We start from the raw sequence: 72089 nt of genomic DNA, 5'->3' as shown, positions 1-72089 counted from the left end.
ACTTTCCAGGGAGTCGAGGCACTTCAACTTTCATTGATGGTTATGTCAGGATCTTACAACTCTAGTAAGCCCCCCAAACTAAGTCATATTTATTTTTTCACGCAAAATCCTTCTCTTTGCATGGTTTCACTCAATGAAAATTTCCTTTTGAAAAATGTTTGGTATTTCAGGTATGATCTTTCAAATTTTCAAGGTTTTACTTCTAACCGGATTCAAGAATCTTTTTCAGTTTATTCATCTTCATGAAAATCTCTCACATCAAACTCAGGTTTGGAATGTGTGCCTCTCATAGAGTCATGGAATTGCGAAGTTGATCATTTCAAAGACTATCTTTGGCCGAAGGAATCATGCCTATTAGATTCATCTCTTAATAGTTAGCTCCCAGTTTTTCTCGCGAATGTTATATTACAAATCTTCCCCATCATCGCATCTAAAGTCCTCTTGAGTAATAATGAATGCATGAGTTATCACATGAATCAAGTTCTTCATTCACCATGTCTTGACTGGTCTCATGTATTTGTTGTGTTGACATCCCTTTTAAATTATTTTCATGATTATGATGCTTGCACAGTTTTTCACTAGTTACAGGAAAGCGGTTTGTCACATTTCGCTTGCGAGAAAATTGGTTTGATTGTTCAGAGCATTCACAAAACTGTTCAAATTGATTTATCTTCATTTATTACAAACTAGGAATTTGATGCTTTAATCAACTCATCTGATCATTATTCTGTCTTTGATGACTGTCATTCATGTTATCATTTTCCCACCAATATATCCAATGGCAGTTATTTTACATCCTTCAATCTTCATCGTTCAACATCTCACTATTCATATTTTTGTCAAGCGGTTGAGGCACTTCAGTCTCCACTGATGGTTATGTCAGGTCCTCACTGTCTTGACATGACTATTGAATATGATCAGATCTATTTTCCCTCACAAGATTCTCATTATAATCCTGTGCCTCTAATTGAAAATCCATCTTTTCAAAGATTTCAAGGTTTTCAAGAGGATCATCATGAATTTTATGATCCAATCGTTGAATGGTTGGAGAAATCTTACTCAGAAAGCTCCATTGCAATAAACAAGCTTCTACATTTTCTCATCTTTGTTGAGGAGGATGACACAGAGGAAAGTGCATTCGCAGGAAGTCTTCGAGGTTTGTCTGATTATGATTTCCATCAGAGAGGTAAGAGTGTGAATTGGATGAAAGTAGTGGTTGTGACACATCTTTCTGCCCATAGGCAAGACCTTCAATTTTTTTTGTAAATCATTCAAGCTCTCATCTTTTCTCTTGCACATTGCTTTATATCTTTTTTAATCAATCACATCTTTTTTATTGTAGGTCGGGAACGATTATGGTGGCTACATTGGAAATTCCATTATACGTGACCCCGACCTTCTAGTTGTTAGGTTAGGAGTAGTATTAACTGCATCCTAGTTTTCCTTATCTCGCATTGATTCTGTGTTGTTCTCTTTAGTCTCTCTTCTCTTTTCTTACTTTTCTCTTGAATTTTTCTTTGGTTTAACTTCTTTTTCTTGTCTTCTGGTTTTGTTTCTTTGTTGTGTGTTTTATTTCCTTTCATTTTGTTTCTCTTGTTTTCCTTTCTTGTTGTTTGTCTCCTTTAGCTTTCATCATGTGAATAAGTGTTATTCCTACAACTATTTTGCCTGGACCTATTTTGGCTTCTTAGTATGTGTGTGGCTGAAGTCTAAGGAGTCTTGCACTTCATTTGACTAACCTCCAGTCTATCTTCCTTGTGTCGGCTATCTCTTTTGGTTGATGAAGTTCTGACGGAAAATAAGATCCGTCCGTAAGGAGAATTTTTGTCCAATCATGAACCTGTATCTACTCAGGAAACCTTATGCGTACAATCAATTTTGTGTTTTGGTGTTTTCATGCTAATCCAATCAGTAGAAGTGGAGAAGGGGAAATCTAAAGGAGAAAACCCAAATCAAAGGTCTCTATATGCTTCTCTGAAGGAACAAACTCTTCTTCTCTTAATAATTCAGGATCCCTCCTCTGCCCCAAAATAAATAAGTGTCAATGCACATTCCTCTTAAAATAAATAAATAAAGGTTAAAGAAGAGAAAAGCTTCCTATGCAGAGAGGTGAAGCAAGAAACTTCGCTGGGGTATTGTCTAGGCTCGCTAGTAGAGGAGAAATGTTTGTGTTCCTGTGTGACTCCACTGAAGTACTTTCCAGGCCTACTCGCATTGGAGAAACACCAGGAATGAAAAATTATACTCTAAAAAATCTTAAGCTCGTGAGCTACACTACCCTTCCCAACTCGAAAAATTGTGATATGTTAAATCTTATGTTTTGTTCAACCAAGAAGGCATAAAGGGGGCCATGTATATTCATGGGGTAAGTGAGAATAGCAAAGTAATATTCATGATGAATCAATACTCCTTGAAGAACCAAGGCCCTGCATAGAGAAGAGTCAATAGAGACATAGAAGCTAAATTCGACCAGTTTGTCGCCAAGTGTTTTAGCTACTAGAACACCCTCCAAAATTTTGGCCTATACCTAATTTGGGAGCCTTCCTTGATCTTGTTGGTCATTGCCACAAACTTTGAAACTCGTTCCATTTGTTTTCTTAGAGTCTTATGTCCCCCTTTGCAAGATGGGAAAAGTGTCATCTTTTAACATGTTGGTTGTCGTATCTTGTGTGTAAGCCCATTATGGTAGTTCTAAGAGGTCATATTTCTGCAAATGAGTTGTTCTAACCTTGTAAGTACATGTCACACTCATTTCCAAAGTTTTGAACACTGTCCCACAAGTGTCGTCACGGTGGTTGTAAATTACATCTTTGATGTCGCACTTGTCATAAAGTTGTTGCACAGAGGGAAATGATTTGTTCATGTTTTTGTATGATCTATGTTGTTGTGTCATCAAATATTCAAAGTGTGTGATCACAGTCAAAGTTCATAATCATTCACATTGATCTCACTTATCCCACACTTAGCCATTTTCAGAAGAAAAAAAATTCCCAACCGGGAAACCTAGCTTCACTGGGCATCTCATGAGTTTCGCACTATGCATTCTGAGTCCTCTAGATGTGGCCTTGCTGCTTGGCACTACGCAAAGCATATTTTCTTCCTCCCATGACTATTGCATTGTGTAGATTTTGTACCCAAGCCCTAACCTTCACCTCTATAATTGTGCAGTCATTCCTCCCAGCCCTGCCTCCACTATGCATTGTGCAACCAAAAGCGTCAATCTCATCCCCTGAGCCCTTGAAATATGTAGTAGCTTTTCCTCCCTTGTCTCCCCAAACTACGTAGTGTGTCCTCTCGGTGCTCATTCCCTTAGGTTGTCCCACTAGCTTCCATAATTGCACAGTATTTTCTCCTAGCCTAACTTAAACTACACACTTCACAACCTCAAGCCTCAAGCTCATTACTTGAGCCCTTGAACTAGATAGCTATGTAGTATCCCAGCCTTCCTTTACTCCCAGAACTATGTAGTGAAATTTCCCAATGCCCATCCATTCAACCTATTCCACTGGCTCCAGAAATTGTGCAGTCTTGTCCCTCAAGCCTGCCTGAACTATGCACTGTGTAGTCTTAGGGCTCAAGTTTTTCCCCTGGATGCTAGAACTACGCATTGTGCATTCACTGAGTTCCTCTTCCCATCCTTCCACTTGTTCTGGGATCAGTTGGTGGATCATAATGCATCATCTTAGACTAGGGGGTTTTTAGATTGATTTCGTCTCGTCATGAGTGAATTGTAGGAACATGTACCCTATCATGTCATGACAAGATGATGAAGAAGGAGAAGAAGGAGGGAAGCATGCTCAAATACTCTCTCACAGTTGAACTTACAAGTTGATCGATCAAGAGAAAGTAAAGGGACACTAGTTTGTGACCACTATTCAAGACTTGAGATCATTGAAGATTCCTCATCACCAAGCCATGCGGAGGTGGAAAGAAAATCATATTCAAGAGGACATCCAACACTTAGCAGTAGTAGTGGCTTGACATTTCCACATCATCAAGCAGTCCATGTCAGCAGTGTCATGTCATGTCATGTCATGAGTGGTCATATGCCACCTCACTATTATGGATCATGTATATTGTATACAAAATGTATTGTAAAGTGGAAGTCCAAAGGACACGCATGGAATGTAAAGAGTCATGTAAGTTGAAAATTCATAGGAAGTCAAACAATCATGAGGGTAGTCAAAGAGTCACCCTTGGTTATATATACTCCCTCATTTTATGAGAAAAGGTATTTTTCACCTTGGCCCCACCCGAAAGGTAGTAGAAAGAGATATCAATTCTTTTGAGGAGCAGGAAGTGGCTCCAATGCTCCATTATTGGAGCTAGTGAGGTTCATTGTATACATGTGTCTTGGAACCTTTACTTAATAACAGAAGCCCTATGGGCCAACATTTTCTTCACACATGGGTTATGGATATTTGTAAAACTATTCTGTGAATGTTTGTAAATCATGTTCGCTTTCATCTGTGCTAAAGCAGTTAAAATACTTCAGTTATTTTGGTGCTTATCATGTTGAGAATGTGTTGTAATTTATATTATCGTTGTCACATCCTCGTGGACTATTCTGTTAGATATTAGACAAATTTTCCTCGTCATATTGGTTTCAATGACCGTCGCATCTCTGTGGACTATTCCGCTTAATGTTGCACATACTCTTCTTGTTTATGTGTGTCTCTACTAGGATGGTACTACTACTGCTCTCTTAGAGGCTCACTTCTCCTCCCCTCCACAATGAAAGAAATTTGACACACATATTATTAAGCACTCACCAGGAACACCCCCTTGATTTTTGAAGGCACACGTGCATTCCTCTCTCTTGCTGACAATTAGAGCCAAGGTATATTTATAAGAATACATGGCAACTAGGTCGAGATTCTGGATGGGGCTCCTTCTCCAAACGGTGTGATGTCTAATTGGGACTTCACAGTAGGGAAACCCCTTCGTTCATGGATTTCCAATACCGTCAATAGAATCCAACTGGGAAAATCCTCTACTTGTTTGATAATTTTATTGATAGAAAATGAGCAATTGATATCTCATAAATACAATTGTTTTAATCTAAAAGACACATTTTTCTTTCCTGCTTGATCTAAGCTTGAAACTCCTGCAATAAATGCTTATCACACTTCCCTCTTCCCTTGTTTGATCTCTTCTCACAATTCCTAGCGCAAGAGCAAGGGAAATTTTCCTTCTACCAACTCTCACAAGCCTCAACACACAAGCACTAACTGTGCTCTCTACTTCCTTTTCTTGTCAACTCGTGCTCAAAAGACAATGATCAAATTGAGCCTTCATTCCTCCTTATAAGCACTTAGATTAGGCTACTACTGGAAAGTTCTATTTGAAGAAATTCAAACTGTTGATTGACTAATTAAAAAAATCTCACTTTCTTATAGTCTTCCATCAACTCCCACAAAGTCAAGGTGGGACAAGAACTGGGACTTTGAAATCTTCGCAGAAGAGGAGCCACTGCAGAGGGCCGAGTCAGGCTGAGAGTTGTGTGCAATGATCTACAAAAAACAAAGTCAGGAGAATCCCAACAACACAAACGTTGATTCCCTTGACCTTGGTTGGGTTAACGAGCTCATCAAGTAGTAAAATTAACATGTTCTTCAAGCTATTTTTTGGGTGTATCTGTAGAAAATCATATATGTACAGTTAGGGGAATTGGGACTAGGTGGAAATTGAGCCCTTTATCATTAAGTAGTTTATGCTTTACCATTTATTTCTAGGGATTGATATCATAATCTGAAATTTGACTTTGTGATATCATGTTGTGGAATCTTGCTTTGTATTGTGGTCTATGACGTGGACAAATGTGAGGTGGGGGTGGATCAGAAATTGTGATAGAAAGACCTCTCTAAATTTAGTGGAGATCATGGTGTATTTCTTGATTTGGTCGCATTGCAAAGTTGTACAAGGATAGTTTGTTCCAATTTTGGAGCAAGCAAAGATGGAATTGTCAGCTGAAAGTGCCTCTTAAAGGGTGGTGTTCTGCTATGTTGCTATGTTTATCTATGATAAAGCAAAGGGGCAAGGGGTAATGTGTGCCTGTATTTGGTTATGTTGCTATATTTGTTTATGATATTGACAATGCCTTTTATGTTTTTTTTGTTAAATTGATAATCATAAATGCTATATTTATGGCTATCGAACTTGACATAAGATGTTAATTAATAAGATGTTGTCAAGATGTTAATTAATTGTCATATTTATAGTGATGCTATATGTGGCAAGTCAGGAATGCCATATTGGTTAACTTACCTAAAATGGTAGCAATTTGTTGTTAGATTTTAAATAACTTTTATAGACCACTCACTCTTTTGTTCCCCACACGTCCCCGCATACTATCTTGTGAGCAATAATGGTTATTATTAAAGGTTTACATTTGAATAGGAGGGAAAAGAAATTTTTAATCAAATTGACTGTGTGAGAGTATATACCGTTCATATTATTTTGATTTGGTTCTTTTTATTTGTCGTCATTATGGAAAATAAACTATCATTATTGTTAAGTGAATCAAGGTATATATAATAACCTAATCTTGATATAATATGATACCAAAAGTAAAAAAATCAGGTATCTATAGTAACTTAACCATATGGAACAGTAATGTTAATGTTTATGTAATATTTTAATGTTTAATAATAAAAAAACTCCAATAAGTAACTTAATATTAATATAATACTAAATAATAATACTAACGTTTATATTGTAGGCCATAATGCTGACTTCGTGGAGAATTTGATTTTTTTTTAAATAATAATAATAATATATTTAATTGAATTTTATTTAATAATTTAGTTGTAGATAAAAAAATGAATTTGAATATTTCAGATTGGGGTGTGAGCAGGTAAATCTTGATCATCTCAATAGGTAATGGGTGTTCTACAAATCCCAAGGTGCCCCTACGCCACCCTCCACATGCACGAAGCACATGGAGGGGTGACAGATTACATAATCACAATCAATGCAAGGTGGGAAGGTGGTATAAAATGAAAACGCGACAAGATCCAGATTTTTTCGTCAGTGAGATTTGTAAGTACTTTGTCTGCAATTTATTTTGGCATAGTATTGGAGTAGAGCAATTCAGTAGGATGTTGAAGAATTATGTGGAGGTATTTCAAAGGGCTCGGGCTCTCCTACAATGGGTTCATGTCGCCGACCTTAGGTATGTTCTCTGACTTTTCACATATCTCTTTGTCATGGCTCGTCTTTCTTTTCTGCGAGTTTCATGGAAGAAGGGATGCATCATGAATAGGTTAGTCTGGAAGATGTATTCCCTGGAAGAGGGTCTTGTTGTTACTGAATTGTTTGAAGGTTGTCTGGTTTTTTATATTCCTGTGTCTGTGTTTTTTGGAGTTTTGTTGGCTCGCATGGGCATGTTGTTGGTAAGGCCTATGGGCCACCCATGGTCTCTCTGGTTATGTCATTGGAGCACTCACTTAAGTTTTTCTTTGGTAATATGTGGTCGTGGCCCTATATTATCAAGGTCTCAGCAAGGAAATGGCTTGGTTTTTAATGATACCCTCCATTGGTTTGCGTTCAGATGGACTTATGTGTATGAGCCTTAGGATTACTCCTGTTTCAGGGGCATGGGATGCAAAAATAGACATCGTGGGGTTTTGTATGGGTCATGGTTCTTGCATTTGATCACCTTGATAGGTCCAATGGCTAGGTGCAAAGCCTGGAAGCTCTCGGATCCTGGGTTTTGGCTTGCTCTAGGTCGAATTTCTGGTTTTAATTCAGTTGGTTTCAGTCTCTCTTATGGGTCCCTCATCACCAACACTATGGCTCACGCTGCTTCTGGGAGAAGAAAGACCACCAGGGGTTCCCATGGTCTCGGGAAGTAGACCAAAGTGGCCACAATGTCCCATTCTCCTAGTACTTCTACGAACAAAAATCGTGGGCGTAAGTCCACCTCTAGAATTATTGATGAAGCAACCACTACATATCATGCGGGCTCAATCCTGGTTTGTCAGCACATAGCTCAATGGGAAGAGGAGTTAAATAAGAAAGATGAGCTTTTGAACATTGACATGGATGATTGACAGACCCTGGTGCCTGATCCTGGGCACTCTCGGGGTCGTACATAGTACAAGAAAGCAGTTCACTTGTATTAATTGATGAAGAGCCTTTTGGTCAAGGCCTTGGAGCACATTCCTTCAGGGTCGGCCACGACAGTATAGGATTTCCCAAATTATAGTAAGGATTTTCAACAAATCAAGTTCCAGCTTCAGAAGCAAAACAAACACCTCAACCGCATAGAACAACACATCCCATGCATTCCGCAATCTGAACTTCCCGAGTCAAGTGCAAAGGATCCGACCCCAGTTGACTCAGCTGATGATGAGTAGTCTGGTGTATCACCTTTGTTTTGACTTTTAGTGTATGCAACAATTTTTGTCTTTTTAGTACTTTCAATATGTTTATAGATATCTAGATGTTAGGCAGTATAAAGATAATGAGACCTTTTTAGCATCGTTGGATAAACTTATTCTATTTTGTTTCTGGATGGCTTATCATGTTGTTAGGTATTTCCCTGAGGGCAGGTTGAGGCCACCTAACCATTTAACACATGGATATTTGATTTCGAAAGATAATAGAAAGAAAGGTTCTACCAAATTTACAAAACAAAATGAATTTGAATAAAAAATTTAAATTTGATATATAAAACATTTAATATTATATATATATATGAAATTAAGATATAGTTAAAAAATTAAATAAATAAATAATAATAGTAAAATTTGTTTAATATTTGTAATATAAAACAATTAAAGAAATGGAAGTAGAAATTCCTAGTTTTGTTTTTATATCAATAACAGAAAACTTAAGCCGAACTTCAACAGTAGTGGATGTTTGGCCATGTTTTGACTTACATGTATAATAGAAAACGAGTTGAACTTTTACCCCTCTTGTTTTAAGTTAAAGTTTTACAAATTAAGTCTTACAACCCTCATGCATGTCTAAAGCAGGAAAAAATAATAAAAACCAAACTATCAACGATCTCATGGAAATTTTTGCACGTGACTGTTGGTTTCAGCAGGTCGTTTCGCTTAAGTCACCTACCGCCTACTCTACGAATAAGTTGCTACTCAGCTTGGCGTGATAGCCATTGTTTTTTGAATTTCTGCTGGTTTTCTCCTTAAAGGGTCCTGGCCTTCGGCATTCCAATGAAATAAACTCTACCTCAGGAGGCCTAAAAACCTTTGGAATGGCACAACGTGCTAGAGATTTTATGCAAGTGGAACCATTTCTGCATGTAGGGATACTATCATTGATGCGGGGAGGCAGGCAAAAAAAAATTATGTTTAATGATTAATAGAAAATATCATTAGGCAAAAGATATTTAATGGTTAATATTAGGGATTAGGGAAAATTTGATGACAGAATGATTTCGTAAGTGCACAAAACCTGTTTTTCAAAGATGAGTTCATTATTAAGGTTGGTAATTTGGGTTATTTTAAATTCTAAATTTGGGTGAGAATTTTTCAAAAATAAATTCACTTGAAATAGGTTGAGTTTTTCAAAAGATATTCTTTTGAAATAGGTTGAATTTGTTAATTTATTTATTTTGATGTAAAGGTAGGAAAATGATGTATGCGATGATTTCGGGTGAAGAAAATAATACACCAATATCTAAATGTCATCTAAATTCATGTTTTTTTCTTATTTGCTTTAGCATAAGGGAGACAAAATCAGGCATCTAAATTCATGTTTTTTTCTTATTTGCTTTAGCATAAGGGAGACAAAATCAAATTTTCAAAGAAAATGAAGCAAAGTCAACATTTTGGTAAATGGCATACAAAATTAGAAAATTGCAGAGAGAAGATTGCCCATATGATCAAATCCAAGTGATCCTTTCTTGTTACGACTTTATGGGGGCACTGTGATATTATTGACAATAAAAACCAAGCTAATCTATAAATTAGTTTTGCAATACGGATCGCAAATGCTAGTGCACGCTTCATGATTATGATGTAGGCTATCAATTGCATCACCATTTGGCCTATGGGTTTAAGAAATATCCATTATAAAGTTAATATACAAAGAATAAAAGAGAGGGTGTTGTTTATCAAGGTGGTAAATTTGATTAGAGAGTTTAAACTTGTTAGAATTGGACTATTTTTTTCCTGAAAAAAAATTAATAGTAGGAATGCTTGAATATTATTTTAATGGTGGAAATGGATTCAACACCATCAAAAACCTTTGGGGCACCTAAAATCTTGAAGCTTGATAGTTATAACTGAGATTTCCAAAAAAAAATCGTCGTATTTTACCAAAATCTTCCTTGAATTTCTATTGTTTTCAAGGAAAATTGACAGCCTCGTTAGACTACGCGTAAAGGGAGCTCCCGCTTCATTAGTATGTTGTAAAGTATCAATTTTATCATGATTTGGTTAATGGGTCTCATCTAAAACCAAGCTTTGTGTTATGGGGCTCATGTAATAAAATTCTTTCTTTGAGACTTCATAGTTTAGAAAATTGACTTGGATCGGGATTTATTTGTTAGATAAATGATCAAGAAATGCATAAAAATAATATGACAAATTTCCCATCCTAGGAATTTGAAATGTCTTTCAAATTTAAGGAAAAAATTTAGAAGTGCCACATTATCATTATTCAATCTGCTCTCTCTTTTTTTCTCTCTTTTACATGGAAAAACATGGAAGGATTACATTGTCATCATTAAGTGCTAGAATTACACAAGACAGAGAAATTTGCATAAATCAATAAGAAAGTTGACATAAGAGGACAAATAATTGATAAGTCCATCCACAACATCCAATAAGGTCTCTAACTCCTCGATATTTTCCTAGAGACTACACACTTTTTCCTTTTCCTATATCTCTTAAGCCTAGAGATGTAGAATATGTACATGAATCCCATGCAATTCTAATTGAATGTCTCAAACACCCTTCATTTACGAATGTGTTCAATGTGTCATTATTTGTGTCTTATGGTTGCATTGGTGGCCATAGAGTAGAACATTTTTGTTGTGTGCTCATATCATTAGAAATATTTACAAAGAGCCTTTAATTCTATTTGCATATAGTAGTCATAGAGCTCATGAAAATTTTAGATTACTATTGAGTATAATTTTTAGATAATTGACCGTTTGTCCATCATAATTTGCTACGAGAACTATATGTCCCAAATTCTTTGTTAGAAGATGAACAAAGAAAGAATGTATTGGTTACTTGACGATAGAATGCATAATATTTTCTAGAAGAAGGGTTCCCTAATTGAGAGAAAGGCAATATATTGATTTCCAAAGAGTCAAAGATTTAATGATATCACTTGCACTATAAAATACCTAAGATTTGACACCTAGGAAACACCATTATTATCCTGAAGAATAAGTTCATTCTATCTAAACTAGGATCCAATTTTGTGATTCATAGAAAAGTTGAGAGAGACATGAAAGGGATACATAATTGTTTCCTTATCTCATGTAGCAATAGAGGATTTCAAGCAAGTAGGGAAGGGTATACTTAAATCCTCCCCCTCCCTCGCACCTTTCATATTCCTGAGAGGGAGGGGAGAGAAATACATAAAGGTATCCTTATATAATGTATAAATAGTCCAAGATGGCTAGGGACACTAGATTTAAATTCCTCCCCCCCTGCTCGCAATACACTTTGATATTTATTGATTTAATGGGGCTTGGAATTATTCACCTCCCATATATCATTCAAATAAAATAACATTGAAACCAACCTTGAATGTTGTTTTGTACTACATCATGGTATGTGATCTTTGTGAATGGAGTCCCCCTCAAACCCTTTCACAATAACTAACCCATTCTCTATCAAAGCTCTATCATTGACCATGTAATTTGCTTCTAGTTCATTGGCTCTAAAGATATATAGGAATAACATACTCAATTCTTTTTTGTTAAAGATATAATTTTGTGTATAATTTTGACAAAAATAAGTGAGGAGACAATTCCCTTATTTTAAGGTATTTTGAAAATTAGGATCGAGTTGAAAGTTAAGATACACATAGGTTAAAGTAATTGTATAAGAGTCTTCCATCCTTTGACACCCATTTAATGAAATAAATATTAATAACACATATTTTAAAAAATAAAATTTTATTTTTTAAATTTTAAAATTCAATTTTTGTATTAAACATAATGTGAAAAGCTATAAATTACATTCATCACAAACTTCAAATTAAACTTAAAAAAAAAAAAAAAAAACTTTCACATTAAAATTTCAAAAAGAACCTTTCAAGTAGATCACCATAGACATGGTAATCATGAAGTCATCAATTCTTTAATATGTTTTAGAACTTACAATACCAATTATGTAGTTGTTGGAATATGACTTTCATAATTTTAAATTGATTATTAAGTATGAATAAGTATCAAATGAAGTGAGTTATAGTTTTTTGTCATGTAAATTATGTAGTGGTTGGAATAGTACTTTCATAATTTTAAATTGATTATTAAGTATGAACAAGTATCAAATGAAGTGAGTTATGGTTTTTTGTTATATAGTATTGATAAGCCATGGTATTGGTCCATAGTATTGTATTTATAGATTAAGAATTTTCATGGTAAAGTGGGGATGAATCTCTATAATTAAGAATTGTGTTGCATGTTTTTTTTAAATGTTTATATATACATCTTAAGAAGAGATCTAGCATGTCTCTAGAGGGATGAAATCTCTTCAAGTGCAAACCTCTTTTAAAGTGCAAAATTAAAAAAAAAATACATGTCTCTCATTCCTTAATAGATCCGAGTGAATCTATATTGGTTCTCTCTCTATATATAATTTGCAATATTTCATTATTTAAATTACATTTTTGAATGATATATAGACTACATAACTTAAACTTGTAATTCCAAATTTTTTTGATAAAACAAAAAATTAACTAAAAAACAACCAAAATGTAATATAGTAAGAATACTTCAAACGTTTTATATGAAGAATAATAGAATTAAGGGACTGCGCGCGTCCTGCTCTCACCTGCTAGGTCAAGCCGCTTCTGATCTCGCCTTGGCCTTCGGCTCTCAGCCATGGCCCCTCCGGAAGCTTCACCAGAGGCGGCCGCCGCCCAACAGGCCTTTTCTGCCCTGGTTAAATCCTTACCCCCTCAGCGACCTCGCCCAACACTCTCCAAGTTTGTAAAGAAGCTCGATGTTCTGCAAGAAGTCAACCTACCTCCAGCTCTTCCTCGCATGGTTGCCCTTTCATTAGCTGAACGAGGTCTCATCGAACAATTTACTGGCCTCTGGCCATCTCCGAAGACAGTGCAAAGATGGGTCGAACGAAACTGGTCTGATAAAATACAAGGCAAAATCTCCATCTGCTTCTGCAGGAAAGGGTGTTTCACCTTCCATTTCGAGTCAAGAGAAGACAAAGATCTAATCTTTAGAAACAGACCATATTTTATGGATTCCAGAGGCCTATACCTCAACAAATGGACTCCGGATTTCGATCCCGAATTGGATGTCCCGAGCGCTGTTCCGGTCTGGGTTCAGCTCCCTCACCTTCCCCTCCATTGTTGGGGAGATGAATCGGTTCGAGCTATCGGGAATGTTGTTGGAAGATTCATTGATCGTAGTGAACCGAAAGATAATATGCAAGCCTGTGCTCGCATATGTGTAGAAGTTGATCTAGGCAAAGGCCTTCCTAAGGCCATCAAACTTAAAGTGGATGACTGGACTCACATTTAGCAATTGGACTACCAGCAGATACCATTCAAATGCAAGGTATGTCACAAATATGGCCATTTTGCTAATTGCTGTTCTAAATTAGTTGATGTAGAGAATGTTTCACAAGATGAGCAATGGGAAACGGTCAAGAAAAAGAAGACAGCCCCCATCTCCAAGACATACCCTGAAGCTGCCCCTCCCAATCATAATCCTTCCATTCCCTCCACCTCATCCCTCTCTAACTCCTCCCTTCCCTCTCCAGCCCATCCTCCCCCTCCCCCTTCATCATCCAATCCTTTTTCTGTTCTTTCCCCCCCTGAAGACAATCCCCCTCCCTTGCCCCAAGCTGATGCTATTGATCCCTCCCCCCCTCTGCTTATCTCCTCCTCCCTCTCCCTAGATCCACCCTCTTCTAGACTTACCAGGAGTTCTTCGAAAGAGCATGGCGCAACTATGGACACACAAAAAAAACATGGGCCAGGAAGGAAGTCTGCCAAGCAGCAGAGAGATGAAAATGCTTAGAAGGATATTGCCATGGGCACTCAGAACCCCATAGAGTCATACATCTTGGGGCAATATGATAAAGAAATAGTACACAAGGAGCAAGGAGGGCGAGCAACTCTCCGCACCCCTCACACTCAATGATGAAAGTTCTATCCTAGAATAGTAGGGGACTAGGGCACCCCTCCAAAATAGTTGCCTTAAAATATCTCATAAAACACGAGAAACCTGGAATCCTATTGTTACAAGAAACAAAACAAGGTCAGCAAGAAATGAAAGGAATCATTGGTCAGCAAAAGCAATATAATGGTAGCATTAGCAAGTCAAGGGGTGCATCCGGGGGAATCGCAACCCTCTGGAATCACAGCATATGGAATTTCATAATAGACACAGTCAGCCAGCATTGGATAAAAACCGTTCTAGAGAACACTACAGATAGCCAAAGGATAATCATTTATAACATTTATGCACCAAACCATTACAGAGACAAAGAGTAGTGTTGGGCTGCCCTCAAAGCAAATATAGATGAAGAAGAAAGCAACAGTATTATTCTTGGGGGAGACCTCAATCTCATACTACATTCCAATGAGAAAAGAGGAGGCTGCTTTTCTCCTGATCCCTACAGAACGCAGTTGGAGACCATCATGCAGGATCATGATCTTATTGATGTTGTCCCAAAAAATCGAAGGTTCACCTGGAGCAATCGCAGGTTGGGCAAAGGCAATATCATGGAGAGGCTGGATAGAATTATGGTGAATGTCACATTCCTTTCCTCCTACTCTACTGCTTATGCCACCATCCTACCCTTCTCTGCTTCTGATCATTACCCCACAACTCTTGTTCTCGAAGCCCACTGCCCCTTAGGGCCCATTCCCTTCAAATACAGCCCTCTGTGGAACAACATCCCAGCTGTCAAAGAGATCGCTCAAAGCACTTGGTGTTAGCACATAGAGGATTGCCAGGATACATATGGGAAAAAAAACTAAAAAGGACCAAATACGCCTTAAAGGAATGGGCAAAAAATTGCTACACGGAGCCTGAGAAGAAAAAAAAAGAGATAAAAACAAAATTGGAAAACACTCACAGCATAATAGAGGAACGTGGACTCTTACAGGAAGACAAAGACCGGGAAAGCAAACTCTACTTCCAGCTATATCGCACCAATAGAGAGGAGGAGCAGAAATGGAGAATAAAATCTAGGCAGCTATGGCTGCAAGGAGGAGATAAAAACTCTACTTTCTTTCATAAGCAGGCTACCGTCTGGAAAATTAGGAACAATGTTACATCTATCATAGATGTAGAAGGCAATCTACAAACCACTCAAGGTGCTATTAGAAGGGCAGCTTCAGATCATTACAGCGCTCTCCTAACAGAAACGAAAGAGGAGGAAGATTACTCAGATTTGCTGCAATATCTTCCCACTGAGATCAGCAAGGAAATAAATGATAGCTTGATCATGGAGATCGAAGAAGAAGAAATAAGAAGAGCTATTTGGACACTCCAACCAGATAAAGCTCCTAGCCCAGATGGTTTCCCCATCTGCTTCTACCGAGCTTATTGGGGAATACTTAAAAAAGATCTAGTCAAAATGATAAAATGGATTCAATGTAAGGGAAAAATTGGAGGTTTCACCAATGCCACCCATCTCGCCCTTCTTCCCAAAGAAAATCGGCCTTCATCTTTTTCTCGATTTCGACCCATTTCTCTTTGCAATTCATCTTACAAAATCCTAACCAAAATCCTTGCTTCTCGCCTCAAACCTCTCCTCCCCTCTCTCATCTCTAAAAACCAAGGAGGATTCCTGGCCAACAGGCAAATTTCTGACTCAATCCTCCTTGTCCAAGAAGCTATTCATTCCAGCCATTCTAGAAAGGAAAAAGGTTTTATTCTAAAATTGGACCTGGCCAATGCCTTCGACAGAGTCAGGCATTCTTTCCTCATTGTTGTTCTAAAGAAAATGGGGTTTGCTGCGCCTTTCCTTGATCTCATCAAAGCTTGCATTTCAGGTCCTTGGATCTCTCCTCTTGTTAATGGCAGACCTGGACCCTCTTTCCAATCCTCTTGAGGGCTAAGACAAGGATGCCCCCTTTCCCCTTATCTGTTCATCTTGATGGCTGAATCCTTTAGTAAAGCTTTGGATTACAATCGGTGGGTCAGACTCATCACAGGCATTAAATTCGGGAATGGGGTCAAAAACATAAATCACTCTCAATTTGTTGATGATACTCTGTTAATAGGAGGAGCCTCCAATATAATAGCTTGCCATTTTAAAGCCCTCTTGGAAAAATACATGAGCTACTCGGGAGGTATGGTCAATCAACTCAAAAGCTGCATCTATGGTTGGAACACTACAGGTCAAGTCCTCCATAACATCGCCAGCACCTTTGGGGTCCCTTGCAAATTAGACTGGGAGCACTTCACTTATCTGGGCATGCCAGTGAGTGTTGGTCCTCTGAAAGCTGAAGTTTGGGATACCATCATAGATAAAATGAAAAGGAAAGTGCAGCAATGGGGTTCCACTTGGCTCAATCCAGCAGGCCGCCTAGTTCTCCTGAAAACAGGTCTTTCTTCTCTACCCTTATACCAATTCACGCTTCTGCAAGCTCCTGCCATTTTCCATCATAAAATGGAAATCATTCTCCACCACTTCCTTTGGCAAGGGGGGGAAAATGAAAAAAAGTTCAATCTTGTTAGTTGGAAGCAGGTCATTCAAACCCATGATCGTGGAGGCCTAGGAATTAGATCTCCCAAGTTCCTAAATCTGGCTTTTGGTGGCAAGATCGTTTGGAGATTCATTAGTGGCCATTCTGCTTGGTGGAAAAGAGTGTTGGAGGCCAAATATCTAAACTTTCCAAGACAACACCTCTTGGATTACGATGTCCCCAACAGAGCTTGCTCCAAAATCTGGAGATTGTGCAAGAAAGCAATCCCTTTTCTAGCCCAAAACATCTCTAAAGTTCCCAAGGGCGGCACCAATATCAAAATCGGAGCAGATAAAATTATGGGACAGCAGCCTATCAGCAGCCAACCTGGAACTGATCAAATTCTCTCCTTCTTTGACAACATAGGGCTTCATTATTTGGATCAGATTTCTCAATGGGATACCCAATCTCAGATTTGGATGGGATGGACCTTTCCAACCATACCCATAGACCTCAGGGCGAGTTTTGCTATTCTCCAAGCTCACCTTCATAGTATTGCTCCTATTAAAAAAAATGGTATCGACAGCTTTTGTTGGATCCTTCAAGCTCCAATTACACAATTCAAGCTGCCCATCAGTATATTTGTAGCAGCGATCACCCCACGCCCATTTGGATGCATTGGAAAACTGTCTGGAAGTCTGAGGCCATCCCAAAAATTAAATTCTTCATTTGGGCTCTCCTAAAAGGGAAAATCCTCACTTCTGACAACTTACAAAAGCGAGGCATAATTGGACCTTCCCGCTGCCCAAACTACCAAGCTGCTGAAGAAACCATCCAGCATCTCTTTATCACCTGCCCCTTTGCCACTTCCTGTTGGAGAGAAATATCCTTCAACGCCCATCTCCCCTGGAGCCCCCATAACTCTATTGGAGAAGTTCTGCACCTTTGGAAGAAGAGCTATCCATGGCAACAAAAGAAGAACAACATAGCCAAAAGGGTTTGGGATACTCTTCCCTATTCTCTTCTGTGGAACATTTGGTTGGCAAGAAACCGCATGGTCTTCAAAGATAAAGAAACCATAACAAGGAAACTTTGTAACAAGGCAAGGAGTCTTACTTTAGAAACCATCTCAGCTAAAAATCAGAAGAAAATTGATATTGCTAGCCTCTGTGTCGAAGAAAGGAACTTCATAGGCTATTTGTTGGATAAAAGCAACAGTAACCAGAGTGGGAGTAACATCAGCAGCCAGCTCAACAACTCTAGTCATAGTTGGAAAGTAAGATTGAAAGAAGAGGAGTTCTCAACTTGGCTCAGAAACAGAAACTCCTACTATCTCTTCTTTGATGGTGCCTCCAAATCTAACCCTGGAACAGCAGGGGCAGGTGGAGTCATCTACAATACCAACGGAGATATCAAAGCCACTTATGAATGGGGGTTAGGTCCCCTCTCCAACAATAGGGCTGAAGCTCTAGCTCTATACCAAGGGCTCATCCAACTTCAAAAACTTGGAATTAACACAGCAATGATCTTTGGTGACTCAGCTGCCATCATCAGTCTAATGGTCCACAACCGAAATGCCTCCAATGTGCTTCTACAACAAACTATCAACCGGTGTCAAGCTCTCGCTCAACAAATGACTGACCTCCACTTCTTCCATGTTCTTCGAACCTTCAACAAGGAAGCTGACACTTGTGCCAATAGAGCTTGTAGCAGACCCATAGGCAATCTTCTATGCAACTCAGTCGAATCCCAACAATATCTTCCTTGATCAGAAACATTTCAATGCTCAGAACGAACTGCAGCAAATCAATTGACACTGACTCCTGCAGCATCTTCAAGAAGAGTCAGGACCATACCACTGCTAAAATCCGCCTTGACAGTCAACAACATCATGACCTCTCAGCAGAATCTCTGGAATCGATCCGCTCTTCTCAATTTTGTCCCATCGCCCATGCTGTTTTGGCCCGTCCTTTCCTCCCTCGTGATCTTCCCCGTGATTTTCTCGTGATCACTACCCCCCTCTCCCTTAGCCCCTCGTCAGACCTCTTGTCAGATCCCGCCTTCTTAACCGCTCTCTCCCTCCCTCATTTCCGCATCTCCTCTTTTCCCTGGCAGCATTCGCTCCTCCTGTCGTTAACTTCCAGCAGTTCCTCTGCGCTGAGCCTTCGATCCCCTTCTCTTCACACTTTCTTTCCTCCTCCAAGCTCCCTTTACCCAGACTCGTTGGATCTGCAATTTCGCAGAGCTCTCCTCCCTCAGAGCACTGAGAACATAGTTCGGGCTCCCTCAATGGCAAGAAGCGAAGACTGTCTCCACTGCGCCGATCTGCAAGCAGAGCTGGAACAAATACGTGCTCATCAGAAGATTTTGGATGCTAAAATCGACATTCATGCCCGGATCACTAGCGAGAAGCATGAGGCCGACCTCAATCTTTTTCTCCATCGAGTTTCTTCACTTCAGGAACAGTTTAACGATCTCTCCAACAGATGCAGCCATGCCCAGGAGTCCATTGACATTCTGAAGTTCATGATGGAAAAAAGAAACACTCCCAACACTAGCTCTTCAAGCCTAAGGAACGTTGAAGTCGACAGCAAGCCCGAAGAGTCTACAGCTCACCAGATCAGCCATATAAACATAGATTAAGCATGCAATGCAAATTCTGCTTCTTATTATTCCAGTTCATTAGAATCTATACTTGTTCAGGTTTTCCAAAAGTCAGAAATGACAGGAGCAAAGAGGAATTTTGTCTTCCTTATAGTATTTCTCTGTTTTTCTTCCCGGGCATAATGCCTTGTAATTCAGGAGCTTATCCTCTTCAAATTATTGGAATATAAACAACAACCGATTATGTAAAAAAAAAGACTACTTCAAACATTTTAACCATACAAACTTATTTTTTTCAATTATTTTAAATGATATATACATAATGAAATATATATATATATATATATATATATATATATATATATATATATATATATATATATATATATATATATGGTGTATTCTAACTTATAGAAGAAATGACCTTTTTCACTACATTGGTAAATTTTAATCAAAATCCAATATAAATTTTTAAAAACTTTACTTTAAATTGTTCAATTCATAATTAGAGTGCCCCAAGGGTGTTGAATCCATTTATGCATTCAAAAATGTATTTTAAATAACAAAAAATCTTGAAATTGTATTGTCCGATTTTGGTGAGTGAAAAATGTTACTTCCTTTATAAGTTAGACTATATATATATATATATATATATATATATATTACATAATATGTGCATTGAGACATTTTATCTATGGACTGCATTGTCCATATTAAAGTGAATTATGCATTTCTTCTTCTTATTCTATTAGGAAGTATTTGATTTTTTTTTAACTTTCAATTATTTTTTTCTTTGGAAATTGAATATTTTATTATATACAACATTAGAATATTTTCTTTCTATATATAGATATATATGAAGTTGATATATACATAAATTAATTAACATAGATCTTTAAATAGTTCATTTAAGTCTTGGATTGAATATTTTTGAAATGTATAAGGTTTAAACATCTTCTTGGCACATTTTTAAACTTCTAATTCTTTTAACTCTTTTTGAAGTTGATATAAAATTATATTAAGTCATGTGGACATTGAAATATTTATTTATGACTGGCTCTGAGTGAAATATTTTTACCACTTTGAGTTGTAATATCAAGAACAAATCAAGTCACCATAGTGAAGTTGAAATGATTGATGTTTCATCATGCATTAAATTAAAAATAACTAAACATGCATATTCATTTTTGTTATTTACTATACTGTACTTTACTTTTTTATTTATAGAATGTTTTATTTTTATCTTAAAAAGCACACGTGTCAACTCCGTATTGAGTATGAACAAAATCATCTATCACCCTCATATTAGGTTATAACATGTACCTATCAACACAATAAACATGAACATAATCACATATTACTTTCATATTAAACTCTAAAATATATCTATCAATACAATTATTTTTAATAAAATAATATATCAAAAATAAATATTAATTAATTCCTATTCACTTTGACCCACCATTTAATTTATATAAATTTTCATAATAAATCTGCCTCCAGTTAACCACTAATTACTACTATTAGACACATTATTATGGATATTGTAGTACACGCAGTGCCATCCATAATAGATATCAATATATATAATTGGGATTATTTTCATGGTCCATCACCAAACGTCTTCAATAATTGAGATCGTGTTGATCGCACCCTTTAAATCCTTGTTACCAAAAATGGGCCCATTATGTTTCTGCACATGGAATCTATATCTGTAGATTTTCTCAGAATTCATGATTTGATATTAGCAAGTCGATCTCCAACCACTTACTCGTAAACATATGGAATTTGATGGGTGAATTGCTCGTTTTGGGGTGATTTGCTTGTCAAATACGGTTCAAAATTTTACAAAACTGTCAAGATTTCTTTTTGAAATTGTGAAAATTGGTCGGAGAGGTGTGAAAACCGTCAAATTTGACAAGTATGTATGTTTTGAAATTCCAACCTTGCTCATAAAAACATATTCTACAATTTCTAAAAACGGTGTCACTCTCATACGAAGATGAGTGGAAACCATAAAAATGAAATATTTTATACTAAAATAAAATAATTGTCTTTTTATACTAAAGTAATTGTCGTGAGAGGACATGTTTTGTAGTTAGAAGGCTAACAAAATATTTGATGGATTTGTTTTGCTGAAATAATAATAAATGACCGTGTTACTCATTGCATAGTCATAATGGAGCTCTCAAATGAAAAAAAAAGGCAAATGAAGAGCGTGCTAAAGGTTTTGTGGTTGTATATCTCTAGAGATATGTATCTATCACATGGTAAACCATTGAGTCATTTGTGCTTATGATGTCTCTATGGAATTGATATGGAACATTCTATTGCTCATCTAAATAAAATTTCAAAGTTTTAAATTTTATTTAGCTTTTATTAATGTGGAAAAATCAATTGTATTTTTATGTGTACATAACATGTTAGGTGTTAAAGTAAAGATAACAAATATTGTTATATGATGAGTTATTATTCATCTATATAGATATCCTCATCAAAAATCAAATATGTAACTAGAAAGAATGAGAAAGTAAATGAGTTTAGTGTAGGGTGTAAAATAGCTTTAATGTAAGGTGAAATATAACTTAAATTTATACTTATGGTGTTATTGAAGATTTTTCCTAAATATGTATAAGATATTATAATAATAGGAGGATATTGATTTGAATGTTCTCATGAAGATAATGGAGTATTCTTACACTTATCTTGTGGTATTTTGGAATCATTTTTATGATTGTAAAATATTCTCTTTTTATCTTCTATTTCGTAAGATTTGTTTTTGTTTAAGAATCAGGTTCTTGATTAATTCTAAAAATAGGTTGAAAATCCTATTGAAAAAATCTTGGAGCAAAAATCTTATGGAGTAGATAAAATGTGAAAATTCTTTGAGTGGGCTTGAAATCCTTTGAAGCATGCATTGGGAAAGGCCCTTAAATAGATTTTCAATGTATTTAAAAAAAAAATATTGATAACTTAATTTGGTGTGCAACATGTATCGAAACCAACCCATTTCCCCTCTACATGGCCTCATGCCACACAACATCATCTTTCTCGACCTCATTATTCCATGCATCATTGTTGTAAAGACTCATTACCTCATGATCTCACGACTAGATGGCATCATCTCCACATGGGATGCACTTTGCATATTCTTTTCTTTTACATCTATACATAACCCTCCACCTTTAAGAATGGTAATTGAAATGACCATCACATGGAAAAGGGTGGTTGCAAGGATGCAGAGGAGACATTGCATGCTAGGGGAAAGGAAATAAAGAGGTTATTAGCTAGCATTTGAAGGAGAGGAAGATTATGATTATGTTTAAAAATGGATAAGAGGGAGATACATTCATTTTTCAAAGGGGTTGATGGTGGACCCAAGTGAAGGACATGAGGAGCGCTAAGATGGAGAGAAAAATGGACTTGGATTCTACATGAATAAGGACTCATTTTAGCTCTTCATGAAATAAATTGATTTTTTCCTTGATAGACTCATTTTGGTTGTGAAGAATGAATATGCATTGTGAAAAACTTCTTAAACAAATCAATCTGAGCATTTTTCATGAAGATAAATGAATCATAGTTGGTTGGAGGAAATTGTTGGTCATTGGATGGAATTGACTTTCCCTGATAAAGGCCAATTTGAATTCCTATATAGAGGAATATTTTGTGGAATATAAATCACATTGTGAGAGGAAAAGGAGGTAAGTGAGAATTCTTTTCATGGACTCTATTATTTATTTTAGGTGGATAAGGCTTCAGTATTTAGAATGGTAGTAGAGAAAGAGTTAATTCAATCTATCATAGAACTTGAATTATAAAATAATGGATAGTTGGTTTATTGAGGCATTGAACATTGTTTTGTAAAGTTTCCTATGTTGTAGCAAGGAAGGAGGATACAAAATTCCCATTGATAGTGAAGGAGATCCAATATGCATGGAAAGAGGGGGAATTCATCCAACCCTTTATAGCTTCTACCAAAACCTAGGTCCTAAAGAAGAAGAAAGACAAACCTTTTGTTGTGTCTATAGCAGTTGATAACGTACATTTTGGATGGAGAGACTTTCTTACAAAATAACCAGAAGCGATTATTAATATTGCTTAGTCATAATCCAAAGAGAAAAAGTATCTTTATTGTATATTGATTTTATGTAACCAAGTATGTCAAGAGTGGACTAAGTGTGTTGCGATTTCCTTTTTCCTTAAACCATTGGCATATAAATAGTTGAGCTCTAATTAAACTTTATTTGTAATATTTTGTCTTATTAGATTATTTAGAGCCAAGAAAGAATCCTATACAATGTTGGTTTTCCCATTTGGATTTCCATGGTAAATTCTATGTGTTCTATGTTATGTGATTGCATGGGTTTATTGAAAGTTAACTTATTTATTTAAATATATAGTAAAATATAAAGATATAATTTGCACGTCATTAATATATTAGACCAAAGTAATTGATATAAATAATGCACAACAAGGTCAAATGAACTAGCATAGTAAAGTTCCTTTAATAACACATATAAAAACCCTAATAGCATTTGTATTAGTGAAACGGCTATACTTAGCCATATGCTAAGTGGTTATGGATCATTTAGGTATTAGGGTAATGTATCCTTGGTAGGAGCACATTAAAGCAAAGAAACCATGAGTATGAATTTTAAAAGTGAAAGGTTAGAATAATTGAAATCCATCCATGAGAAAATTCAGGAAGAGAATCAATAGCTAAGGGAGAAGTTGTGGTGGTCAAAGAAGAAGAACGAAAACCTCCAATCTGAAATATATAACTTGGAATATTTAATTGTTTGTATGAGGGAATAACTAGAAAAATACCAAGATATCATTACCAAAGTAATGGAAACCTATGAAAGGTGCAAGTATGACCATATCATGTAGTTGGAAAAATAAAATTGATTCAACTAGATGATCCGCAAGGGGTAAAATGTGCTTTGTTACAAGCTCATATATAGTAGGAATTGACATCCAAAGATGAACTTTCAATAGAATTTTAAGAATTTTAGACGATGAGAAAGGAGGAAAACCCTGCACTTTTAAAAAAAATGTTGACAACATACCTAATGCAAACCTGGTAGGCTCATCTTCAAAATACCCTTCTCATTATGTTTCTAATAAGAGTCCCTTGGTAGCTTTGATCTGTGTTGTAGTTTTTTCTTCTCAAAGATGTACGAAAAGAACCCATTTAAGATTGTGGATGACAAACAATCTCAATAATATAAATGGTTGCTAAACATTGTAGATCTGTAGCAACTAATAGAGACAATACCTACTAAAGCCCTGATCTATGCTACAATCGTAGTTAGACAACAAAAAGAAACAGTAATAACTCCAATCATCCAATGGAAACTAGATATACAAATAATAGATTTTATTATAACACCTGCGAAGGGAACAAATAAATGCTACCAGTCCCCCTCTATGGGATGGGTTCTTGGCTATCCTCAAATGTCTTCAGCCTTTTGATAGTCTCTCTCCTCTATAATGTGTAAACCCAACAAATGAAATGTTTGAGCTCAATGGGAACTCAAATAGAAGAAAAGTGGTGGCGGACAATGAAAATAATTAGAGTCACAGCAGTGAGTGCAACAATGAAAATAATCAAAAGTGAATAATGAATGGAAAACCCTTTCATTTATAACAAAATATTGAGTTATCCTCGAATAATGAGGAATAATAAAATATTATTAACACTATCCTTGGAATAACCACTTGGAATATTTTATTATATTTGGTTAGGAGGGAAAAATTATTTAAACTTTTATTTAGAAATAATAAATAAATAAATGATTTATTTATCATCTCAAGGAATTGGTTAAGGAATAATAAATAAATAAGGATTTATTTAATTATTCCTAAGGGATTTAGTCAAATTTGACAAAGAATAATAATTAATTAGTGATTAATTAATTATTCTTAGATAAAGATAAGATAATTAATGATTTATTTGTTTATTTTTCATAATTGGGTCAAATATGACAAGGATTAATAATTGAACAATGGTTTAATTAATTATTCCTAGAAGAAAATCAAATAAATAGTAATTTATTTCATTATTTTTCATGGGTTTAATTATAAATTACTTAACAAAGGTATTTTATTAAGTAATTTCTTATAGTGAAAGCAATTTCACTATGGTAAAATTGGCTTTACATGATGTACTTTGTAAAGACATAATCACTAGACAACACAGTGGAGTTAGAGAGAGAGAGAGAGAGACACCACTAAAGCAGAAGCGAAAGATGATAGGGACAGAGGGGGCGAGACCAATGCGAATCTCCTTTTATGTTAGTGTACCAAACCTCAATGAGGCGGGGGAGGCATACCCATACCCGTTGATATAACTTAGTACAAAAATAATGGTGCACCCAAAAACGTAAAACTAAGCAATGAAGTACATGTTGAATGGTACATGACATGTTGGCATAACAGAGCCAGAAAATAGTACAATGTATCCCATATACATAATGGACCTAGAAAAACATGTGTCAGGACTAAATACAATAATATCTGAGTACATGAGATATAATGGCCCTTCTCTCAAAAAATGGGTGGGAAGGAGGGTGGAACAACCGGAGAAGCCCTCTTGAATAGGGAAGGGTTCTGCAAAACTGAATGGATCATCTGAAGGAGATGTGCATGCTATGGACACTGCGATCGGTAAGAGCTGACCCCATCAACTCTGCGGAACTGCATCTGAGGCTGTAGCATAATAGGCATGCATCCAGGAATATGGGGGGCTACTGGAACGGCCACCCCCTCATGAGGTCTGAAACATCTCACACACACCCGGGTATCACTGGTACAATCTGTTGCATCACTGGACCATCAAGTGTATGAATCAAAAACATGAAACAACCAAGTCAAAGGGAAATAATGAGCCCCTCTGCTTAATCTGAGGCACCGAAGAAGAAGGGAAGCTAGAACCAAGATACACCACCCTCTAGGCCGTTATTCTGGAATAAATGAGTTGATGTCGACAAAATAGGGCCTGTGATAGTTGAGGCAATGAGGACCCTCAACTAAGGCAAGAGGGAAATACTAATGTGAATGATGGACTACAACTAGGGATAATGGAGAAAGTGGTACTGAGGGACAAAAAGACGGCATCCCTTGTCAGAGAATAAAGTGCATGGTTGAGACGGCAGTGATTGACTCAACTCTGGAGGGGATGGGGTCAGTATGACTGGAGGCCAAAAAGGGAAACAAAAGATGAATGGTATGCAAATATGGATGGAATATTATGACATGATATAATGGGACGTGAAATAGACTCCATGGATGCAAGGGTGATTCATTACGGATGCTCTGAACAAGGGTGACTCGATGACATTGCCACACAGAATAGGGCCGGTGGGGACCATGGAAACATGAGTAAATGATGGTTACTCATGACAAAAATCAACACATGGTACTAAAAGTATTAAGAGGAGGTGGACCACAAAGTACAAGTGACACTTTATGAAGAAATTAGATTTTGAGAGGTGATTAAGTGACCCTTCTTGAAAAAATGACTTCCTGGTGAATTGTCAAATCATCAAAAACCAAGGAAGACCCATTATAGTACTCGATGAGATATTTCCAACGGTGATGATGGTTCGTCAAAATGATCTACAGTTTGGTCACAATGGACGACTGAAAATTTGTGGATTTTTCTATAAAAGGGTGTTTTCCTTCCAATTTGAGAGGAGGAGAAGGCCCTAAATCTTGTGGAGATCGTAGCAGACAAACCAACCATCGGAATCGAGAGTTGTGCCTCTTAGGCAAGTGGCCTTACTTTTCTAAAGATGGCCTTAATGCTTCTTGTAACAATGGTTCGTGGTGAAGAATTAAGGGAAGAGGAAAACAAGAATGAACTACTAGTGGAGGTCTAGAACCATTCTCACCCATTAAGTCAAACATGGGGACTATGTGGACATAGAGTATAATATTTGAAGATATGGTATCAAACATCTAGGATATGCGATGTGCATATGGCTCACCAGAGAGGACGGTAGGAAAAACTGTCCAAGGAATGGGAGGATAATCAACCATACCTAGATTCGGTGGGATCTAGGTCGAGACTTAATTGAGAAGATGGCTAGGGGAAAACCATCATGCCTCCAAGCATGGGATACAACTTGCCAACATATGTGATGGAGGGGACTGATCTGGTATGAAAGGGTGGGAATGATGTCCCCTAGCAGCAGGGGTTTGTGGAGCACCATTGTGTTCTGAGTGCTCAAAAAATGGATTCAAGCATCTCGGCCCAACTTGGCACGATATCCTTCAAATTATAATAAGGAAATGTAGGGGCTGATGTGCCCCACCGTATGTTATGGGCGTACTGAATGTATTTAGAGTGGTGGACTCCAAACACATTTATTTTCATATGTCGATACATAATGTGATTATGCATGTTTATATGACGATGATGGTTTGCCATGTGTTGTGTTTATGGTTGTCTTCTGTGGTATATATGTGATAAATTCAAATCTAGAATTTTATTTGCAATGGTATCTACATAGTTATTTTGGGCTCTAGGAACATGACTGAAAGTCATGGTTTTAAATTCACGTACCAACAACTTAACTAGTAGATATTTTCTGAATAGGACTCGGTTATGCACACGATACACACCATTCAATTGCATGACAAGTAGCGAGGAATCTAAACGAACATGAAGATGAAGGATGCAATGAGCAAGGGAATCGACTAACAAACCTATCACTGCATCATATTTGTCTTGGTTGTTGGTGGTAGATCCAATTCACACGCCATTTGAAAGGACTAAATTATGCAAGGGGGTAAAAATAGACCAGGCTGCCGAAGCTAGATTCCTGGAGAAGTGACTTGCACCATCGGCATGACCGATATATGGTGTGGATGATGGATTCATCTAAAAGGTGAAAAAGACAACAGATGAGATGATGCAATCTACCTATCTTCATGGCAGAAATAAAGACACACAAATCAAAGAGATATGTTGTGAGAAACATTTCTTGAGGTAGAGTGCACTGGGAGAATCAGGAAGGAGATGGCCTTCAGAATCCTCCAAAAAATATGCCCCCTTGCCTAAGTGCAAGGGTAATCAAGGGTAGACATAGCTTCCATGATGTCCTCATCAGAATGGAAGATGGGCAGATGGGAGGAAGACTGACTACATGATGTGGCAGTGGTACCTAGTGCATCAACCTGAGAGAGAAGGTTCACATATGCATCATCTAGAATGGTAGATGACGAGCTAGTATATGGAGGATCTACAGATGTTGAGACCTCAGATTCTGTCGAAAGAGGTTCGATAGAAGAGCGTGCAAAAACCTCGAAAAGGTTTTTCTGTGAGGAAATCAAGGATGATGATAGGTAAAGGATATGGCATGTGGTGTCTGTCATCTTGACGGCGGGGGGAGGGATCATGATGGTGGGGCTAGAGTTTCCCTGTTCTGGTTGACTAGGGGTACTGGAATCCACGGGTAGAGGAGTAGGTGTTCCACTACAGGTGACCTTGTATTCGCAAAGTGCTTCAAGGCAATCGCGAAATTCATCAAGACAAGGGAAACAATGGGAATAGTGACCATGATAATCCCACAGGGCACAAGTGTGGTTTGTGCGCAACGTTCTGAGTTTCTTGGGTGGACCCGGTAAGTTAACATGGACTTCAGGGATATTTGACTCAAGTAATGTTTCATGAACCAAAGGTTTGAGATGAGGAAGCTCGGGACAATTATTGGTGGCATGCCCAACAACTTTACATAAAGCACATGGAGATGATGGCTTTGGGGCCTTAGGGGTTGGAGGAGCTTGGGGAACCTTGTCCTTAGGTTCTTTCCTCTTAGATTTTCCCCCCTGTCTAGATGCTTGCGCAATAGGAGTGGGTTCATGTTGAGGTTGTAATGGAACTGAAGCAATGATAGGGGCCGTAGGGACCAGTTGGACTGGGGTCAAATCATGACAACGTCTTAGCTGACCAGGAAGAATGCTTGTAGGGGGATCGATGTACCATATTACATTTCCAAAAGTCATGTTAGGAAGGAACAGCGAAGCCATGACAGGGACAAAAAATAATCTCGAAGGGGGGAATAAGAAAGGTATCTTGCTTGCAGGGTAACGTCCCGGCGGAATAGCTCTTGGATGGTTGAGACCTAGAGGAACAGTTCTTGGTGGAAACATAGGAGAGGCACCCACAAATGGAGGAGGTCCTAGGGGGGTGGATCTAGAGGGCTCAGCTGGGATGGAAACAACAGGGTGTTGAGGAGTTGTTTGTTGATCGGATGTACCAGACTGCTTGAGAGTAGCCTGTGACACTTGTAACATGCAAACACTCATAGAGTTAGGCTCTGAGATGAGAGGGGGAGGACCAAGGAAAGTGCCCAACAATGAGGAATATTTATAGACTCTGGGTGAGACACCATTGAGAGGAGTTGAATATTTCTTATCTGACACCGATGAGATAATGGACTCGGGGGAGGTCACAGATGCTGGCTTGTAGTAAGTCAACTGATTGATGGTAACAATCTTCCCTTCATGGGGGAAGAGCATGTCGCGGAAAACCGCAGATGCGATGGTTGGCATGGCATATGTGTAATTACAACCTAAGAGGATGTTGTAATGCAAAGGGGCATCAATAACCTCAATGTCGACATGGACAATCTTTCCCGTAAGGGTTTCTGGATAGTTGCGGTACATGCCAAGAGGTTGGGAGGAGTGTCCATCCCAAGCACACAAAGTGATGGTGGAGGGGGACAACTTAGGTGACTTGAGTTGTTTCCAAACGGCAGCAGACATCACACAGGTGGATGCATCTTCGTCAATAATGCATCGGGAGATGATGGCATTACGGACTCGGACTGGTATCTGGAAAGCAATGGATGAAGGCAATGGGGGATGTTCTGATGTATCAACTAGGAAGACAATCAAACGATTGTCAAAAGGATCTACTGCGCCCAAAGAAGTTAGTAGATATTTCTTTTAAGATGGGCATGACTGGAGGACTTCCAGCGTCGACATGGTAGCAGGTGATTGTGCCAAGTCATCTACTATATTGTATGTATGGGCAGCTCGGTTAGAAGTTGCATTACGATGTAATGGTCCCTTTTGGATCTTAGGAATGGCCTCAAAATTAGGTTGAGGGATATGTAACGGACCATTTGGTGTCGTAAGAGGCTCAGCAGATGCTTTTTTTGGACTCAGTGGTGGACGAAGTTGATGGCTTGTCACATTGACGTGACCAAGTTTGCAGGTTGATAGCAAAGGGATTAACATCATCAGAATTCATCATAAGGATCTGGTAGTCACCAGGACCAGAAGGTTGGGGGAGATGGGCTTCTTGACCTCGCTGAGGTTGAGCAACAAAAAATCCTTACTGAGGGAAATTATTTGTAAGCATTGCTGGTTACGATGGCGCAAGATTCTGAGGTGATCGTTGACCTCTAGAAGCTGCTTCGGCTTCCCACATTTGGCACATTTGGGGTCAAAGTGGACACTCATGTGTATAATGGCCATGTACACCACAACATGCACAAGGATTTTCCGTACGAATAGCCTTGTTCTACTTGGACTGGCTGCCCTGTTGCTGGTTGTTGGCATTAGGTTGGTTCCCCTAGGGTTCACTAGGTTCATTACCTTGATTACCCTAGTTGCCCTTGTTACCTTTCCCCTTATTCTTTTTCTTTGAATTTTTGGGATTGGTCGCACTATGTTGCACAAACACTAGACCCTCAGGGGGCAGTCGCTGTTGGGGTTGAGGACGCATGGGAGGTTGCATCGCTAATGCTTGAGGGGATGGAGAGCTCGGTTATGCATAAAGAGGAGCAACAGTTTGGTAGACAGGTTGGGGCCCTGAAAACATGTTGCTAGAAAGAGGGGCATGAGTGTTGGAGGAATTGGTGCCCCCCTGTATTTAGCCATAACTTTGCTGAGTATATGGCGAAGGGTGTGAAAGGGTTCCAATGATACTGTTGGTGGCATGAGATGCCCTCGATGCATTGGCACTTCCAAGATGAGGGAGGTCTGGAATGACAGTATAGACATATCTGGATTGTTCATAAATCAAGTCATATCTTAGAGCAGTTTGGAGAGATTCTTCCTTGGTGCGAGGAAAAGGGGACGTGACATATTTTCCAATGGGTGCTAAAAGGCTCCTAAGAAACCAATCTAGATATGCACGGTCTTTAAAGGGCAAGGCACAACATGTGCTCCTCCTTCTAAGCCACTCTTAAACATGGCCGGAAAGGCAAGTGGTGGAGGACTTATGGAAGGAGGTCAATAACTTCGTACCAGTGTCATACTAGAGAGGTAACTGGAAATATGAGAGGAATGCTTTAGCAAGCATCACGAAAATGGAATGAGATGCGGCAGGCTGGTCTACACACCATTTTGCAGCATATCGAGTGAGCGTGCGTTGGAAGATCCTAGGATGAATGGAGTCATCGGTAATGGAGTTGGACGAACACCACAGGTGGCAGGAGCGAACATGGTTAGTAGGGTCCTATCTAGAATTACCCTCAAACTTTGGGATGTTCGAGGGAAGCTTAGTCGGCATAGCAGTCCAACCAGTATCATGGTGTATAGGGTCGTTTATCAACTAACTAAAATCCGGTAGAATTAACCTAGTCATAAAAGGGAGCATGGGGGCTGCTGAAATAGTTCCTGAGACTATTTTACTTTATGTGACCACCAGGATAGAACTGAAGCCAACACTAGGTTGGGTTCCTGCACTAGCTGTGGGTCCAAACATTGTGATGATATATGGTGAAGGAGGCTCGGAATTAGATGAGAAATCATCTAAACCAAGAGAAGAGTTGGTATGGGGACTCGGATGGCTATGAACTCGAACCCATCGAGGAGGGGTAATATGCCCAAGTGGAAACTCGGGGTGAAGGCCTAATAGTCTCTGCGACAAATTCTTTGGTGGCACAATGGTGGTAAGACACATGTGACATGGAAATGGTGAAGGGAGATCAAAAAATATGCCTTTGTCTCGATGAGGGGAGATAAATTTATTATGTTAAGTCTTGGCTTGGCGGTGTAAACCAAGCGCTCTTCACTTAAGGTGTGCTTGTGTGTGGAAGTGTATTTATTGATTAAGCCCAGATCTTGTTTGTAAAAAAGAAAAAATTTTCTGAAAATAAATTGAAGTTAACAACAAAAAATGAACAGGAAAACAATTAACTAAACCCCACCCAAACTGGGTTTGAAAACACTGTGCTGGTTGGTGGCTAAATCGACGGAAAACACACTAAAAAATTCAAGAGATCTAATTGTCAGTGTGATTGGGATCAAATGACACTAGGCTGCTGGAAAGTGGTGCAACAACAACAAAAAACCAAAGAGGAACATTGCTGCAAAAAGATAGGGAGATGGGTGAAAAACCTAGGGCAACAGATGGGACCCTAAGGAAAATGACCAAGCAAGGTTTAATATGAAACTATGGATGGACACAACCTATCTTTTTAGATTTGAAATAGAAGGGTACAGATCTGGAAAATATGGTTGAAAGTGCTGTAGAGACTTAGACTACTCACTTGACTAAACTCCTCCTATAAAGGTGGAAGCGTACTAGAAGCCCTAAGGGGCTAAATTCTACTTCAACAAGTAAATCAGAGTAGATCAAGGCCTAAGTGGGATGATACATAGGTCAAACAACCCAGCAGACGGTGCTCACCAAAACCCATAAACAAATTTGATAAAAACCTGGAAATCCTAAAAATCGCAGGTATGGACCTATTTTCAGGGGGATCACACTTTTTGGGCTGAAAGGTGCGCTCTGGACTCCAGATCACACTTTTTGGGCTAAAAATTATGATTTTTGATCCTTGATTCTCGCTCTACAAATCTCGGAAAAAGTTGTCGTCTCTGTCGCGGCTGGTTCATGTCACCTGCAAAAAAGACCTGAAAACTTGCGGAAGTCGGAAATTTAACAGATCTAGGGTTAAAAAGCTAGGAAACATTAAGACACTGAAAAAAAAGAGAAACCCTAAGCTGAAAACTGAAGGTCACCCAGGTTTCTAGATCTAAGGTATAAAACCAGTGGAGTCGCCAATTTTGTTGTAGTGTTTTCTTCTCAAAGATGTACAAAAACAACCCACTTAAGATTGTGGATGACAAACAATCTCAACAGTATAAATGGCTGTTAAAAATTGTAGATATGCAATAATTGATAGAAACAAAATGTGCCAAAGTCTTGATCTATGCTACAATCATAATTAAACAACAAAAAGAAACAGTAATAACTCCAATCATCCAATGGAAACCAGATATACAAACAATAGATTTTATTATAACACCTGTGAAGGGAACAAATAAATTCTACTAGTCCCCCTCTATGGAATGTGTTCTTGTCTATCATCAAATGCCTTCAGCTTTTTTATAGAGTCTCTCTCCTCTATAATGTGTAAACCCAACAAATGAAAATTTTGAGCTCAATGGGAACTCAAACAGAAGAAAAATGGTGGTGGACAATGAAAATAATCAGAGTCACAGCAATGAGTGCAACAATGAAAATAATCAAAAGTGAATAATGAATGGAAAACCCTTCTATTCATAACAAAATATTGAGTTATCCTCAAATAATGAACAATAATAAAATATTATTAACCCCATTTTTGGAATAACCACTTGGAATATTTTATTATATTTGGTTAGGAGGGAAAAATCATTTAAACTTTTATTTAGAAATAATAAATAAATAAATGATTTATTTATCATCTCAAGGAATTGCTTAAGGAATAATAAATAAATAAGGATTTATTTAATTATTCCTAAGGGATTTAGTCAAATTTAACAAAGAATAATAATTCATTAGAGATTAATAAATTATCCTTAGAGAAAAATAAGATAATTAATGATTTATCTGTTTATTTTTCATAATTGGGTCAAATATGACAAGGAATAATAATTGAACAATGTTTTAATTAATTATTCCTAGAAGAAAATCAAATAAATATTGATTTATTTAATTATTCTTCATGGGTTTAATTATAAATTACTTAACAAAGGTGCTTTATTAAGTAATTTCCCATAGTGAAAGAAATTTTACTATGGTAAAATTGGCTTTACATTGTGTACTTCGATCCATCTAGTAAATTAGGCTAGATGATCAATTTTTTGGTGATAACAATTTGCATAAAGAAGGCATAGGATTTAATTTAATGAAATATATGGGCTAAAATTGCCAAGGCCTTGGTAAGAGGCTTGCCAAGGTATGAAAGACCCATTTTACCGAAACCTAGATTTGAAGGCTTAAGGTTTGTTGGTAAAGAGGAAGAGAGTGCATACTCCAATGTAATGAAATATTGCGAGCATGTTATGGGAAAAAATGAAACTCCTCTAAAATTTTGGCTATAAGAGAATCTAATACTAATAAATTCACCTTTGTCAAGGAAAAGGTGTAACAGCCTTGGTGAAAAGTTCATGTAATAAAAGTTAATAAAGGAAAAATAAGACCACGGCTAAGGGACACTTATTCCAAGTTGAATGTTGGGCAAAGATATCCTAGTGGGCATCATTGGATGTGTGTTTTGGCAAAGGAAATTGGAAAAGGATAAGGAAAAGGAATTAAAAGGAAAAAAGGCATTTTTGGCACATTTATTTATGAAAGTAAAGGAAATTAGGAGAAAAGTAAGGTGAAAGGTCACAAGTTTCATGTGAGGAGAAAATTGAATGAAAATAATGGAAAATGAAGAAAATAGAGGCCTCATTCGTAAAAAGGCTTCTAAGGATCAGTTGGTAACCTTTTGTTAGTTCAAGTTTGGAGTGCTCTCATTATTCTCTCTCTCTGTCTCACACTCTTGGTCACTTAGAGTTTTCTTGGAGCACTCTAGCTTTGGATCAAGGAATGAAAAGTAAGTAAAGGGAAAGGAAGGAAAGCAAGGATCAAGGAAGGAAAAGTAGGATCAAGAAGATTCAATAGGAATACTTGAAGGTAACATTTTGCATGTGTGATTTCCTAGCTGGTTATGACATGCATGGCTTTGCATGTTGGTATATGATTCTCTTGTTGTCGGTGGCATGGTTTTGTTGGGTTATGACAATGGTTTTCAGCCTAGCCTTTCCTTTTTCCAGATGCCATGGTATGTTGGGATCTTTATCTTGGTTTTGAGCTTTGGTTTTTCGGATGGATTTTGAAATCTGAGGCGGAGGTGGTCTCAAGTTTCATTCCCAAAGGCATAGGAATCCATTGACTAGTTTTGGTGGGATACATGGTAAAGCCCGAGGGAGAAGTCTCAGTTTAGGGCCTAGTGATCTGGGTTTTGATTGTGGTAAATCCTGAGAGACTAGTCTCGGTTTAGGGCCTAGTGATCTGGGATTGGATTGCGGTAAAGCCTGAGAGACAAGGAGACATAAAATTCCTCAAGAATAGTGATGGATTCCGGATGGCATTCCTAGTTCGGTTCGGTTGTGATCGGAGCATAGGTTTTGGTGTGATCACGGTTTAATGAGGGTGGAGGTGGTTTAACCTTTGGATTCCCTTGGTTTTTCTTGGATTGGTTGTTATATGAGATCCCACATTCATTCTTGGAATATGGCACGAGGGCGACCTGTTAAAAGAGAGATTTGGTTCAGCCATGTCTATGGTTGGGTGGCACGTGGAAGTCCCGAACTTGGTCGAATTTTCCTATGATTACTAAAATCTATGTTCTCTTAATTTTTCATTGATTTATATGTGGATTTAATTGTTTTCATATCTCTGATATTTATATGGTTTAATGTTGGCTATAATCAAGGTTGTATGACTGGTTCATGTCATGGTTATTTCATGTATTTACTTGTAATTGGTAAATGGATGGATGAAAGACCTAATTGATGTTATAATATTTCAATGGAGAAGGTGGTGATCCTTTTGGTTATTCTTAATAAGTGCTTTCAGTCATTTATGCTATGTCTTGTATCCTAGACCTACAGATTTCATTGATTCCAAGTGTTTGAAAGAATGTTAGTCCTGGTTGGTGATGCTCAAGCCTAGTCTTCAGGTTGATTTTTGATTTGTTTATATTGTCATCATGTCGTTGATAGATTTTGGAGGTTGTAACAAGTTATGGGTAGAGGCCGACATTCTCAGATAGGAAAGAAGCTCAAATCTTGGGAACACTAATAGAGGTATGCTGAAAGGAGTCCAAGGATGTTGCCACATAGGCCTGTGAGAGAAACTTTGGGTTTTGGATGTTATCATGCCTATAATATGAGAGAAACCAAGGGTTAAAAGGCTTAAAACATCAGTGGGCCTCAAGGACAAAGTTGTCTGAGTGGATGACATGTCTCCTAAGGGTGTTTTTGCTGATGTGGATAGGCTTGTTTGATATGTTTTGTCAATTCTATTTCCTTAAGGCACCAAGGAAGTTGAAATAGTGGCCTCTCTCATCGCATGTTTACCCTGTCTGGTTGGTTGCTTGGGTGGATCTGGGAGGAGGGGGTGTTAGAGATTGGTATCAAAGCATGGTTGTGCTCTCCTTGGGTGAAGGTGCTTGGTCATGCATGCATGTCAATTGCATGTTTGTCTCATATGTTTGCATTCCAGGTGCTTGTTGCATTGCATCAAGTTGATCATGATTGTAGTAAGGTTATCATGAGGAAATTGATGTGTATTTTTTGGAATGCATCGTCAGAAGTACATGACTGGTTGCATATGGTTATATGTCACTTACATTATTGATTATATGTAGCTTGATTACATCCTTGTATGTTAGGTTTCATTCTTGTATGTTTGTTTACATGTATCAACCTTGTAGGTTGATTACAAGAATTGATTGGTTATGCTCGACTACATGCATTCATGCGTATGTGTAGTAAATTAAACATTTCTTATGCATGTTGATGGTTTCATGTGGAAATGTGTACAATGCAGTAATGGTTGTTGTCATGCATGAGGCCATAGCATGCATTTTTTATATGGCCTTGCATTCCTGACTGGACCCTAACTAGAATGATGTTTATGCGTTGATGCATGACGCAAGAAAATCCTGCGCATACCCACAGTATGCATATAAAATGCATAATCTCATCAATCCCAGGAATTTCAATGACCTGCCTGGTCAAACCTTTATAAGTTAAGGCTTTAAGGCCCCATTAATAAATCTCATGCAGAATGATTTCTTAACTAATCCACAGTCTACCCTTAATCCATCCTTTCCATCAGGACTCTATACTCTCCCTTCATTAAACTTTTAATCAATCCTCAATGCCCGCATGTATATAACCAACCCCACTCTATAACTATGGTTATTCATAGGCTTACCCATAAACCTCCTATCGACACTTTATTTCTATTATAATGTTTACATAATAGAAATATTCCATAACACACATAAACCATACCTTTTTGCCTTTTCCTCGGTCCTTGCACATTAATCAATGCATACCTTTATCAAAATCGTGGAATTCAAAGACTCTTAAGAACTTGGCATTCGGGACTTCCGATCTATGATATGCGATTGCCCTATCCACCGTTGATTTTGTCCACCATATCAACGGTTGTCGCAATATCTCATCCCACTGACCTGTGACTCCGTCGCCTCTCGTATGCGATAAGCGATAACACAACCGAACCCAAATGGAATGAAATCGCTCCTATAACCTTTTCGGGTCTGCTCCTCTCCAATTCATCAATTGAACAACTATTGAACAGCATTCAGGATTGAACAACAATCCGTAATTGAACAACACTCAGGATTGAACAACAATTCATCAGTTTGAACAACACTTCGCCAATTAAACAACAATTCGCCAATTGAACAACACTTCGCCGATTGAACATCACTTCACCAATTGAACAACACTTCGTCGATTGAATAGCAATTCACCAATTGAACACCAGTTCCATCCCACGTTGACTTTCACTCTCCGCAGTTGATATTCTCTCTCCAGATCTAATTGTCATCACTTGTCCCGATCATCAAAACAATATGATCACCATCCTCCACCAATTGATCAAGGTACGCTTGATCTAATTGTTGGAAATAATACTGAGAGGGTGGGTGAATCAGTATTATCAAATTCTTTTCAATTAATTTATTCTTCAGATATTGATCATTAGTTTGTATGTTAGTACCATATAATAATGAGCAAGAACAAGAAAAACAGATAATCACACCAAAGAACACCAGATATAAGGTGGAAACCCAATGTGGGTGAAAACCACCTGCTGCAATATGTCTCTATCTTCTTTCAATTAGAAACTTCTTTTACAATGATTTTGTACTGGTGCATTCCTTTACCAGTACGCAGGCTGCAACCTACAGAGAGCTACAACCCTCTCTCGTTTTCCAGTCTCTCGTGGAAGGGAGCTACAACCCCCTTAGCTCTTTTACTTCTTTAGGGACCACGTTTCATTAATTTTCAGACTAGATCCAAGAAGATCAAATAATCATCAAGTACATGTGAATCACCCAATCTCCTTATACAATCAACCAATGAATCACCCAACTTCTCAGAATGCTGTAAATAGAAAAGTAATACCAGAAATTTAAACCCAGAATTCTGCAGCAATAGATAAAAGGCAGTCAATAATTATTTCAAAAGGGATCCACAACTTCACCAATAGCAGCCTGCGGATATCCATAATTCTTCCATGCCTTGACTGCGCAGATCCGCACCTGATCCATCTTGTGCTCTGCATAGCACCGCACTTAGCCCTTCTGCGGAACTGCGTGCCACTGCTCAGATCCGCACCTGCACTGTCTGCCCGACACCGTGCCTCCGCACCTGATCCTTCTGCTTCTCTGCGTATCCACGCACTGAACCTTTTGCCGTGCTGCGTACCTCCGCACCTACGCCTTCTAATGCGCTGTGTACCTCCGCACCATGCCTTCTTCTGTCCTACATACCTCCGCACTTGAGCTGTGGATCGCCTTCGGACCTCCAAATAGACCCAAATTAACAGTCCACCAATGTACCACAGATTGTCAAATCCACCAATCTGAACACGCGCCCAAGAGATCACACCCTATCAACAGATCTGCCTTCCACGTTACAGATTTCACTTTGATATAGATCTAGCTTTTAAAATCGATTACCCAAAATTTCAGATCTTAGGATATTCAAATTTTCACAAGTGACTTAGCCAAGTGATCTCCTTTCCTTTTTATAGGCAAGCCCTTATTCAAACCATGGGTCAAAACCATCGAAAACCAATACAGGGGATCCAAATCGGGGTTCAATAATTTAGATCCTATACCACGGGCCAAAACCATAGGATCATGATCAACGGGCTAAATGCCAAGGGCCAAACATAAGAAACCCCACGTATGCGCGCTTCTCTGCATTGGAGTGAGTGAACTGGGGTCTGCACCTTCTGAACGGAGCACCTGCGGGTATGTCCGCACTTCTTGGTCGGCGTACCTGCGGGTCCGCACCTTTTGAATGCTACACCTGCGAACCCCTTATTTTCCATCATTTTGAGAGCCTGAACAGAGTTTTTCCACTTGAGTGGGTTGCCATCAAGTACAACACCTGTGCCATAGCGCCAAACCTGAATCATAATGCCAACAATCTCCCCCTTTGGACTTGATGGCAACCCCAAGATCCTCAAAGTCATTCTCCCCCTTTGACATCAAGGGCAAAGGGTGGACCAAGGTATTCTCTTCCTTTGTTGTCCATACTCCCCCTGAGTGCCTGCTGAAATTTCTGAATGAGCTCCCCCTGACTATAGACCAGATCTGCAAAAGAAAAATTCTTCAAGAAGAACCATAATCCACCAAACACCATAAGTGACCTTGACAAGAGAGATAGAGACATATTAGCAGCAATAGTCAGATCAGCATCCATGTTCTCCTTCTGTACTTCCTCCAAGATCTTCTACCATAATGCCAACAATGCATTATTAGAAGAATATATGCTCCCCCTGAACCTGTGCCATTCGATCTTTGACCAATCTGTAACCCAGCAAATGTACGTGTATACCCCATATGAAACTTGCGTACAACCAACAATCTCTGAAACATATGAGATTCAACAATAAAATGATGCATCAACAACCCCCAGCTTTTGCCTGAGGTATTCAAAGGTCTCCCTGGGCAATGGTTTGGTGAGTATATCAAAAACTTGTTCCTTAGAAGGAACATACTCCAACTTGACCTTTTGTTCAAGCACTTGTTCCCGAAGAAAATGATATTTGATAGGTATATGCTTGGTCTTTGAATGCATGACCAGGTTCTTTGAAATGCTGATAGCACTTGTATTATCACATAAAATGGAGATAGGTGGTGTACAAGTGATTTGAAAATCCTGCAAGGTCTTCATCATCCAAAGGAGTTGAGTACAGCAAGATGCAGCAGCCACATATTCTGCTTCAGCTGTAGATAAAGCAATCGAACTCTGTTTCTTGTTGAACCAAGATACTAATCTGGAACCCATAAAGAATGCACCACCACTTGTGCTCTTCCTATCATCCACGCTTCCGGCCCAATCTGCATCTGTATAAGCATGAAGTGTGAGATCTGTATCTCTAGGATACCATAAGCAATAGTTTTGAGTTCCTTGAAGATACTTGAAAATTCTCTTCACTGCCTGAAGATGAGTTTCCTTTGGATTTGCCTAAAATCTTCCAACTATTCCCACTGCATGCATGATGTCTGGTCAAGTACCTGTCAAATAAAGTAGACTTCTAATCATATATCTATAGGTTGGCTGATGCATTGTTGCTAACTCATCATTTGCACTGAGGCTGCATCCTATAACCATGGGGGTACATACTGGTTTTGCATCTTCCATGCCATATTTCTTCAAGATCTGCTTGAGATACTTGGTTTGAGACAAAAAGGTACCGTCTTCATTTTATTGGATTTGCAAACCAAGAAAGTATGTCAGTTCTCCAAGCAAATACATTTTGAATTCTTTCTGCATCACCAAGGCAAAGCTTTGACCCATAGCTTCTTCATTGCTGCCAAAGATAATATCATCTACATACACAACAAGTATTAGCAATTTGTCATTTTCAATTTTTATATAAAGATTGCTATCTGCTGATCCTTTTGAAAAACCTTGTTGATGAAGGTATTTGTCCAAACGGTAGTACCAAGCCCTTGGAGCTTGTTTAAGACCATAGAGAGCCTTTTTCAGTCTGCATACAAGATTTGGAAAATTCCCAAGAATGAAACCATCTGGCTGCTCAATGTATACTTCTTCTTCTAAGTCTCCATTTAGAAAGGTTGATTTCACGTCCATTTGAAATACTTTGAACTTCTAAAAGCTTGAGAGAGCAAGGAACATTCGGATGGCCTCAAGTCTTGCAACAGGAGCAAAATTTTCTTTAAAGTCTATTCCTTCTTGTTGAGAATACCCTTTACAAACAAGTCTGGCCTTGTTTCTAATTACTTCCCCATTTTCATTCAACTTATTTTTGAAGATCCATTTTGTCCCTATGTTGATGCCCCGAAAATCGTTGTATCAACATTGGGGGATAACCACCCGGTCCAGACCTTAATACAGCTCCTTCTCCATTTGGAATGGTGGCTCCGACTGGGTATAATGGGACCAGTTTCCCAATAATGAATAAGAGGAGTGGATGAACGATTGATTATCTAATCTAACGATAGGTGAATAACTTAATCTATCAGCAAAAATAAAAGAACTACTACTAATCTCGGGAACTATTATTCTTTGAAATGTAGCGCTTAATGATCTTTGTTTATTGGCAGGCATATAGATGACTCTATCTGATAAACATAGACATTTATTCATTCAATGATTACTTTGTTTAAATAGTTAAACAAAGTGATTAACACAATATTGCTACACTTATCATTTATATTATCGATACATATATGATCAAAAGAAAAACATACTGTAAACATCCAATAGTGGAAGGAATAAAGAATGCTGTTAAAAACACATGCATATATCCGATAATAGCAAAAGCGATCAAATGACAATTCATATAAAAAGAATGAACTCAGACATAGATAATAGTACCATATGAGCTGCTAATCACTCCCAATATCAATCGCTATTTGAAATTCTTCTTCCGACTCAGAAATACTTTCAAACAAAGACAGTAGTGCACATCCACATAAAAGCTTCTCTGTCAAAATCAGAATGATTGGCCCAGTTTTATAAAAGAATATGCCTAAAGTACAGTAGTGCAACTTCAGGTTTTAAGTCATATACAAAACTTACGACCCTTTCTAAATACATGAAAGGGTCTATAAATACTTAATTAAGCTAACTACCTATGAAACTAAAATCCTACTTAATTGGTATCATTTGATTTTGAATATCTCCTTCACGGAAATCTGGCAGTCGGCGGCGTGAATCATCACTTAGGTTGTTTGCCTTTAAACCTGAGCTGGCATATCGCAAGCACTGGCTCCACTTCTGGTGGTCTGTTGAGACGAGAATTGAGTTGGGCAGCATAGGTGGCATCCTGTATATCGGGAATGATATACCCGATTGCATCTGTGAGGCATTTGAGGGCGGCTCTCTGGTTGTATGGTTTGACTAAGAAGAACCAATAGGTGTCCCATGTCAAACTGTTAATTCCTACGATTAATCTCCCATTTTTCTCTAGTTCCGGATAACATGACTGCTCCAATGTTTTAGCTGCTGTCAATTTACCCGAAGACTCATGCTTGTGTTTTGCTGGATTTTGCCTCCAATCCCGAATGGGTTCGGATTCAATTTCGTTCTCTTCTCTGAATTTCTCCAGGAATGCTTTGTTGTACTTCTTCTCCGGTACAGGCAAATGATACATTTGCCTCAAATCATTAGGTTGAAATGAGCCGAAGATTCTCCCATCTATGGTGCAAAAGGTTCTGTCTGTGATTGGGATTTCCTCAATTGCCCACCTCACTACATCCGTATATGGGAGAACTTTTTCCCGGGCTGCTATCCGATGAAGGAAAGAGTCGGCTAAATCTTTTAGAGTAGCATCAGATTTTCGAGTGGTATCTATTGTGGCTTGTACTGCTGTCACCTCGGGTTCTTCGGCCTCAATCAAATTATAGGTACTTTGCCAAGTAGTTTTGCTGAGTCCTAGACATGTAGTGTCGGATATCAATCCTTTTCTTTTAGTTCCTGGATCAGCGATGAGTTGTCCTGTGGCTGGCGAAGCGGAGGCTATTGCAGTCTTCTTAGACTTCTTCCCCATTCTGCTTAAATCTACTGCTTCGGAAGAATTCTGCACAGGAGTGAAAATGAACGTAATACAAAGAATTGGTAGTGCAAACCAAATATGAGCGAGATATATTAATCAATGCATGATGAAGGATTAACTTAAAGTGGCCGCAGATACAATCTGTGAAAAGATTTTTTAGACTTACTATTTCATTAAATGGTCGTTAAAACCTGTCAATCCTTTAAATGCCCATCATATCGTTTATTGGCCAAATGATTTGTTTAAGCGTGCCTTGGATGTTTTGGCGGTTGAGTGCAAGTGAATCGCTATTGGGAAGATAAGGCCTTTAATACGAATTAATCGTAATATCTTTGCTTTATCAATTTTTGAAATTCGCGCTTTTAGCTTTATCGCAATCGGCCATCGGGGAAAACTTAAATCGTTATATTGGTTCCTTTTGGAATCCCCGATCGCCGATAGCGATATCGCCAATTCGCATCAGGAGTATTAGCTGAGAACTTTGAAAAGCATGCATGGTACATCTCCGATCGCCGATAGCGATATCGCATCGCATCGGAGCGAAAGGGAGTTTTGTTATGATAACTCGTTATTGCCAATATCCGATAGCCTTTTGCGTGTTGTCGCATCGGAGAAAACCAATGGGTCTTTAAGTTATGCCTCCTTTGTCATTGCAACATGCGATCTTGCGATCGCTTTATCGTAATGATAAAAGATTACTTATTTATATATTATAAGACCAATTAATTGGTTTATCAAAAAGGTTTTGTAATGTTTTCATTTTGTTTTCGGATCTTTTTGAATAATACTAAGTTGATACCAATTAAAATAAAAAGGGGGCCCATTTCATATTATAGTTTTGAGAATAAACATGATATGAAATGGGGGGTTGTTGTAGAGCACAACAATTGGCGATTCGCTGGAAGAAACAATTATCTCTGAAAAGTACGGAAATACTTAAACTTTTTCAAAATAGTAATCTCATCAAAGGGGAAAATTCTAATATAACTAGGTATATATGCATTCCAAATAAAATGAAACTATCTTTGCTAATTTCCTCTCTTGTTTAAAATTAGATACATTCTAAGTTTTAAATTGGCCTCTATTGGTTGATAATGATAAAACATAAAACCTTTCCAAATCAGCTTTTAGAATTGACTCCTTTGTCATAGGTAGAGCCTCTGCTGCCAGAAAACGTTCATAGTTTCGACAGGGATACCTTTTAACCATGTTATTGTCCATTGTCCCATCCATTTCAGAGTATAATTAATAGAATGAATTCAAAACATGCTTTCATATTTTGCATTTCTTTTAACTTTTCTGATATTTTGTAAGATAAAAAGCCATTGTCTTGGTTTGGTGACTAGCTGAGTGACAATGCCATTCACTGGTAGTAATTTAACCGAACAAGCTGGCTCGTGATGAGACCCCTTGTCTTATAATCCTAAGCCATTACCCTGTTTTGGTATGCAATATTGGTAATGTCGGTTAAACTATTTCCCTATGATCATGGTAAGCAGGCTTGTAATAAGACCTCTTATCTTTTATATCAAATATTTTAGAATTACACTCTGAGTAATCATAAGCTTTGGTGAGTGGGATGGACAATTTTCTCCTTAAGAGTAAATGGATGACAGGGTAAGAGTTAAAGATGCTGAAGTTGGATTAGTTCCTGTTTTGATATTGATAACATTTTTGTGACCAATTTGAAAACATAAAATGATTTACAATACTTCTAAACTTTGAGAAGCGTTCACAAAAATTGAAGTGTGGTTTCAGAATGCAATTATACCTATTTTCCTAGAAATTATCCCTTTTGTTTAAGACTTCTATTATTTTAAAAGCAAATATCAACACTACTTCTTTTGAACAACTTTTAAATACAGCAAAGGTCAATGGAAGATACCTTACAACTTTATTTTCTAATGGTCCTACAAACTACAAAATTCTACTAAACTAAAAAGGAGAAGGGGTTCCCTCCTCAATTGAAGAATTTTTTTAAGATAAGGCCATTAACAGGGAGAGAATCTCTCAAACCTGATAAATCTTGTAATATGAAGGTCGAATGGCCTATCTTCTCACAGATCTGAAATGGCACAAGCCACATTTTCTGGAACTTGGTGTGTTTTCCCTTATCTTCATGGGCTTTGTCCCATTTCAGAACTAAATCACCGACTTGAAATTGTTTTGAACCGGATGAGGCTGAATCAAAGGATGACTTGATAATTTGCTGATGTTTTGCATGAATAACCTTGGCTTTTCTCTTTCCTCTTCTAATTTTAGAATTTGATCGTGTCTAAGTTGAATAGAAGAAGAAGGGCTTTCCTCAATAAACTGAACTAGGGCTAGAGAAGGAAGGACAAGATTTGTTGGTAGCACTGCTTCTTTTCCATACACGAGATTGAACGGACAAGAACCTATGGAAGCCTTCTATGTTATCCTATCAGCCCATAGTGCAAATATTAAGGATTTGTGCCAATTTTTTATGATTCTGTTAGATAGTCCGCTTAATAATTTTAATCAGATTTTTATTTGTGGATTCTGCTAAACCATTACCCTGGGGATAGTAATTAGCAGAATATTTCAATTTAAATCCTCTTTTAATAGCGAAATCAAACATAGCATTGCCTGAGAAGTAAGATGCATTATAAAAAACAAGAGCATTTGGGACACCAAACCTGGTAATGAGGAATTGATCTATGAATTCTATAATTACCTCAGAATTTGTTGTCTTTAAAGGAATTGCTTCAACCCACTTAGTAAAATAATCAGTGGCGGTAAGGATATACTTATGCTGTTTGGAAGAATGTGGAGTAATTTCTCCAATGATATCCAATCCCCATTGCTCAAATGGTTGTTCAATGTTGACTGGTTGCAAAGGGAAAGCTGGCTTTCTTTCTCTTCCACTAGAAGTTTGACAATTTCGGCATTTCCTTACATATTCATGAGCATCTCTAAACAGAGTGGGCTAATAATATCCAGCATGAATGATTTTGTGGGCTATTGTGTCAGCTCCAAAATGTCCTCCTGCTGGTCCATCATGTAATTCCTGCAAAACCTTTTGTGCTTCAGGTTTTTCTAGGCATCTTAATAAGATTGAATCATAATTTTGCCTAAAAAGCACATTATCAATAATTGTGAAATTTTTTGCTTTTAATCTAATGGCCCTTTTGTTTTTGTAAGACAGGTTAGGAGGTGCATATCCATTTTTCAAATAAAAGATTAAGTCAGCATATTGTGATTCAAAATCAGTAATACTTATCTGGTTGATCGCTTAGGTTTGATCTGTATCACCTGATTCTTGAATGTTGGATGCTCCTGCCAATAACCTGCAAAAACCTTGGCCTCTAACAATCTTTGTTGGTTTAATTTCCAAGTCATATTCTTGAAGTGCTGTAACCCAATTTGCCCTTTTTTCACCTAATTCCCTTTGGATTAATAGTTGCCTTACTGCAGGGAAAGGAACTATAACTTTTGTATGGGCTTTTAAAAGGAAGGGTCTGTAATGTTTGACAGCTTTATATACAGCAAAGGCTTGTTTTTCTACTTCGGAGTAATTCAATTCAGCACCCTGAAGATTTGAACTATAGAATGAAATGGGTGCTTCTAAGTTGTGATTGTTAATCTGTGTGAGTACTGTTGCATAAGACAAATCGGATGCGATAGTATACAATGTGAAATGATTAGAAAAATTAGGAGTATTTAAAGCGGGGGCATTGATTATTGATTGTTTGATTAAATCAAACGCTTCCTTTTCTGTTGATCCCCATCTAAAGACTGAATTTTTCTTAATCATAGTTTGAAGTGGAAAAATGATTTGAGAAAAGTCTGGAACGAATCTTTTGACAAAATTGATTTGGCCTAAAAATGACTGCATGGATTTTTTATTATGAGGGAAAGGGATTTCAGAGATTTCTTTAATCCTGTCTGGATCAATATAAATGCCATCTTTAGAAACAATAAAGCCTAAGAGCTTTCCTTGGTCAAGAGCAAAGAAGGATTTTTTGGGATTAAGTGAAATACCGTACCTTTTGCAACATTGAAAGATTTGATTTAAATCATGCAAATGATTGGATTTCTTTTTAGAAAATACAGTAATATCGTCTAAGTAGACAACTACTGTTTTGCTAATTAATCCTTTGAAAGCTATATCCATCACTCTTTGGAACGTGGCTCCTGCATTAATAAGTCCGAAAGGCATTTTCTGATAGGCATAAGTTCCCCATTTTGTTCTGAATGTGGTTTTGAGTCGGTCATCAGGATGGACCAAAACTTGGTTATATCTTGAAAAACCGTCTAAAAAGGACATCAACTCAGAGCCTGCCACTAATTGGAGTATCTGCTCCATAGTAGGTAATGGGAAATTATCTTTTAGGCTCGCCTTATTCAGATTTCTGAAATCTATACAAATCTTGATGTCGCCATTTTTCTTTCTGACAGGCACCATATTGGAGACCCAGTTTGAGTGTCGAACGGGAAAAATAATCTTAGCTTTCAAGAGTTTATTGAGTTCCGATTTTATTTGACTCTCTAAGTTCGGATGTATTTTTCTCAACTTCTGTTGAATTGGTTTCTGTTCAGGAAGCATTGGAATGGTATGCTGGATGATGGATGTATCGTATGTCTTTAAATCGTCATATTTCCAAGCAAAAACATGTTTATTTTTCCGTAACAGTCTAATGAATGCTTCCTTTTCTTCCACGGAAAGTCCTAATCCTAAATTAATGTTTTGAGGATTTTGCTCAGTGCCAAGGTTTATCAATTCAAACCTTAAGGTGGAACTTTGGAGCTTTGTATTGGTCACAGGTTTAAACCTGTCTTTAATATCATAAAGATCCTCAAGCTTCACCATAGGCTTTGGGATTGAATTTTCCTCGTGTTTTCCTCTCATTTGAAGGTCATGCTCGTTTTCCTCAATGATTTGATCATCATAGGACTTTTCGGAAGTTAAAAATTGTAAAATGTCTTCATCGTGATTGAATACTCTACAATTAGTGACATTGTCCGGAATCGATGGCCTAAAAAGTAGTTCTACTGAAAATCTATCTGGGCTATAATCTTTGGAAGGTAGGAGCTTGGAAGCAACATTGGCTAGCAAGTCGGCTACTGAATTTTGAGACCTGGGGATGGAAGAAATATTGAATGCCGAAAAGTGGGAGGTGAGTTCCTGTACCAGCGACTGGTAATGTTTGAGATGGTTAGAAAGACAATGAATTGTATTCCTTACCTGTTTAATAATAATTTCGGAATCTCCAAACACTTTCAAATATTGAACCTTGAGGCCAATCGCTTTATATAGTCCTTGGACTAAGGCTTCATACTCAGTTGTATTATTCGTGCATTCAAACTCCAACCTACAGGACAGCATTGTTTTTTCTCCCTGAGGGCTAACCAAAATACATCCTGCTCCTGAGCCTTCACTGGACTTAGACCCATCGAAATATAGTGACCAAAATAAAGAAGTATTAACAATTTTATTTACAGTTTCCTCAGTATCATTAAAACATCTTGACCTATCCGTTTGTGAATAATTTTCGATCTGAGATGTAGAATTGTTTACTGAGAAAGGAGATGGTTGGGCAGTGAAGTTGCCAAACAATGACTCAGATGAATAATTCCCCAAAATGTTGTTATTAAATGCTATTGGTTGGTTTTCTTGTTCAAATTCTGTAACTGTATGGGTCATGTGTTTCTCCCGATTGATTTTTATTTGATTTGGCTTTCCCTTATAGGGAAGCCACATATGGGACCAATCGGTAGAAATATACCCCTGGAGTTTTTCAGACCAATCCCTACTCAAGATCAAACCATAAAATTCAGGTATATCAGCAATTAAGATATCAATTCTTTGAACTACTCTAGGATCAGCTGATAGCTTGATAGCTACTGAGTTGATTTCTCCTAAAACCTGGACTTTAGTCCTGTCTAACTGCACAATATGAATAGCGGACTTTTGGGGTTCAATGTTCAGTTTGGAACAAACTGAAGCTGGAATTATATTAGAGGATGCCCCTGAGTCAATCAAACAGTTGTGCAGGTTTCTATTGCAGATCTCATAGGTTAGAAGGAAAGGTGGAGTATGATAATTTGATCTATCTCCAATCAGAACTGCATCAGTAGCTTCGACCATACCAGAAAGTGGTTGACCTGCATCATTTGCAGCTTTAGCACTGGGAAGGTGTGAAGTAGGAACAACATTTAATTCTTTAAGAAGCAATTTTTGCTGATGTTTCAATTTACTAAGTTCAAACATGGTAATGTTTGCCTTAGTCATTTTCATATCATCAACAATATTGTAATCCATTGAATCAGATACTACCAATGTCTTAGATGTTGACGGAATATTTGAGGTTGAAGGTTGGTTTTGCGGAACTGTTGTAGGTGGCTTCTTTGGGGGCACCTTTTCCTTTGTTGTAGTAGTACCTGCACTCCTTTTCTTTGAATTTGTCTGAACAGGTTTGGAGGTACTTTTACTCCTAGTAGTGACAGGAAACGCTTCTTCATTTTCTGTATTGGAGTTAGGCAATATAAAATCCCACATTCCATGACATTCAACAACTTCCTCTTCTTCATCAGTTGGTGAGACTGTTTCTTCTTCTCCTTCTTCAAGATCTGAATCTGCATTAGATATAACATTCGGTGGTTTTGATTCAGTTTTCTTGTAATTCTTAAAGGGCCTTTTGGTTGATGTTTCAGCTACTTGTTTTTTGATTTCAACCATTTCATTTGACATAGTCTTGAGGACCTTTTGTAGACCCTCCATGTCATATGGATCTTTAGGGGCTTTCTTCTTTGAATCATCTTTAAAAGAAACTTTTTTGGTTTTTCTATCTTCAAGAGCAGCTTTCTTTTCTAGAGCATTAATACGTTTCTCCACAGCAAGTGCTTCTTTCATGTTTTCAACTAAAGTTGGTTTTCCAGCCCTGTCTACAAAAATAGCTATATTGGCAGGTAGGGCAGTTATATACCACTCGCTTCTGATTTGCTCACTTGGTTTGGAGGCCGTTGGGATTTTATTCAAGATTTTATTGAATCGCGCATTAAATTCTTTAATCGGTTCCCTATGCTCTATCCTAAGATTGGAGAGATCATTTATTAGTGTAGCTAAAGACCTATCATCACCATACTTAGTAAGAAACTGTTCTTGGCAAGTCGTCCAACTGGTAATGGAACCAGAAGGCAAGGAAAAATACTAGGATCCTGCTGATCCTTGCAAAGTATAAGGGAAAAGCCTAACAACAGCATCTTGCTCTGTTACTCCCTTCAAATTAACCGCTAACATGAAGTTATTAATATGTTCCTCAGCTTGTGTTCCATCATCTGGATTAAACTTGGGTAGCCATTTCTCAGGAGCATCAGGTAATGCATGCAATGGTGCAGGCATGTTGACTGCACCAGGCCTAGTCCATGGATCTGCCATTGTAACCGCAGTAGTGGATGATACTACTGTTGAAATTCCAGATGTCTGGGAAGGAGTTGATATTGAGGATTGCGCAGGTTGGGATGTTGAAGTTGCTAATCCCTGATGAACAACAATGTGTGATGAGGGAGTGGATGGTTGACTTCGCACTGGGGAAGATGAGATGGAGGATGCGGATGAAAGTGCTTCACTGTCAGATCCTTCAGTGTTTTTCTTCACCTTTTTCCTTTTGGGTAAAGGGAACTCAGTAGGTTCAATACCGAGCTTTCCACTCTTAAGTCTGGTGAGAGGGTGAGGTAAATTGAATTGCGAAGTCGCACTGCTTTGAGATACCTCAGATTTCTGTGGTGATATCGAGAAGCTCTGAAGTTTATGGATGAGAGACTGAACTTCAGGAGATTCAAGACTTAATTGTTCTGGAGTATTATGAGTTTGAGCAGTGGTAGTTGATTCCTCTTCTTCTTGTTTGGATACTGGAGAACCAGCATGCAATTTGGAAGTACGAGGTGATGTGGAGGGAGAATTACTATTAGAATGGTCTATAGATTTGGGTTTGCTTGCCATTCATAGTTGAGGCCCTCCTTCTAGCGCCAAAAATGTTGATGCCCCGAAAATCGTTGTATCAACATTGGGGGATAACCACCCGGTCCGGACCTTAATACAGCTCCTTCTCTGTTTGGAATGGTGGCTCCGACTGGGTATAATGGGACCAGTTTCCCAATAATGAATAAAAGGGGTGGATGAACGATTGATTATCTAATCTAACGATAGGTGAATAACTTAATCTATCAGCAAAAATAAAAGAACTACTACTAATCCCGGGAACTATTATTCTTTGAAATGTAGCGCTTGATGATCTTTGTTTGTTGACAGGCATATAGATGACTCTATCTGATAAACATAGACATTTATTCATTCAATGATTACTTTGTTTAAATAGTTAAACAAAGTGATTAACACAATATTGCTACACTTATCATTTATATTATCGATACATATATGACCAAAAGAAAAGCATACTGTAAACATCCAATAGTGGAAGCAATAAAGAATGCTGTTAAAAACACATGCATATATCCGATAATAGCAAAAGCGATCAAATGACAATTCATATAAAAAGAATGAACTCAGACATAGATAATAGTACCATATGAGCTGCTAATCACTCCCAATATCAATCGCTATTTGAAATTCTTCTTCCGACTCAGAAATACTTTCAAACAAAGACAGTAGTGCACATCCGCATAAAAGCTTCTTTGTCAAAATCAGAATGATTGGCCCAGTTTTATAAAAGAATATGCCTGAAGTACAGTAGTGCAACTTCAAGTTTTAAGTCATATACAAAACTTACGACCCTTTCTAAATACATGAAAGGGTCTATAAATACTTAATTAAGCTAACTACCTATGAAACTAAAATCCTACTTAATTGGTATCATTTGATTCTGAATATCTCCTTCACGGCAATCTGGCAGTCGGCGGCATGAATCATCACTTAGGTTGTTTGCCTTTAAACTTGAGCTGGCATATCGCAAGCATTGGCTCCACTTCTGGTGGTCTGTTGAGACGAGAATTGAGTTGGGTAGCATAGGTGGCATCCTGTATATCGGGAATGATATACCCAATTGCATTTGTGAGGCATTTGAGGGCGGTTCTCTGGTTGTATGGTTTGACTAAGAAGAACCAATAGTTGTCCCATGTCAAACTGTTAATTCCTGCGATTAATCTCCCATTTTTCTCTAGTTCCGGATAACATGACTGCTCCAATTTTTTAGCTGTTGTCAATTTACCCGAAGACTCATGCTTGTGTTTTGCTGGATTTTGCCTCCAATCCTGAATGGGTTTGGATTCAATTTAGTTCTCTTCTCTGAATTTCTCCAGAAATGCTTCGTTGTACTTCTTCTCCGGTACAGGCAAATGATACATTTGCCTCAAATCATTAGGTTGAAATGAGCCGAAGATTCTCCCATCTATGGTGCAAAAGGTTCTGTCTGTGATTGGGATTTCCTCAATTGCCCACCTCACTACATCCGTATATGGGAGAATTTGTTCCCGGGCTGCTATCCGATGAAGGAAAGAGTCGGATAAATCCTTTAGAGTAGCATCAGATTTTCGAGTGGTATCTACTGTGGCTTGTACTGCTGTCACCTCGGGTTCTTCGGCCTCAATCAAATTATAGGTACTTTGCCAAGTAGTTTTGCCGAGTCCTAGACATGTAATGTCGGATATCAATCCTTTTCTTTTTGTTCCTGGATCAGCGATGAGTTGTCCTGTGGCTGGCGAAGCGGAGGCTATTGCATTATTCTTAGACTTCTTCCCCATTCCGCTTAAATCTACTGCTTCGGAAGAGTTCTGCACAGGAGTGAAAATGAACGTAATACAGAGAATTGGTAGTGCAAACCAAATATGAGCAAGATATATTAATCAATGCGTGATGAAGGATTAACTTAAAGTGGCCGCAGATACAATCTGTGAAAAGATTTTTTAGACTTACTATTTCATTAAATGGTCGTTAAAACCTGTCAATCCTTTAAATGCCCATCATATCGTTTATTAGCCAAATGATTAGTTTAAGCGTGCCTTGGATGTTTTGGCGGTTGAGCGCAAGTGAATCGCTATTGGGAAGATAAGGCCTTTAATACGAATTAATCGTAATATCTTTGCTTTATCAATTTTTGAAATTCGCGCTTTTAGCTTTATCGCAATCGGCTGTCGGGGAAAACTTAAATCGTTATATTGGTTCCTTTTGGAATCCCCGATCGCCGATAGCGATATCGCCAATTCGCATCAGGAGTATTAGCTGAGAACTTTAAAAAGCATGCATGGTACATCTCCGATCGCCGATAGCGATATCGCATCGCATCGGAGCGAAAGGGAGTTTTGTTATGATAACTCGTTATTGCCGATATCCGATAGCCTTTTGCATGTTGTCGCGTCGGAGAAAACCAATGGGTCTTTAAGTTATGCCTCGTTTGTCATTGCGACATGCGATCTTGCGATCGCTTTATCGTAATGATAAAAGATTACTTATTTATATATTATAAGACCAATTAATTGGTTTATCAAAAAGGTTTTGTAATGTTTTCATTTTGTTTTCGGATCTTTTTGAATAATACTAAGTTGATACCAATTAAAATAAAAAGGGGCCCATTTCATAATATAGTTTTGAGAATAAACATGATATGAGATGGGGGGTTGTTGTAGAGCACAACACCCTATGACATTCTTATCTTTTGGTCTAGGAACCAACTCCCAAGTGTTGTTCTTTTCGATCTGCTCAAGTTCTTCATCCATTGCCTTGACCCAACATTCATCTTCACATGCCTCTCTTACATTTTGTGGTTCAGTGGAGGAGAGTAATGCCAAATAGCTTGAAGCTTCTGCAATTGTTCTTCTTGTTTGTACGCCTGCCTCCTTTTGCCCCAAGATTTTAGATTCTGGATGATTCTTTTGAACATACCTGGATGGAGTCTTCTCTTCTATCCTTGTCTGTTCCTCTGGTGCCTCTTGAGGTTCTTCTTCATCTTCAGTCTGATTTGGAGAGTAGTTTTCATCCTCTTCGATATTTTCATAATTTACTTGCCTAGGAATGTTTCCTTTTTCATCAACCACCACATCAATGTTGTCAACAATTCTTCCAAGTCTTTTATTGTAACACTTATATGCTTTGCTATGGGGAGAATAACCAAGGAGAATGCCTTCATCTGCTCTAGGTTCAAGTTTGCCAAGTTGTTCATCATTATTCTTAATATAGCATTTGCTTCCAAAAATTTTGAAATGCTTTACCGAAGGAGTCTCACCATACCAGAGCTCATGAGGAGTTTGAGTGCTGTTCACTCAGACATTTGTTTTGTTGAGAATAATAACTGCAGCAAATGCAGCTTCACCCCAGAAGGTTGCGGGAGTTCCAGATTCATCAAGCATAGCACGAGCCATTTTTTGAACCGTTCTGTTCATCCTTTCCACCACTCCATTTTGCTAAGGAGTCCTAGCTGTAGAGAATTCCCTTCTTATTCCATGTTCTTCACAGAAATCGAAAAATTCATTTGAGGTAAACTCCCCACCTCTGTCAGACCTGAGGCACTTAATTTTGTGATCTGATTCATTTTCAGCCAAGGCTTTGAAAGATTTGAATTTTTGGAATGCTTCGTCCTTGTGTTTCATAAGTCCCAACGAAACCATCCTGGAGAAGTCGTCAATGAATAATATAAAGTATTCTTCTCCTCGAGGTGACCTTGTCCTAAATGGACCACATACATATGTATGGACTAGTTCAAGAGGCTTGCTGGTTGATCCTTCCTTCTCAGGGAAGTTAGTTCTGGTTTGCTTACCAAACTGACATGATTTGCATATGGTGTTGTCTGGAATTTTGATATCTGGAAGACCACGAACTGCCTGGTATTTGCATGCTTTCCTTATTTGTGAAAAGCTTAGATGCCCCAACCTCCGGTGCCATAACCAGTGTTCATCATCCTTGCTCAAATAGCATTGTTGTTGTCCTTCTTCAAATATGTATAGATTATTTGGAGTTCTTCTGCCTTTGATCACTGTTTTTCCTGTATCAAGATCACGAACACTACATCCATTTGATCGAAATATTACCTCAGTTCCTTGATCGCACATCTGACTGACACTCAGTAGATTATGCTTCAAGCCATCAACATACAAAACATTTCCAGCTTTGACCTTTTCTTTCAACTGAGCAGTGCCTTTTCCTTTTATGGCTGCAGGGGTATCATTTCCAAAAGAAACTTTCTTTCCCTTTTCTAAAGAAGTATATGATTCAAGTTTTTCTTTATCACTTGTCATATGCTTCGAACATCCACTGTCGATGTACCATTGATTTTCCTGTCCTTCTACATAAAAAGCTATCCCACATCTTTCTGGTTGTGGTTCCTTTATTCTCCATGTTCTGGTACTTGAGGCTTGTTCCTTTGTCTACCAAAACCTGCTCCTGCATTCAGAATCTTCATGACCAAAGTTATTACAAATAGAACATTCAATTTCATTTTCAAGGGCCGAAAAGTTGTTATAAGTCCTTTTCGTGATCCCAGTCATATTTCTTTGTTTTTGAGCTTCTCTAGTCATGATTGTTTTATAGGCAACACATTGAGCTACTTTGTGGCCAAAGTTATGGAAAGAGAAACATTGGCCATTGAAGAAACTTCAGTGATTATCAAATCTACCTGCCAAATGATTGTAGTTTCTATTGTCATCCATTCTTGAGGCAAATTGAGAAGATTTTACCTGTGGCTGGTTGTAGCTTTTTTTCATCCTTAAGGTGGATTGTGACCTTGATTTACCTGGTAGTCTTTGTTTATTCTTGATGTAATTATTCCCTGTTTTACCTGGTGATCTCCATTGGGCTTTTGCTCATTCCTTCTTGCTACATTGAGATAACTCTTTGAGGTGGATGCTTGAGATGTTTCTCCATTATACCCCAGACTTGTCTTGATTAGTGGAGAACGCTGTACATTGATAATCTCATCCAGAGTTTTAGATCCTTTAACAAATTTAAGATTAAGAGCCTTTGTTTTCTCAATTTCATTTCTAAGGCCAACAATTTCACATTCTAACTTCTCAAGAAATTTTTCTTCTTCATCAAGTTGAAATTGCAGAGTATCAATGATCACATTCTTTTCTTCTAAACATGTCTTGAGTCTAGAAATCTCTTCTATAGCATCCATGTAATCATCATCTTCAAAAGCCATTAAAAGTTTATAGTTATTACCTCGTTCATCTTCATCACTATTTGATAGTCCATCATTGTCTTCATGAGTGTAATAGCTTTTCTTATTTGCATTCTGTTTCTTGTTCCATATAACAGGTTCCTTCCCCTTATCAATCTTATCCTTATGAGGACATTTGGCAGCATAGTGACCTACTCTTCCACAAGCAAAACATTTGAAAGGTAACTTACCTCTGAATCTTCCAGTACCCCGTTGAAGATTTCTGACAAAATTTTATTCTTCTTCTTCTTCTGACATGTGTCTTGACTCATAGTACTCTCCTTTTCCTGAAGCCTTGAAGGCAACTTCTCTCCTGTCTGATGGACCTCCTTTCCTCATTTCATAAGCAGTTAGAATTTCATGCAGCTATGACATTTTAAGGTTTTGTAGATTCTCTTTTTCTTCTATTGCAGCAACTTTAGATTCAAACCTAGGGGACAAAGATCTTAGAACTTTTTCGACCACAACAACCTCTTTTATTTCTTCACCCAAATTTTTCATACAATTAACAATCTCATCTACATGAAGAAAATAGTTAGCCACACTTTCATCATTGTACATTCTGAGATTTTCATACTGAATTTGTTGGAAATAATACTGAGAGGGGGGGTGAATCAGTATTATCAGATCAATAAAACTTTTTCATTTCATACTCAGAAACATATACGCTACTTCAGTTAGGTGAACCCGCGTGTATACGCTACTGTGTCTAAAGCAACTAGCGTATATGCAGAATACTTATGATTCAGTTAATCCATTAAATGTGAGTCTTTAGTTAGGCATCAGATCTTCATTAACCATATGAACAGTAAGCAAGTGCAGTAAACAGAATAAATCATCACACACAAGAAGCACACATGAACACCATGATATAAGGTGGAAACCCAATGTGGGTGAAAACCACCTGCTGCAATTCGTCTCTTTCTTCTTTAATAAGAAACTTCTTTTACAATGTACTGGTGCAGTCCTTTACCAGCACGCAGGCTACAACCTGCAGAGGGCTACAACCCTCTTAGCTCTTGTACTAGCCAATCCATTTACTAGTATGTAGGTGCCTACCTACAGAAGGCTCCAACCTTCACTCGTTTTCCAGCTGCTCCTGGAAGGGAGCTACAACCCCCTTGGCTCTTGTACTGGCTGATATGTTTACCAGTACGTAGGTGCCGGCCTACGATCTACTCGGGACCACGTTTCATACATTTTCATACTGGATCCATGAAACAATCACCATTGTAGAACAACCTGCATCATCAATCTCTGAATCACCCAATACTGAATCACTAAAACTCTGTCAAGAACACAGACAACATAACAACAACCAGATCCAACTCCATCTTCATACTTCACATTGTATACGCTACTTCGACGAACCCAACCTGCGTGTATACGCTGTTTTACCAAAGACAACCCGCGTACAGATCTGTAAATTCAACCTTAAAACTCTGCAGCTATATCAGACATCAAAACATACCCAGATCATAATAATAAACATGCGTTAGTAGATCTAGTCTATCCACAATCAAACCATATGAAGATAATCATTCCAAGCCTTGAGATCTCGTTCCATCATTCATCATCCTCCACATGAGAGAAACCTTGGTTCAGATCACCAACCCATAACCAGCACTTGGATCTCACTCTTCCTCAGATCTTCATCACTCACACACACTTACTTTGGCCTAATGATCTTCTCCTTATATAGCCTTAGGCCCTTCACAATACCACGGGCCAAAACCATAGTAACACAATACCATCAACCTCGAAACTAGGGATCGACACGTCCGTCGAGACACCATGGTCCAAAACCATAGGCACAACTTCCAAGGACTAACTGCCACTGACCAAAGGTACATTTTCACATGTACGCGCTTTTACTGAAGCCAACCTGCGTGTACACGCTGATTTTCCTTACTGAACCTGCGTATATCGCTTTCTTGTCCTGCTGTACTGAGATCTGTCCTCTGATCAAGTTGCCATCACTTGTACCTGTCTCTGAGTGAGTTGCCATCAAGGACAACACTTGAATCATAATGCCAACAATCTCCCCCTTTGGACTTGATGGCAACCACCACACCAAGTCACTCTCCCCCTTTGACATCAAGGGCAAAGGGTGGACCAAGATATTCTCTTCTTTGGTATACCTTCTGCTGTCCATACTCCCCCTGAGTACCTGCTGAAATCTCCAAATGTGCTCCCCCTTTGTGTATGCCAAAGTGTACCAATCTATCCATCCTGCTCTTGCTGAATTGTGCTGTTCATGCTCCCCTTGACTGTAGGCAAGATCTGCAAAAGATGTTCTTCAAGAAGAACAAAGACTTATACATCATAGAAGACCTTCCTATCACCAAAAGACTCAATACATACATTCATCACCCAACCTAGTGGGGATATACCAATATTGACTCATCCACCTAACCATGTGGAGATACATTAAGAGTTTACTCATGATAATACATGAACATTTCATCATTCATCCCAGGCATAGTGGGGAAACCAATATAGGCCGTTACATGACCTTGACATCATAAAAGAGATATCACAAAAGAGATACATGACATAGTGATGAAATATCTAGACCAAGACTTATGAAAACCACCAGTAGCATCATGATCTGTACCATAAGCGTCAGCCTGTAATTCCTTTGATCAAACAGCAAGATGTATCATTTAGCTTCAACAACTTCTAACCATAATGCCAACAATGAATTACTAAAGGCATATGCTCCCCCTCAACCAGTGCCATCTGTTAGATCTGATCATGCATATATCAGCAATAAGCATCAAAACATCATCATCCTCAAGTTAGGATCAAAACACTTCTAAGTAACAAAACATTTCCACACATCCTCAGTTGACTGTAACCAATAGAGCAAATAATAGACTGAATCATATCAGATCCTTTTTCTGATCCTGTCCCCACTGCTTTTCCTCAGACTGACATATACGCGACTTTGCAGTGTAGAACTCGCGTATATACGCGACTTTACTTCATTAAACTTGCGTATGAGAATTAGAACACTGCAGTTCTATACCTTCAGCTCCCCTGAGTCTGTTATGTCTGTGCTGTGCTGAGTACCCTGTGCTGAGTCACATCTTTCTGACTGAACTTCCTTCTTCTTCCATATCTTCAGGCATGTTGATGATTTCTTCTTATCATGAGTTTTTTTCCTGCAATCTCTTGCTTTATGTCCAAACTTGTTACATGCATAGCATCTTACATGTTTCATATTCCTCCTGTAGCAATCAACAGCTTTGTGGCCAAACATATTGCAAGAAAAGCAATATCCATTAAAGTACCTTGAATGTGATGATCTTTCTGCATGATGGTCTTGAAACCTTCTTCTTCTACATATGGCTGCAACATGTCCAAGATTATGACATACATAACATTCAACATTATTCATGGGAGGAGTAAAAGATTTTCTTTGAGGAGTCTCTTTCCTTGATTGTTGATGGGGTTGTCCTTTCATCTCCTTGTAGAGCCTTTCAGATTTTGTATTAGAGATTCTTGTCTTACTTTGTGAACCAGATTCACCTTCAATAGACTCATGAAAACCAAGTCCAGTTTTGATAGCAGGGGATCTTTGACTACTAAGAATATCATCCAAGACTTTAGAGCTATCTTGAAATCGTAAAAGCTTATCCTTTTCTTCTAATTTGCTTTTCAAGATATTTACCTCAACTTGATGCTGTTCTTCTTTTTCAAGACATTGCTTCTTCAAGGTCTCTTCAGCTTTCCTTCCTTCATCCAACTGATGCCTTAGTTTGAGGATATCGTTTTCTTGCTCTTTATTCAGTGCTAGCAGCATTTGTCGAATTCTGGAGGCACATTCCAACTGATCTTCTAATCTGATGATTTCTTCTTTGAGGGCATTCTCCTTTTTGCTAGGTAGATCTTGCTGATCTATGGTTTGATCTGATGCTTCATTTGTTTGTCCATCTTCATTCTGAGGTGATTCAGGATCTGAATTCTTGCTTCCACTCAATGACAGGTTGTCATTGTTCCTTTGAGCTGTCTTCTTCTTCTGACGTGCTTTCTTCCCCATTGTTCTATGAATCTCCTTCAAGCGATCAAGCTTCTCTGAAGGACCTGCTCTGATACCAATTGTTGGAAATAATACTGAGAGGGGGGGGTGAATCAGTATTATCAGATCAATAAAACTTTTTCATTTCATACTCAGAAACATATACGCTACTTCAGTTAGGTGAACCCGCGTGTATACGCTACTGTGTCTAAAGCAACTAGCGTATATGCAGAATACTTATGATTCAATCAATCCATTAAATGTGAGTCTTTAGTTAGGCATCAGATCTTCATTAACCATATGAACAGTAAGCAAGTGTAGTAAATAGAATAAATCATCACACACAAGAAGCACACATGAACACCATGATATAAGGTGGAAACCCAATGTGGGTGAAAACCACCTGCTGCAATTCGTCTCTTTCTTCTTTAATAAGAAACTTGTTTTGCAATGTACTGGTGCAGTCCTTTACCAGCACGCAGGCTACAACCTGCAGAGGGCTACAACCCTCTTAGCTCTTGTACTAGCCGATCCATTTACTAGTACGTAGGTGCCTACCTACAGAAGGCTCCAACCTTCACTTGTTTTCCAGCTACTCCTGGAAGGGAGCTACAACCCCCTTGGCTCTTGTACTGGCTGATATGTTTACCAGTACGTAGGTGCCGGCCTACGATCTACCCGGGACCACGTTTCATACATTTTCATACTGGATCCATGAAACAATCACCATTGTAGAAGAACCTGCATCATCAATCTCTGAATCACCCAAAACTGAATCACTGAAACTCTGTCAAGAACACAGACAACATAACAACAACCAGATCCAACTCCATCTTCATACTTCACATTGTATACGCTACTTCGACGAACCCAACCTGCGTGTATACGCTGTTTTACCAAAGACAACCCGCGTACATATCTGTAAATTCAACCTTAAAACTCTGCAGCTATATCAGACATCAAAACATACCCAGATCATAATAATAAACATGCGTTAGTAGATCTAGTCTATCCACAGTCAAACCATATGAAGATAATCATTCCAAGCCTTGAGATCTCATTCCATCATTCATCATCCTCCACATGAGAGAAACCTTGGTTCAGATCACCAACCCATAACCAGCACTTGGATCTCACTCTTCCTCAGATCTTCATCACTCATACACACATACTTTGGCCTAATGATCTTCTCCTTATATAACCTTAGGCCCTTCACAATACCACGGGTCAAAACCATAGTAACACAATACCATCAACCTCGAAACTAGGGATCGACACGTCCGTCGAGACACCATGGTCCAAAACCATAGGCACAACTTCCAAGGACTAACTGCCACTGACCAAAGGTACGTTTTCACATGTACGCGCTTTTACTGAAGCCAACCTGTGTGTACACACTGATTTTCCTTACTGAACCTGCGTATATCGCTTTCTTGTCCTACTGTACTGAGATCTGTCCTCTGATCAAGTTGCCATCACTTGTACCTATCTCTGAGTGAGTTGCCATCAAGGACAACACTTGACTCATAATGCCAACAGAATTCTGAGGGTTTGAAGTTTTGCTCATTTTACCTGATCATCTCCTTCATAGCTCAGAACAATCTTGTCCCATATTTCTTTTGCGGATTTATACTGCATAACCTTCACGAATTCTGATTGGGATAGACATCCTAGAAGAGTATTAACCGCCTTTGCATTTGTTTCATATTTCTTCTTCTCAGTCGGATCTGTAGGAGTTGCTGATGGAAAAGCATACCCTGTGTCTATGATATCCCAGACTTCTGTACCAAGAGATTGAAGATAGGCAGTAACTCTTACCTTCCAACATACGAAGTTTTTCCCATCAAAAATCGGTGGCCTGATTGATGCTTCCCTCTCGTAGTTGCTCATGATGATAGAACTTCTTTCAAGCGATCAAGCTTCTTCAGAAGGACCTGCTCTGATACCAATTGTTGGAAATAATACTGAGAGGGGGCGTGAATCAGTATTATCAAATTCTTTTCAATTAATTTATTCTTCAGATATTGATCATTAGTTTGTATCTCAGTACCATATGATAATGAGCAAGAACAAGAAAAACAGATAATCACACAAAATAACACCAGATATAAGGTGGAAACCCAATGTGGGTGAAAACCACCTGCTGCAATATGTCTCTATCTTCTTTCAATTAGAAACTTCTTTTACAATGATTTTGTACTGGTGCATTCCTTTACCAGTACGCAGGCTGCAACCTACAGAGAGCTACAACCCTCTCTCGTTTTCCAGTCTCTCGTGGAAGGGAGCTACAACCCCCTTAGCTCTTTTACTTCTTTAGGGACCACGTTTCATTAATTTTCAGACTAGATCCAAGAAGATCAAATAATCATCAAGTACATGTGAATCACCCAATCTCCTTATACAATCAACCAATGAATCACCCAACTTCTTAGAATGCTGTAAACAGAAAAGTAATACCAGAAATCTAAACCCAGAACTCTGCAGCAATAGATAAAAGGCAGTCAATAATTATTTCAAAAGGGATCCGTAACTTCACCAATAGCAGCCTGCAGATATCCACAGTTCTTCTATGCCTTGACTGCGCAGATCCGCACCTGATCCGTCTTGTGCTCTGCGTACCACTGCACTTAGCCCTTCTGCGGAACTGCGTGCCACTGCTCAGATCCGCACCTGCACTGTCTGCCCGACAGCGTGCCTCCGCACCTGATCCTTCTGCTTCTCTACATACCCATGCACTGAACCTTTTGTCGCGCTGTGTACCTCTGCACCTGCGCCTTCTGATGCGCTGCGTACCTCTGCACTATGCCTTCTTCTGTCCTGCATACCTCCGCACTTGAGTTGTGGATCGCCTGCGGACCTCCAAATAGACCCAAATTAACAATCCACCAATGTACCACAGATTGTCAGATCCACTGATCTGATCACACGCCCAAGAGATCACGCCCTATCAACAGATCCGCCTTCCACGTTACAGATTTCACTTTGATATAGATCTAGCTTTTAAAATCGATTACCCAAAATTTCAGATCTTAAGATATTCAAATTTTCACAAGTGACTTAGCCAAGTGATCTCCTTTCCTTTTTATAGGCAAGCCCTTATTCAAACCATGGGTCAAAACCATCGAAAACCAATACAGGGGATCCAAATCGGGGTTCAATAATTTAGATCCTATACCACGGGCCAAAACCATAGGATCATGATCGATGGGCTAAATACCAAGGGCCAAACATAAGAAACCCCACGTGTGCGCGCTTCTCTGCATTGGAGTGAGTGAACTGGGGTCCGCACCTTCTGAACGGAGCACCTGCGGGTATGTCCGCACTTCTTGGTCGGCGTACTTGCGGGTCCGCACCTTTTGAATGCTGCACCTACGAACCCCTTATTTTCCATCATTTTGAGAGCCTGAACAGAGTTTTGCCACTTGAGTGGGTTGCCATCAAGTACAACACCTGTGCCATAGCGCCAAACCTGAATCATAATGCCAACACTAATCATTTGATCTGATGGCCTGTTGGTCTTCAATTAGCACGTGGGTTATCAAGCTTTCAACCCCCATAGTTGATTATGATGTCAATATATAAATTTTGCAATCGACGATTAAGAACAACTGCGGGCCTTCACCCACAATCAAGGCATCGCATACTCTCTACCCCCGCTGCGGTCACTAATCTTCTCTTTAATTTGTTTTTACGACGTTCTTCAATGTTCTTTCGTGGTTTTGGATTACTCCAGGGTTCTAGTCTTTAGCTCTTCTGCACTACAACTTCCTCCTTAACTTAGCTCCACTCGCGCCTTTATGCTCCCTCCTCTATTTTCGGTGTGTGTAAAGCCATAACACCTCTCAGTCACTCTTCTCTATATTCCACCTCTGATTCTGCACCTACAAACTAATTTATGCAAAATAACTCAAAATCATACACGATCTATATCTTAATTACTCAATACGCACACATGAACTCGCAATCGAGTTGTTTGTATTAATAAACAAGTATTTACACAAGAATCTCTCTCTCTGGCCTGATTTTTTTATCATTGGCCTCTGTTTTCCTACCTGCCCATAGGCTTATAGACAAACCATGTTTCCTTACTCTCTAACTAGTCACTGACTAACTTGCTCTCAGCCTTTTAGGCTTACCTTTATACAAAAAGGTTTTGTTGAACTAATTCTAGTTCAGATCCTTAATTTGTTGAACTAACTCCTGAAAATCTTCTAAATCCACTTTTAACTCCTACTTATTCCTAAGAATCCTATCTAGTTCCTCAAATCATGAGACTTATAAGAGTTACAATTGATTTCAAACTCTCTCATCATCATTAATCACTCATGTTCTCCTACACTTGAGACCATTTACAAATATCCTCACAGTTATCTAATTAATTCCTACTTTAACCACTCAAAACATTAATAATTACATTCATAGGAATCCAACTTCCTTGAAAATACAAGACCCCCTATGTCTACTAAAATACAACGATAGTTTCGAGTCAATGCTCCTGCATTAGACTCCCAAAGTAGAAAACATTCATGATCTCCTGATCATGTGTCTTCATGTGTTGATAGGAAACCTCCAAGGTCCCAAACTTTAGTTTGTAGTTGTCTGAATGCTCTACACCTTTGTTGTTGTTGTATGTCAATTGTATTTTGTTTCATCTTCCTCTCCTTGTCAATCAAGTTCAAGTTATGATTGATCATTCTTCCTGCTACTATCAATCTTCTCCATATAGACTGCTTCATCATTATTTTCCATAACTCTTCAATCTCCATCTCCAACACATCCTTGGGCTAGTCCATACTCTACCACTTACTACTATCTCTTTCTCTTTGCTTCAGTTTGTTGTTGTTGTCCACTAGCTCTTCAAACTGTTGTTCTTCTCTTTGAAGTTGTCAAATTCTATCACTTACTCTTTCTCCTACGCTTACTTCTTCTTCGCTTATTTTTACTTGTTCTCTCATTCTTACTTGTTCTGCCATTCTTACTGGTTCTACCTCCCTTTCATCCTTACCCTCTTTCATGATTATCTCTTTTTGCATATCCTAGCTTTCCAGCATTCTCTCCAGCTATTTAACATCTCTGCTCCATGCATTAAATACTTCCACAAAATCTTCCTCTTTCATTTTTATTTGGCTGCTCATCTATGCCAAATTTTCTCCAGCATCTACAACTAAACCTGCACTCATCAAACAATTATAAAAATAAAAATCATAAGGCTTCCATGCCTTTTCTTCCTTTGGCAACACATCAGTATGTTGCTCTAATTCTTCCTCCTCTATCAGCACATCAGTATGTTGATTTGAATTCTCAACAGAATTCATGAGACTGTCAGCTAGTCTCTCCTCCACACCATCTGTTTTAATAATGTATTCATGTCCTTGTCCGCTACAGTGAAATTCTTCATTCTCATTCTATTCTGATTTTACAACTTGAACACTTACTTTTTGGTTTTCTAGCCTTTTCTCCAAAAGACTTAACTCATGCCACAAATTTGTCATCTCACTTGAAATTTCTCCTAAAATCTTTGTACAATCCTCACTATCTTCTTCTCTATCACAAGTATAACTTCTTGTTGACACTATTTCTTCATTCTTGATTAGAATAAAATTCTGATCCTCCATCTCTGTGATAGTTTTAGATGTCTGCCCATCACTCTCCCTTTGGCCATTTTTATGAACTCCTTCTGCTGTAATAACTCAACTTGATCTTCATTTGAAAGACAGTCATCATCATACTTTACTTGGAAAATTTCAGCTTCATTCACGAGAGTTCCATAACATGGTTTGTCTTCTGCAATACCTGCATTCACACACAACTTGTCAGTTGTAAAGCCACAAGACCGCATGATCTCATTTGATGATTTAATCACCAAGTCCTCCTGTCGTTCCAAGTCCTCTACATGACTCATAAATATTTCAGTGTTCTTCTCTTCAATCTCATCAAGTCCTTCACTTGATTGCTTGATATCCTTCTCTACTTCTTCTTTCATAACAGAATTTAGATTATGCCTGTCTTCTTCCTCCTTTACGACAATATCAACAAATTGTCCTTCTTCTCATGTTTCATCTACAATCATACACAAATTATTAGATTTAAAATCATGTGACCCTTTGGTCTCACTTGAAGTTTCAGTCTTCAAGTCTTCATCTTCATCTTCACCCGGAAATTCAACCGACTCTCGTTCACAAATGGATACTTCCATTTCCAACTCAGCTTCTATGAGTTTTTTCATCAGCCACTTTACTTACCTCTGTTGTAGTCTTCTCTGTAACTTAGACCACTTCACTGAATTTTTCTTCAAGACCCAACCTAATCTCTAGTTTTCCTCTAGCAGCATTGTTAACACATCAAGTTGTTCTTTCATCTCTGCAATTTCCTTGTCAATTTCATCTTGACTCATCCTCTTACCATTTGCCTTGGAATCCTCCTTCTTCACCTTTCTTCTATTGTGGTCTTCCTCAGAACCTCTACTATGACTATCAGTAGTCATCTTCTTCTCCATCTCTATCTTCATGAGCTTCTCGCTCACTCATTTACTATGAGCTTGTCGCGCGGAATGAGTCGATCTTGCGGACAAGATAGACCTTCCTAGAATCTAAAGAAGACCTAACGACAAGCAAACCAACCAGACACTATCTTTCTCTAAATATGCTTCAATTAACAATAGCAAACAAAGGTTTTTAGGGCCTACCTTTGGTCCAACGCAAGCTTGTGGATGCCCTCGCTCCTTTGATCCAAATGAGCTCCTTTTCGCGAATCTGCAAACACAAACAAGGCAAACACATTAAATAGCACCTGAAAAACCAATTGCATAAAACATATTTAACATGAAAGTCAAGGAGTCCATGAAACAAATAACATAAGATACTTGTTGAGAAAAATGAGTTTGATTGTATTAATTCAAAAGAAGAAGAACCTTACAACCTTTGCCTTGACGCTGTACAAGCTCCTCCTAGGGTCCAGCAAGATGTCTCCTCTACTTTGACAAGTTTCACTCACTCTCCAATGGAACCAAGAGGTATGTGATCTCTCCTCTCAAGCTTAACCAAAGAGTCTCAATTTCACCAGCATTTACCCTCAAAATGTTCAGCTTCTAACCTCTCTAGTCCTCACCCCAATGCCTGTATTTATAGTGCAATGGAGGGAAGTTACTAGGTCCTCCTTCAAAGGGATAAAGCCCTCCTTCAAAGGGATAGCTCCTTTAGTCAAGGGATTAGCTCCTTCTCTTTTGGGATGCATGAACCACCTCCGAGCGAACAATCCACGTCAAAATTCCTTCTAGAAAACTCTAGAATTAACCCAAAGTGAGTTTTTTAAGATAAAAATTGCGCCTTTTTACTTTCACAGGGGTCCGCACTTGCACCGTTAGGAACAGAGCGGGTAGGTACGCAGCTTTTGTACACAGAAAGTGCGGGACCGCAAGTGACCATGAGAGAAAGTGCGGAACCAGAGTTACATTGATTTTTAATGTCTTTCTCCCACTTCCAAAGCTTGATTTGAAGAGCTGAGGTCTTAGACTTGCTTAGGAGGACAGTACAAGTGATGATAGACCCATACTGACTGTAAATAATCATAGTGACGATATTTTTGTGTAACAGATTGCCCCCTAAAGTGCGAAGTCTGTAGTAGATGAGGATTTCATTTATCATATAGGAAGAGTGAAGTACTTTATCATTTCGAGGATCATCTTGTGGAGAGCCCGGTCGGAACCTGTAAAAACATTCAATGCAAGATATATATATGAGATCATATCATCGCTGAGGTAGGCATTCCCATACTCAGATCAAAACTAACTAGAAAACTATCTACTGCTCTGATATAGGAATGATCTTGTAAAACATCACAAGTATAGACTCATGTGAACACAGTATGGACGCATCCATCTGTTTATGAATAGTCCACAATATAATGAATACAAAATTCCTTGCAGCCTGGATGGTGGAAACTAGATCCAGGGTCTTCATTTCTACTTCCCGAAATAGTACGATTCTATCCATGTGAATAAATGTGTTGATGTCGAACATGGTAGAAACCACTTGATTACCAGTCAATGATGTAAACTGTTAACAAGTGCGAGAGAAACCACCAGTGATGTCAATGGCTCTCAAAGTACCCAGTACAATCCATGAGATGTGAGTAAATGTGTTGATGTCGAACATATCACGGAATCCTTCGATCGAAAGTCAATGATGTAAACTGTCGTCAAAGGCGAGAAACCTGCCATTGAGGCATGCAGATCTCAAGGTACTGACGATTCCTAGATCATCTTTCTAGATAATGTGCTGATGTCGATAGAAAGCGATCCGTTGCAGGCAAGCCCACAACACGAAATCATAGATCAAGTTGAAGAAATTTAGTTGCAAGGACTGACTCAGGGATGGTCAAGATGGATGACAGATATCTTACATATGAATGGCTTATTGGAAGTGACCTCTTGAACACAAAACGACACGACAGATGGCTTGGTGACAATTGACCCAAAGTTAATACCTAGAAACCGGCTGAAGACTTTCAATGTGGTTTGATCAACTGTTAGGCAAAGGATTTCCCAACCCAGGTGAATAAAAGTGTCGTGTTCAAGAGTGGTTACAAAGTATGACAAACAGACTCATTTTTCTCTCTTTTCCCCCACCATTTCTGGCAAGTACCTCTTTATTTTTGACAAGCTTGAGGAGGATAACATTTGCTTGATTATAAGCTCATCCTTCAAATGAGTCCAACTTAGTTTAGATTCGAACCCTAAGAAGGAGTGGTTCGTTCCTGTTTGTAATTGAACAGGTCCTTTACTGTGAAATTTTAACGAGTCCAGTATAGGAGAAACTCGGCGTTTTTCAATTTTAGAGAGTCTGAAAAAACTTAAGAAAACTCCAGGGTTGACCTTTTTCGTAAATTTGTGTCTCCCAAGCCCGAAAAAGTATAAAATAATACTTGAGAGAACCGCTTGATCTTTTACGACCAAGGAGTACTTTTCGTTATTAGTGTCACTGACCCGAAAAAGTAAAAAAGCGATCAATGACACGTCGTTTTATAACCAATATCGAATTTGAAACGACAAAAATCCGGCAATCTTTTCATGTTTTTACGGTCGGAAAAGAGCTGTAAGTGGACCGTCTTTTAATTCCGTTTTAACGAGTTTAAAAGAAACACTCGGCAATCTTTTCATGTTTTAGGAGTCAGAAAAGAGCTTAAAGGTGACTCTAAGGTTTCACTTTTTCGTAAGTTTTAACGAGTTCGAAAAAATGATAAAAATGTACTCATGGTTTTCACTTTTTCGTAAGTTTTAATGAGTTTGAAAAAATGATAAAAATGTACTCATATGGCCGACTTTCAATTTAATTTACGAGCAGGAAAAGACGGAAAGAACTCGGCATTTTCATTTGTTTTACGAGAATGAAAGATAGCAAAATAATCTCGGGATTTTCATGAGTTTAATGAGTCTTGAAAATAACTGAAATTGACTCGAGATAGGTTTCATTTTTACAAAAGCTTGAAACAGAGAAAAACTATGCTTCAAAGTAGTTTCATTTTTACACAAGCTTGAAACAGAGAGAAAACTGTGCTTGATGCCCCCTAAGCATAACTGCTAGAGCGCATGCCCCCCAAACTTCATTTCATTCAACCAGTTGGATGAATGAAGGTTCATTTACGAGATCATTTGAAAGACTCGACCTAAAACTGTAAGAAAATTATGCAAAAAACTGAAATAACTAACTTAAATATACAACTTAACATTTATGAGATCTAGTCAAACTCTCGACTCAATTAAAGGAGGATTTGTTTCATTTTTCAACGAGCTTGACACAGGAAAAGAACTATGCTCAGATTCAGTTTCATGTTTATGCAAGCTTGAAACGAAAAACTATGCTTGTTATAAGTTCGCATGCCCCCAGCATAATGACGCAAATCAAGGTACATGCCCCCCAAGCTTCATTGCGTTCAAACAGGTGGATGAAATGAAGGTTTTCTTTCGAAATCTTGGAAAGACTCGTGGGAGTTGTTTCATTTTTTAGTGAGGTTGACACAGGAAAAGAACTATCCTCAAAACCCTTGTTTCATTTTTTAAATGAGCTTGACACAAGATAAGGAACTATGCTCATAACTACTCTCTACAATCTACCTAACAAGGAACTCTACTCTAAAAACCTTGATTCATTTTTTAACGAGCTTGACACAAGACAAGGAACTATGCTCTAAAATCCTTGATTCATTTTTTTAACGAGCTTGACACAAGACAAGGAACTATGCTTCAAAAGTTTGCATGCCCCCAGCATAATGATGCAAAGCGAGGTACATGCCCCCCAAGCTTCATTGCATTCAACCAGGTGGATGGAATGAAGGTTTACTTTCAAGATTTAACTTGAAAAGGGAGTTGTTTCATTTTTTAAGGAGGTTGACACAAGAAAAGAACTATCCTCATACCTGATTCATTTTTTAACGAGGTTGACACAGTAACAGGAACTTTCCTCTAACACCCTGTTTCATTTTTTAACGAGGTTGATACTGGAACAAAACTGTCCTCATTGACACCTGTTTCATTTTTTAACGAGGTTGGCACAGGAAAAGGAACTATCCTCGTACCTGATTCATTTTTTAATGAGGTTGACTCAGGAAAAGGAACTATCCTCATGGACACCTGTTTCATTTTTTAACGAGGTTGGCATAGGAAAAGGAACTATCCTCGCAACACTGATCATGGCTTCCAACTGGAAGAAAGACATGTCAATGGACACACCTTGATCATGGCTTCCAAGAGATCTTCATCAGAAGGAAGAATAGTTCTCTGGAAGGAACACATGTCAAGGGACTCAAAAGGGATAAGAACATCGCGTTCAAGTAATCCCATAGAGTTTTCCATGTCAATTACCGGATCTAAATCAAAGGAAGATGAGCAAACAGTGAGAGGCTCACTTACATCGGTAACTGAAAACATGGGACCAGTTGCCACATAATTAACCCGTGGTGGGGTAGATACCACTTCAGAATCAGGAACATTTAGGGGTGTCATATTATTGGTAGTTGAAACAAGACTAGGGAACGAAAGCTGGTCTACAGTCACAATATTTCCATTGTGAGGGAAAGACATCACGCGAAAGAGTGTCGATATGACAGCTTTCATTGCATAAACATAGCCTCGCCCAAGGAGTAAATTGAAATCCAAGGGACCTTGAACTACCATAAGATCAATACAGACAGTTTTACCTTCCAAGGTAATAGAAAACTTAGGAAGGATCCCTAAAGGTTCACTAATGGTTCTGTTAAAAGCTTTCAGATTCTGCGTAATAGGCACAAGCTGAGGGGAACCCAAAGCTTTCCAAGCAGTTGAGGATAAAATACTAACAGAAGCACCTTCATCTACCTGTGTGCGGCGTATGTCCCTACCACCAACCTTGACAATGATTTGGAAAGGGATGGAGGAAGGAAGACGAGGTTCTGTCAGTCTATTCCAATC

Source organism: Pinus tabuliformis, chromosome Q (assembly GCF_031772625.1).
Source record: "Pinus tabuliformis cultivar Carrire ecotype Pingquan chromosome Q, CPIR1, whole genome shotgun sequence".
Taxonomy (NCBI): domain Eukaryota; kingdom Viridiplantae; phylum Streptophyta; class Pinopsida; order Pinales; family Pinaceae; genus Pinus; species Pinus tabuliformis.
This window is presented reverse-complemented; position numbering follows the sequence as displayed.